At 35.5% G+C, this 72,089-nt stretch overlaps 1 protein-coding gene across 2 annotated transcripts; it reads right to left on the bottom strand.

Annotated features, from left to right (window-relative positions):
* Positions 1-8,740: 8,740 nt before the first annotated feature.
* Positions 8,741-59,288, bottom strand: LCA5 (lebercilin LCA5). 2 transcript variants are annotated; one of them, XM_044002644.1, is made up of 9 exons: positions 59,067-59,288; positions 48,469-48,730; positions 31,747-32,270; positions 25,286-25,423; positions 24,313-24,409; positions 22,885-23,024; positions 18,593-18,713; positions 13,260-14,112; positions 8,741-11,552 (listed from the first exon to the last, which is right to left on the bottom strand). In XM_044002644.1, exons 2-8 carry the CDS (start codon positions 48,668-48,670, stop codon positions 13,280-13,282), a joined length of 2,055 nt encoding a protein of 684 aa, XP_043858579.1. In that variant the 5' UTR covers positions 48,671-48,730; positions 59,067-59,288; the 3' UTR covers positions 8,741-11,552; positions 13,260-13,279. The 2 variants fall into 2 exon arrangements, with proteins under 2 accessions (XP_043858579.1, XP_043858578.1); XM_044002643.1 differs by having other exon boundaries at positions 8,741-14,112.
* Positions 59,289-72,089: the final 12,801 nt, after the last annotated feature.

A 72,089-nucleotide genomic window follows, 5' to 3' on the forward strand; every position in this document is an offset into this window, starting at 1 on the left:
TAAACAATTTTAACATTTCAAATCGAATTCTAAAGTGGCATAACCCACAAAAGGTCAGGGTAAGATATTCTTCCGGTTCCAGATAACTTAGGTCAGAAAGAAAGATGTGTGGCCCTGGGTGGGGGCTGGCCAGAAGTGTAGCACGGCAGGGACACCAGCTATGAGCCTTGGTAGATGATAGTGGTAGCAGCAGCAGCAGCACCCAGAGATGTTAAGAGGATTGAGAACCTGGTCAGGAAGAGATTACTGGGCTAGCACCGGATATAGGACTAGGATTCCATTCCTTATTACCCAGTTCCAGGTGGAAATTCGAGGGTGGAGAAAAGTGTGCAGGAGAGATGGAGACTTGAGGAAGGACAGGGTCAAAAGAAAAAAAAAAACAAGAGAAGGAAAAACAGAAGAAAATATAATGGAGGGAAATAGTTACCAATCATAACTGTATATGTGAATAGGATCAACATACCCACAAAATGGAAGCAGATAGCAAAATATACTGGAAACCAGAATCCAACAATATGTTGTTTACAAGAAACATACTTTGAAAGAAAAAAGTACACACAGAGGTAAACTAAGAGGTTGGAGCAGAATCTATTATGCTTTAGCTTAAGTAAAAAAGATTGGGGTAGCAATCATGATCTCATACAAAGCAAAAACAAAACTAGACCTAATTAAAAGAGATAATCAGGGAAACTATATCTTGCTGGGAGCAGCTAGGTGGTGCAGTGGATAAAGCACCGGCCCTGGATTCAGGAAGACCTGAGTTCAAATCTGGCCTCATACACTTGACACTGTGTGACACTGGACAAGTCACTTAACCCTCACTGTCCCACAAAAAAACCTTTATCTTGCTAAAACAATGAAATTAGACAATGAAATAATATCAGTACTAAAAATATATGCACCAAATAGCATTTATTATTGTTGTTGGGTTGTTTCAATCATATCAATCTCTTCATGACCACATTTGCGGTTTTCTTGGCAAAGATACTAGAGTTATTTGCCATTTCCTTCTTCAGCTCATTTTACAGATGAGGAAACTGAGGCAAATAGGGTTAAGTGACTTGCCCAAGGTCACACAGCCATATCTGGGGTAAAATTTGAACTCAGGTATTCCTGGCTCCAGACCCAGTGCACTGAGCCACTTAGCTGTCCAAATGGCATAGTATCCAAATTCTTAAAAGAAAAGTTAAATAAATTACTGGATGAGATAGACAGTAAAACTATAATAGTGGGGAATCTCAATTTACCTATTAGAACTAGATAAATCTAACCATAAAATGAATAAGAAGTTAAAGAGATGAATACAATTATAGAGAAGTTAAATATGATAGATCACTAGAGAAAACTGAATGGAAATAGAAAAGAGTATACCTTTCTCTCAGCTGTATAGGGTACCTTTGCAAAAACTGGCCATGTATCAGGGCATAAAAACCTCACAACCAAATGCAGAAAAGCAGAAATATTAAATGGACATTTTCAAAACATATGCAATAAAATTATATTCAATATAAGGCCATGTTAAAATAGATTAAAATTAACTGGAAACTAAATAATCTAATTCTAAAGAATGAGTGAGTCAAAGAAGAAATCATAACAATTATTTCATTAATGACAATAGTGAGAAAACATACTAAAATTTGTGGGATGCAGTCAAAGCAATACTATGGGGAAAATTTATGTCTCTAAACATTTATACATAAATAAAAGCATTTCAATAAATTGTGCATGAAAGTAGAAAACCAAAAAACTAGGAAAAAACAAAATAAAATTCTCCAAAACAGAAATCCTAAAAAAAAAAATCAGAGATGAATAATATTGAAAATTTTAAAACACTGAATAAATAAAGCTATGAGCTTGTCTTATGAAAAAAATAGATAAATATTTGGTTCACTTGATTTAAAAAAGAAAATGAAATTATCAGTATCAAAAATGAAGAGTTACTGCACCACCAATGAAGATGAAATCAAAGCAATTATTAGGAACTATTTTGCCCAATTACATGCCAATAAAACAGAAATAAATGAAACAGACGAATATTTACAAAAATATAAAGTGCCCAGATTAACAGAAGAGGAAATTGAATACTTAAAAACCATACCTTAGAAAAAGAAATTCAACAAGCCATTAATGAGCTCCCTAAGAAAAAATCCTCAGAAGCAGATGGAATTACAAGCAAATTCTACCAGATATTTAAGGAACAATTAATTCCAATACTATAAAAACTATTTGAAAAAAAAAAGGTAAAAAATAATGACATTTCTGCCTAAATTAACTTACCTATACAGTGTAATACCAAAGTCCAAAGAATTATTTTATAGAGCTAGAAATATAATACAATGTACCTGGAAGGACATAAGGCCAAGAATATCAAGGAAATAAATAGGAAAAAAAAATGAAAGTAGGAGTCCTTAGAGTTCCAGATTTCAAACTATACTACAAAATGGTAGTCATCAAAACAAAATGGTACTGGATAAGAAATAGAGTAGTATATCTGTGGAATAGATGAAGCACATATTATACAGAAACCAGGCCTATAGCAACATCTCACACCATATAAAAAGATAGATCAAAATTAATACATTATTTAGATACATAAGGTAATATCATAAGCAAATTAGGGGGCAAGGAAAAATTATCTGTCAGATCTGTGAATAATGGAAGAGTTTACAACAGAAAGGATCACAAGGAGTAAAAGAGATAATTTTTATTACATTGAATTAAAACATTTTTGCACAAAGAAAACCAATGCAGGCAAAATTAGAAGGAAGGCAGGAAGCTGGGGAAAATTTTTAATAGCAAATTTCTCTGACAAAGGTCTCATTTCTTAAATATATAGGGAATTGGACCAAAATTATAAAAATAAGAGCTACTCCCCATTTAACAAATGGTCAAAGGACATTAACAGGTAGTTTTTCAAAGAAGAAATCAAAGTTATCAACAATCATATGAAAAAATGCTCTATATCATTAATAATTAGAGAAATGCAAATTTTAACAACTCTGAGGTACCACATCACACCTATCAGATTGGCTAACATGACAGAAAAATAAATGACAAATTCTGAAGGGGACATCAAAAAATTGGGACATTAATGTACTGTTGGTGTTGTGAATCAGTTTGACCATTGTGGAGTCCAATATACCCAAAGGGCTATAAAACTGTGCATAGTCTTTGACCAAGCAATACCACTAGTAAGTCTATATTCTAAAGATATCAAAGAAAAAGAACAGGACCCATTTGTACAAAAATATTTATAGCAGATTTTTTTGTGATGGCAAAGAACAGGGAATTGAGAAAATGCCCATCAATTAAGGAATGGCTGAACAACTTTTGGTATATGACTGATGGAATACTACTGTGCTATAAGAAATGACAAAGGGGATAGTTTCTGAAAAACCTGGGAAGACTTATATGAACTGATACAAAGTGAAGTGAGCAGAATCAGGAGAACACTATACACCGTAACAGCAATATTGTAAAGATAATCAATTGAGAAAGACTTAGCTTATCTGATCAACACCGTGATCCATGACAATTCCAAAGGGCTCATAATGAAAAAACACTGTCCATCTCCAGAGAGAGTACCGATGAACTCAGTGCAGATTGAAGCATACTTTCACTTTATTTTTCTTGCTTTTTGTTTTTAGCAACATGTCTAATATGGAAATATGTTTTGAATAACTTCATATGTATGATGGGTATAATATTGCTTGCCTTCAGAAGAGGAGGGAGAGGGGTTTGAGGGAGGAAGAGAATTTCAAACTCAAATTTTTTTTAAAAGAATGTTAATAATATAGGGAATTAAATCAAATTTATAAAAATGCAAGTCATTCCCCAATTGAGAAATGGTCAAACGATATGAACAGGCAATTTTCAGATGAAATCAAAGCTGTCTGTTGCCATATGAAAAAATGCTCTAAATCATTATTGATCAGAGAAATGCAAATTAAAACAACTGTGAGGTACCACCTGACACCTATCAGATTGGCTAATATGACAAAAAAGGAAAATAATAAATGTTGGAGAAGCTGTGGGAAAACTGGAACACTAATGCATTGTTGGAGTTGTGAACTAATCCAGCCATTCTGGAGAGCAATTTGGAACTACGCCCAAAGGGCTATGGGACTGTGCATACCCTTTAACCCAGTAATACCACTACTAGGTCTGTATCCCAAAGAGATTATAAAAAAGGGGAAAGGACCCACATGTACAAAAATATTTATAGTAGTTCTCTTTGTGGTGGCAAAAAATTGGGAATTGAGGGAATATCCATCAATTGGGGAATGCCTGCACAACTTGTGGTATATGAATGGAATGGAATACTATTGTGCTGTAAGAAATGATGAGCAGGCAGATTTCAGAAAAACCTGGGAAGACTTAAGTGGACTGATGCTGAGTGAAGTGAGCAGAACCAGGAGAACATTGTACACAGTAACAGAAACATTGTGTAATGATCAGCTGTGAAAGACAACTCTTCTCAGCAATACAATAATCCAAGACATTTCCAAAGAACTCATGATGAAAAATGTTCTCTACATCCAGAAAAAAGTACTATGCATTCTGAATGCAGATTGAACCATACTGTTTCTACTTTTTTTTTGGTGGTTTTTTCTTTCATTCTGGTTCTTCTTTCACAACATGGATAATGCAGAGTATGTTTAATGTGACTGTACACATATAACCTATTTCAGATTGCTTTCTGTCTTAGGGATGAGGGAGGGAAAGGAGAGAAGAAGAAAAATTTGGAACTAAAAATCTTATGAAAACAAATGTTGCAAACTATCTTTACAGGTAACTGGAAAATAATAAAATATTTTTATGATTTAAAAAAAGAATGTTGATAAATATTTTAAAAAGTAAAAAGTAAAATTGAATAAGGGAAAAAGATTTTTAAAACCCTAAGTAATTTCTGGAAGGGGAACATATTAGCAACTGACAGAAGGAGGATAAACTTCCCATAGGAAGTGGCACCTTAGCTAAGCATTAAAGGAAACTAATAGTCAAGATGGTAGACCACATAGTGGAGGTGAGGCTAGAAGGCATTCTAAGCATGAGAGAGAACTGCTACCAAGGTACAGGATAAATGGAGACATGGATAAATGGAGACATTTCCATCTATTAAATATTTATTTTATATGGTATATTCTCTATTAGAATGTAAGTTCTGGAGAGCAGAGACTGTTTTTCTTTGTATTCCCAGTACTTAATACAGCACATGGTGCATTAGTAAAAAAATAAATGCTTATTCATTGATTGATATTTTATTAGGAACAGTAAATAGGCCAGTGTTGATGGCTTGTAGAACTCACGAAGAATAATGTATAATAAGCCTGGAAAGATAGGCAGGACCCAGATTTTGAGGGCCTTTAAGCTAAAAGGGAATTTGTATCTTACTCTAGAAGCAAGCTGGAACCACTCTTTGTGAGCAGGGAATCAGTTGGTCGGATCTGTATTTTATAGAAGCTGCATGGAGGAAGTACCAGAGATAGGAATGACTGGCTACAGGGAGACCAAATAGGAGGCTATTCCAAATGCACAAATATGAGGAGAAAAGGGTCTGAACAAGTAGTACATATGCAAGTGGAAAGATGGGGAAATATAGGAAAGATATTCTGGAAACTTGCTATCTAAATAGGAGAGCATGAAGAATCAAGGATAATTTAGAGGTTGACAAGCTGGGAGACTAAACAAATGGTGGTGTCCTTATTAGGAAGAAGTAAGGAAAGATAATGAGTTCTGTTTAAAATATATAAAGTCGTAAAAAAGGGAAAAGGACCCATGTACAAAAATATTTATAGCTGCTCTTTTTGTGGTGGCAAGGAATTGGAAATTGAGGGGATGCCCATCAATTGGGGAATGGCTAAACAAGTTGTGGTATATGAATGTAATGGAATTCTATTGTGCTATAAGAAACGATGAGCAGGCGGATTTCAGAGAAACCTGGAACGACTTGATGAGTGAAATGAGCAGAATCAGAACATTGTACACAATATCATCAACATTATGTGTTGATCAACTGTGATAGGCTTGGTTCTTTTCAGCAATACAACAGTACAAGATAGTTCCAAAGGACTCATGATGGAAAAGGCTCTCCAAATCCAGAAAAAAAAAAGAACTGTGGAATATGGATGCAGATTGAACCACACTATTTCTTTTGGTTTTGGTGCTGTTGTTTTTATTTTTTGAGGTTTTTCCTTTTTGCTCTGATTCTTCTCTTATAATATGACTAATGCAGAAATATGTTTAATGTTATTATACATATATAAACTATATCAGATTACTTGCTGGAGGTGGGGAGGGAGAGGAGGGAGAAAAATTTGAAACTAGAAATCTTATAAAAACAAATGTTGAAAATTATCTCTACATGTAACTGGAAAATAATAAAATGCTTTTATTATATATATAAAGTTGAAAGTGCCTATAGGACATCCAATTAAAGATACAAAGTAGGCATTTGGTGGTCCTAGACTGGAGTTCAAGAGAGAATCTGGGAGTTTATTTGGGAATTGTCTATATAGAGATAATAATTAAAGATAAAAAGGTGATGAAATCACTGAGACTATAGAGCAAGAAAAGAGGGCCCAGAACAGAACTTTGTAGTATAGCCATACATGGGGGTAGGGGGTGGGGGAAAGGAACATGGATGATATCAGTAAAGGAGACTGAGGAATGTCTAGAGAGGTAGAAGACTCAGGAGAAAAATAGTGTCACAAAAACTCTAGGAGAGAATATCTAGAAGAGGCTCATCAACAGGGTCAAATGGAAAGGCCATCCAATTTAGCAAGTAAGACATCATTGGTAGCCTTGAAGAAAGAAAATTCAGTTGAGTGATGAGATCAGAAGCCAAAATGCAAAAGGTTGAAAGTGACAGGAGGGAAATTAGAAGCAGAAAGAGTAGACAACTTTTTCTAGAAGGTTGACTGTGAAAGGGAAAAGATAGAGATAGGATAAATAACCACTTCCTGGCCATACACATGCCAAGCTGCCTGCCATGTGGCCATTATTTTCATCCCTCTACATCTCTCCCCTCATCAAAATCTTGGACTCCACTCCAGTGATATTGTGCTCTCATAAGTGAGCTGTCACCTTATCTTGTCTGGAACCAGGACCAGATTAGAGCAAAGGAGGAAAGTGTGGAGGATGATGCATATAGAGAGCTGGGAGAAGAGCACATTTATTAAAGATGGCCTAGTTTGTTTTTTCTTTCCCAGGAAGGGGTACAGTCCTTTGCTAATGATTTGTAGTGGACCCAGTCAAAACATTCATATGACTTCCTCTAGCAGCATTTGGCTGCTGGTTAGAGTAAAGAAGTCTGATGGTGGGGGTACTAGAGGGTTGGGACTTGGAAAGGGAATGGTGGCAATACAATGATAGGATGAAAGATTCAAATATAGAGGTCAGCATAAAGTTGAATTGGTTAACTGAAGGGTAGAAATTTTGAAGGAGTAATGGTGAGGCCAGAGCAAGATGGTCAAAGAAATATGAATTATGGATAGAGCCATTGCGAGTGATGATAAAATCAAGGGCATGGTCATCCCTGTGTTTGGCTGAGATGACATGAAGGTGCAGATCATGGAAGGTGATTAGTTGTAAAGCAAAAGTATGTGAGGGGACATCATCCTGTCCATTGAATACCCCAAGTATATGGGCAAGTTTTGGGGTGGAGTTAAGACTGAGCCAGGCATTGAACTCCTTGAGGAGGAAGAACCTGGGGACTAAAAGGGCACAACCACCAGAATCTCAACCAGATGTTGGCTGGATACAGTGAACCTTGAAGAAGAGGTTGCTGAAAAGTGATAGAGTTACAGACAGCATATGGAAGTGGCAGTGAGGAGCAAAAAGGATGCCTATTTCTACTTCTTTTTCAGGATGTCAGGGACTGTGAGGGAAGGTGTACGCAGGATTAGAGAGGGTGGCCAGGGACTGGGTGTCTTCAGAGGGAGGGCCAATTTTTTGTGAACACGGGGAACTGGAAGGTACTTGAAAGGAATCAGTCTAATTTGAAGGGGAGTTTGTTAACAATGTAACACATTTCAGAGAGCACAATGGAAGGGCAAGGGACAGGTTGGATAGACGGAGGGAGCAGTGAGTATTAATGGGAAGGGACTCTGGCCCAGATAGTACAGGACCCAGAATTCTAGGGATTCTGGGAAGTAGATTGTCATATCCTTCACAGTAGTAATGGTACTCTTTATTTGATTGTCATTCCCCAAGAATGAAGTAGAAAACTTTGGGGTGGGAAATAAGGTCCTTTCTGGGTATTTTCCTCTTCTGTTTTAGGCAGTGACCTGGCAGAGGTGGCTAAGCAGATGGTGAATACCTAGCCCTGCCCTTCAAACGACAGCAGAATAATTTTGGCTCAACCAGCAGTGATTTCACTAGCACAGGGAAGCCTCAGTGAAGAAACTTCATCTAAGAGTTCAGATCAGCAAGTATCATGTAATTTATAGTCATCAGGAATTGCCCAGAGCACTGAGAATTTAAATGACTTGCTTAAGGTCACACAATGTATAGGAGGTAGAACATGAACCCAGGTCATCCAGAGTCAGAAACTAGCTCTCCATTTACTACACCTTTCAGACTTTCACCTAGCACAGAGTAAGTACATAATAAATGCTTGTTGATTAATACATTCTACATAAACGAATTTTCCAGAGAATGGAAGCTACTTTTAATTGACAAAATTAAAAAAAAAATCATTTTAGATGGAAACCTTTTCCCAAGGTATTAGACATTTACACAGGGTTTTAAATTTTTTATTACAACCCTATGAGGTAGGTATCACTCAGCTCCATTATTTACAGATGGAGCACAAAGAAGAGATAAACTTTAGCCCTAAATCTAAAGAGGATCCCATGACTTTCTCTTCAGGGCCTAGCACAGCACTTAGATGGAGCTAAGTTTGTAATAAAGGCTTGTTGATTGAATTCCCCTGCATCACAGTCAGTCAGCATTTATCTGAGGATTCCAAGACCAGTGCTCTTTCCATTGGACACTTGGACTGCTTCAATAAAGGATGTCAAACATGGTGAAATTTAACCCTTTCTTGATAAACACTGTTATGAACAATCATTGTTGTATTGTGCAGTTATGGTTTGGTGTCTGTCAATCCTGTTGTCTTCCTGTCCCTCCAACCTCCTTAGAGTTTTCACTTCCCAATCTGCTGTTGGCCTAAAAAATCAGATAATTAAACTCCTTGAAAAAGTACCTGAGTAAAGTAAGGGGCTTTGTGACTACAAAATGGGGTCTCAGAAACTCCCTACTACTACTTTCTAAGGGGATAGTTGTGGTAGGATGGACCGATAGGTTCTTGCTCCACACAAGTTATTCTTCAGATTCTAAGAGTCCATCTTCCCATAAGTAACCTAAGGTTTTCTCACCTCTGTGGAACACAAAGTGCTACCAAGTCAGGCACTAGAACCTTGGAAAAAATGTAGATGATAAAGAGGAATAAGAAAAGGTGGGGTAATCAGAAATGTCAGGGGCATAGGTAAAAAAGCATGAAATGTTTGTTTTTATTTCATGAATCACTTTAGTCATCCATTCCTTGCTATTAAAAGCAATATGTGCTATTAAGATAGCTCTTTAGGGTGAAAGGATTAATTAAAAGTGCAATTATCTGATAAGACTAGCATATGGTCTAACTTGTCTCTGGGCAAATCCTTCTATTTGAATTACAAAATTCTCTCAAGCAAAAAGAAAGAAAGAAAAGTGGAAAATTATAAGAAAATTTAACCCTATGGGTTCTGGTTCCACAGTTATGTTTTTTGTGTAATTTCAAGATGCTATTTAAATAAGGGAACAGAATATTCTTTTAACTTTAGTAATAGGAGTTCAGAGCATGAAAGAAAACACTGATACTTGGAGAAGGTACTGACTTTCCCATTCTAAATAGGTCTGCTCCTAAGAGATGGTCTGTTCTTTAGATTTTCCTATCTGATTCTTAACTGCTTAGTATTTTCCCTTTTAAAATCAAAAATTAAATTTTAATGTTAATTTAAATAATTCTACTGTCTTTGCAAACTGTTATAGTAAGGAAACATTAGAAAACTATTCTTACACAATAATGATCTAAGTATAAAAACTTTACTCATCTTAAAAAACATCTTAAAAACAAAACAATATTATAATTAGAACATTTGAGCAGAAAAATTAGCAGCTATGCATAAAATTAACATTACATAATAAATATAATTAGAATCATTATATACCAGAACTGTATTACAATAATGTTTGTTTTACAAATGTTAAAAATGATTTGTAATATATTAAATGTTTATCTGTCAGACATCAATGTCTATTAATAAAGTGAGTATTATTTAATGTAGGTCAGTGCTACGTTGCCCATTTTTAATATCTGAGGATCACATTTTATAAGATGATAGGGGGAATATATATTACAGACTTAATTAGTTAAGTCTTGTCAAACTAAGTGAAGAAGTATCATACAGGTTCCAAGTCAAATATTACAATTCAAGGCCTCTTAGCATTCATGTTATTAGAAATCCAACTTGTATAGCCAAATTCATCAATAATATTGATGGAAGAATAAATCATTTGTCATAACGTGCCATTCTTGAGTCTTTACTCATTCCTTGCCTTACCATTTTTCCTCATTCCTCATCCTAGACTTGAGTTTCTTTTCAGTTCAGTCTAGAAAACATGAATACACTCATTGTATACACAAGACACTCCTGCTATATAGCTGATGGCCAATTACAGCAGTCAAGGGGAGAACACTAGAATCTGAAAAAGATATCTCTTGCCCAAATCAACTTCCCAAAGCAGAGCCACTGTCTTTTTTAAAGAGTAGGTATAGCTGCTGCTTATTAATTCAGAGGTACAAGTCATTATAATGATGCTGTCCCCTTAAGTGTCTATTTGAGTGTAGGTTCGGATCTCTAACAGCACATGTTAAAATTTCAAAACTACATTACTATGGAAACATAACTCTGAGCTGACAATATTTTTCACTGAATGAATCAAGAAATATATATGCCTGTAGGCATAGTAACATACACATGTAACTTTTTTTTTCTGAACTGCATTTAAATCCTCACCTATCATTTACATATTCTGGTGTTCAATATATTTTATTTGGCTATTCAGTTTAAGCCAATAATGCATCAAAAATTACATTGTACAGATAAAACTGACAAATATAAAGAAGACACTAGGTTAAACTGGAAACATCACTGTGCCTGCCAAAACTAAAGTGTGCATCTCTGTCACTGAGGAGACATTTCTGTTGGCACTCTTTCTTGGTGTAATGATAGTACTTTTGCAGGAGGTATTGTCCTCAGAGTTGGCCTGGAGTAGTTCTAATAAAAAGACTAGGTATAAAATCTCACACCTGGTTAAAGAGTATACTAGTGGGGAGAAATTAAGGGATTGTGCTACATACAAGTCTCTGGGGTTGTGGCAGCAATAAGTTGTTTACATAGTGAAATATCTTCTGACTTCACCTCTGTCTGCATCTGCCAGGGATTTACGATCAGTATGGTTGCTGAAGTCTTCATGAGCTGTGTTAAGATAAGCCATAGCAATCAGATCTGCATGAGGAAATGAATGGCGAGAGTCTTTAGGTCAATTTATTGTGGCTATTTCCTGCATTAAATCTAATAAAGTTGGGGCAGCTAGGTGGCTCAGTGGATAGAGCACCGGCCCTGGAGTTAGGAGTACCTGAGTTCAAATCCGGCCTCAGACACTTAACACTTACTAGCTGTGTGACCCTGGGCAAGTCACTTAACCCCAATTGCCTCACTTAAAAAAAAAAATCTAATAAAGTTAATACTCTTCTTGTATTAAGGGGGGAAATGGAAACAGTAAGAATCCAATAGTTTTAAATTGTTATAAACCTTCTTTGCAGTATAACTCTTTCATAAACTTATGAAATAGGTCCTAATCGATATCATCAATAGGTGATATCACCAATTTCTGGAATTCCAGTACTATTAGTACTTCTTAAATCAAAGACAATGGCACCTCACAAAAAGCTGACTACAGCTGTGTTATATAAAAATATTTCTCCATCACTAAGATTTTGAAACAGCTTTAAAAATATTTGATAATGTTATTCTAAAGTCACACTCAAAACCAAAGGAAAGTCTGACCTGTGTGGATTTAGGAATAATTAAGATTAGAATCTTATGCTATAAAATAATTTCCCTAAAGAATGAGTTCAAAACTCTTGACCGCAATGTGTTTAATATCACTGGTATTTACCAATCCATAATCTTGGAGGCATATACACGGTGAGGGTCCAAAGTACTCTTCCCTAAGTAAACTTAGATTTCCTAATCAGGATGAAGCTCTGCCATTACAAGGCTCATGTGGCTGGGGCCTACACACTTTCTCTCCCTGTATTTTTTCTCCCAATTCCAGTCCATACATTAGACCTGATCTGTAGTTTACAAGTGAGTGACCCTCATAGAGAAAACCAAAGATAGTGGACGTATTGATCCAGCCCTTTCCTAATTTAAAGTTGCTATTAGTGAACATGGTTAGAGGGCTTACAAAGATTCTTCTAGGAAAAAAAAGTTTTGTTCAACTCTCTTTTCATATAGCTCTATGGAGGAGCATCAGTGGATGTTCTTCAGAAAGTCATTCATTAACTTCTGATTATATATATGCACTGATGGAGGTAAACAGTAAGGTAGATTGCACAAAGTATTCATTTTGCTGCTCTGTTAGTATCAGATGGGGAAAAGACAGCTCAGGTCTGCCTGAGAGATCAGGCTGCTGGACAGTGGGGCATCCTGACATTGCCCCTACTTACTGAAGCAGCTTTGCCTGTCTCTACCCCAAGCGGGAATCCTGACAAAGTATTGTTCAGGAGCCATACCACCTAGTTTGGTCAGTAGAAGGACTCCTTTCACTATAGATTCCTCTCCTTCATAAATGAAAATTGACTATATTGACTTATATACCTAAGATGGTAGAAGGTTAACAAAGTGGAACTTGGATAGATGGACAAAGTCTCCAAAGGCATAAAACCTCAGCTGGTTTAAGAGACAATATCAGTAAGAAAAAAAATCGAGGAAGAAAACTTTAAGCCTATTTCATTCCAAACAATCTTCACTCTCTTGACAAATTAAAATATCACATAGATATGTTGTGTAAGTTACTTTTGCTTTGGTTAACTATTTCCAATGTTATGTGACTACTAAAGACTATTTCTAAAGAAGGCATTTCTGAATATCTAGAAAATGTCTAAATTCTTTATAATAAATACTATATTTAGGCGTTTTAATATTTACAATTGGAAAAATATGTATAGTCATCTCAGTACTACTTCTTCAATTTCATCTTCCAAAGAATCAACTGCCTTTACTGCTGGTCGATTGTTTGTATGTTTTAGCCGGTGCCTATTTGGGTTAAAACTTCTCTCTTCACTGAGGAAAAAGTCATCATCTTCATTTTCTCCTTTGCCTCTGCTGCCTTTATCCTTAGGGAGTACATTTAGAGGGTCAAAGTCTCCTCTGCTATTAGTCAGAGAACTTGAGGCACTGTTTTTATTGGAAACAGTGCTGTTGGCGTTGGCACCAAATAATTGCTCCATGAGATTAGCTTTTTTCTCCTTTTTTGTACTTAAATCTCCACTATCTTTACTGTTGTTTTTTGGCAAATCTGCAATGCCACTTTTTTGATTAAACAGATTTGGCCTCCCTGATGTTTTCCCAAAAGAAGGCACGTAACTACCAAATGTGAAATCAGGGGCAGAGGTTGGGCTCCAAATATTTCTTTTCTTCTGGTCGTCATTATTTATGGATATATAGCTGTCTTCATTGAGAAACCCATTAAATAATCTCTCAGTGGATTCTGAGAAGCTGAAACTTTGGGATTTTTTTTCTGGAGAGTTTAATTTTGAGCGTGAATTTCTTAAGTTCAGAGAGGTTTGTATTTCTCTGTCAATTTCATTCAGTTTAGCAAGTAACATCTCTTTCTTAAGTCTTTCTACTTCTTCTTCTTCTTCTTCTTCTTCTTCTTCTGACTTCCGAATATTTTCACTTTCAATCTGGAAAACTGCTGTTTCCACTGTAGGTTTTTCTTCTTTCTCTATCAAAACCACACTTTCTGTTTGACTTTCCTTAAGGTGCTCTTCTGCCCAATCTACATGGAATCAAATGACAGAACAAAAACACAGAATAAATTTCATAGAATTAAACTCTTATCGATAGGCTCAAGTGTCATCAATTTTAATCTGTAGCTATATAACTTCTTAAGTATCATCACATTCACCATTATTTTTCAATTCAGTATTATGGATTTGAAAAAATATTCTCCCAACAAATAGACTCAAAAAATGTCATTTTAACACCTAGAATTTTGTCTCCTCTAGCGTAGGTTACTTATTTTATTCCCCTTTAATAAAAGAAGCTAAATCAATTCTGTAGGCATATTCAACACAATAATAATTGACGAGTCAGTGGTTTTTCCAAACATAGAAATAAATTCAAGAGTACTATAAATTTGCATGTAGCACTCCATTAAGGTGTTCTCTAATTTCTTCTGACCTCAAGAGACCGTTATATAGATATGCTTGAAGACAGTAAGAAGTTAAGTCATTTGTGGTTTGTTCTATTGTAATATTATGCTTTTCCCCATGTTCTGGTTGAATAAGATAGGGACAGGAACTGGACCTGAGATTTCACTGGAATAAGGAACTCTTCTACTTGTGCAGACTGGCACCTCCTCTGCATCTTGTAGTCTTAGATAGTTGCCTAGAGCAGATCTGAACACGCAGGCTGTCTGAAATATTCCTACGCAGCCCAAATCAGCTTAAAATATAATTGGGAGGGGCAGCTAGGTGGCGCAGTGGATAGAGCACTGGCCCTGGATTCAGGAGGACGTGAGTTCAAATCCAGCCTCAGACACTTAACACTTACTAGCTGTGTGACCCTGGGCAAGTCACTTAACCCCAATTGCCTCACTGAAAAAAATATATATATAATTGGGAAATATTCAACAGACCAAATAAAAATAAAATGAAATATAGATAACATTACATTTTGTTTTGTTTTTTTGCAGGGCAATGAGGATTAAGTGACTTGCCCAGGGTCACACAGCTAGTTAAGTGGCAAGTGTCTGACCTTTTTAAACTAAATCAATATCCATCACATTGCAATCCTTATGTATAGATTAGTGTCTCCCACTTCTGTGAGTTTGATACTATTGGCCTAAAGCACTAAGAGACTTGCTCAGGGTCACACAGCCAGTATATGTTGGGATTTGAATATATAGTATTTGAATTTCTTTTTCCTGGTTTCAAGGCTGGGTTCCTTTCCACTAAGAAATACTGCCTATCCAAATCACTCTTTTTCCATTTATTAGCTTACCATGTAAAAGCATCTTTCTATGTACACTAGCCAAAAGATACATAACCAAGGGGCAGCAAAGTGGCACAGTGTATAAATCACTGGCCTTGGATTCAGGAGGACCTGAGTTCAAATCTGACCTCAGACACTTGATACTTACTAGCTGTGTGACCCTGGACAAGTCACTTAACCCTCATTGCCCCACAAAAACAAACAAAACAACAACGATGACAAAAGCAACAACAAAAAGAAATGCTGAAAACGATCTCTACATGTAACTAGAAAATAATAAAATACCTAAAAAAAAGATATATAACCAGAATTCTTATTTCAATAGTTTACTTTAAAAATAGGTATACAAGTGTTATCAATAATCAGGATGATTTTGTATAGTTCTTTATCTAAAAAAAAAAAAAGATTTTTTTTTTAGTAAAATTTTTTTCTACAACACAACAAAACTAACAGAACATCAAGGTCCCTTCTTCCTTCCATTCTATTTCCAAGTAATTTTTTTTCCCAAAATGGGAATATAAATTTAAAAATTATTCTTGAGCTTCATGTCCAGTATTTGAAATTTATTAAATTTTACTCATTAAAATACCAAAGTAAATGTTAAACACCATTACAGGTAACAATTTAAGAAGGGAATGGGAAAAGACAGAAATTATAGGACTACAAAGACCTACTGTTTCAGGAAAATTCAATGCATTACATCAGTGGTCTCTAACCTCTGGGCCTAGGACTTCTGGTGTTCATGGAACTACTGCAATGGGTTCATGAATCCATGTGTAAACCAAGAATTGTCACTTGGTTCTTTTTTTTTTAGCTCCAACAATTTACATACAGCATGACTTCAAATAATAAATATGCAAACTTACTTCTGTGGACTAAACAAATATATCTCTTATGTATAGCTATACATATATGTATATGTATATATGTGTGTATATATGCTGTCTTTATTGATAAGATACTAATTCATTTAAAAACATTACTGAACCCAGAGTAGCTTTTTGTTATCATGTGTTTTCTTAATCAACAGTTGATATTAAAAAGTAGTGAAGATCCACAAAATAGCTAAATGTTAAAAAGGAGTCCTCAAATTTAAAAAAAAGTGGAAATCAGTGCTTTAGAGATTTGTTACCACATCATTTAATAGTATAGAAAACAGGGACTAAGATGTGATGCTAGGGGTAGTAAATATAGCATTAACTCTTAGATGATAAGCTTTAGTCAATAGAAAGAGGACTCATAGAGAGATACGAATACCATGTCTGTTCATCTTTTTCTCTAGGTGACATGTCCATATATACTGATATAATTTTATCACTCTTCTGAAGATGGGATGGGGGGGCGCTTCCTTTCATGCAGTGTGAAATTATATGCATTTTAGATCTATGCTGGAACATAAAAATCCCTGCTCTTTCACTGTATCCTACTGTTGGCTAAAGATAGTATTCCTCTGCCCTTGGATAGGGCTACTTATTCTATACAGTTCTATTTAATCTGCCCCTGGCTCAGCTACTTTCCATGAATTAAAAATCAAATTCAAGATGGAATCTGAAATAAGAAAACATAACTGAGTTTGTTTCTTCTTAGCCTAAGTATTCAGGTCTAAAATCAGCTATTTATAAAATCTTTTTATTCATTACCCGACTTACAAGGCCTGGGAGAAAATGAAATAAATACTTTCCAGCTGTTATTTATCCTTTACTCAAAGAATACTAGGCAACCTGAATACTTTTCTTTATTTCTAACTGCCTTATGTCAATGCAGTTTCAGGCCAGACAATGAATCAGTCATTTCTTTATGATACTGAATTCAAAGGTCCTTTGATCCTTTACAATGAAGGAGAATTACATTCAAACCAATCCAAAAGGATGGCCATTTTTAAATTTTTTTGAACAATTTATTTAGTAACATGTGTCACTGTTCTATAATTCTCACTGTAAAGAAGCTCCTGAACAACATTGGTCTAAACTAAATTCTACGTATTCTATTCCCTCTTGTCTTGTCCTCCTAGAATAGGAAAACGCATTAATACATTATCCCATCATTTACTTGGAAGACTTTTTCAAAAAGCTTTTCCTTAGACTTCTGTCCAAGACAATTAAACTAAGTTTCTTTAACCTTCCTTTTCAAAGGAATGATTTTCTAAAATTCTCAGTATCACTGTTCCCTTCTCCTGCTTCTAATATTGTACTCCTGTTACAGGCCTCAAAATGAAAAATGGATATTCCATTAAAGTTCTAACCAGTGATATATGTGGCAGAATTACATGTATGATATGTCATTTAGGAAACCCAAATTCCTACCTTCAAATTCAGTTCCTGGTTCTCTTTCAGTTCTGTCTCTACCCTAATTAATCTGGGGTGGGATTGCTTGGGAATTTAAACTATGAAGAGATTTAGTTCAGGACTTCCCTGATACACTGTACTAGTTTACAGCTGTGGTTCTTTACAAGTTAAGGTTTCTACAAAAGGGCTGGCAAATGACTGGGAGCATAGGTATTTAATAGGTGTTTGCTGATGTCAATGCTGAGTGAGATGTAAGTAGCAAATATAAAATTCATTTAAGTCTGGGCATATTCCAAACAGCTGTTAACTTGGAGTTTTAATCTAAATTTTGAGTCACATCTGAGAACATTCTAATCCTTGGGCTGGGTCATTAATATTTTTGAAAAATTACCAATCAAAATGACCATAATCATGCATGGGTGTTTGTTGTTGTTGTTGTTGTGTTTGTTGTTGTTTTGTTTTTTTGGTGAGGCAATTGGGGTTAAGTGACTTGCCCAGGGTCACACAGCTAGTAAGTGTCAAGTGTCTGAGGCTGGATTTGAACTCAGGTCCTCCTGAATCCAGGGCCAGTGCTCTATCCACTGCGCCACCTAGCTGCCCCATGGGTGTTTGTTTTTTTTTAATTAAATTTTTTTAAACATGCATGGTTTATCTGATGTTTCCACAACCCTGACTTTTTGGTTGGGAGCTGTTCACTTAAGTTCATGGATTACTCTAACAAGTAACCAGGTAGTTCTTTATCTTGACAACATCCTGGTTTCCTTCCTTTTTTTCTTTTTTTTTCCTCCATATCACAAATAGTTACTAAAGTGCTGATTTTAATTTCTAACTTTCTTTACATAGCTCCTACTACTCATATTAGCTAGTATTCTCCTCATTACTCTGATTTTGTAAAACCTTATGTGAAGAAGGAAAGACACAGGAAATAAAAACTTCCATAAGGAATACTCTTTCTTTAAAGTGGATTAATTTTCTTACCATCTTGAAGAATCTCAGCTTTTTGTTTTATAACACATGGTTCTTCATCATTTTTAAGTTTCTCTTCTCTTTCTGTACTTGGAGTCTCAGCTTCTTCTTCATCCTTTGGGTCTTCCTGTTCCTATTACAATAAGTGGTTATTTTTTAAAAAGAAAGCCCACTAAAATATGATCATGAATATAATTTCTATTATAAGAAATATAAAAACCTACAAATTTTAAATACAGAATTAAGTAGACCAAACTTCATAAAAACGTCTTCTGCTGCTATTAGCAAATATTCTATTGATATAGAAAGAAGAATACCTGAAGGCTTTCAATAAGAAGCTTATCAGCAGACTTCAGGAACAGCAGTAGAGATAGATATATACTAGAGTCTTTCAAAATGAGCAGATAAGTAGCTTAACATGTGGAGGAATCAATTTAAACTAATATTTCACTTAACCAACACTCAGACAGCCAGAACCCTTAAGCAGCTAAAGGCAGTGGAAAACCTAGAGAAACCCTAAGCACTCTTTAGGTTTAAAGAAAACCTAAAGGCCTGTCATTCTGAAAACTTCAGACATTACTTACCCACCAAATCCCACTCCCCTAACCAAACAACTTTTAGAAGTCTCACTGACAAAGTAGGTTTAAGTTTACTTTGCTAGTTAGGAGATGCAAATGCAAATGACATTTACATTTTTATCAGTCTTTAAAAGTTATTAATTTAACACATTCTGCTCCATTGATGTTAACAACCACTTCTAGTTTCTGAAATTATTAATTTATTTTAAAAATATGTATTTATTTATATGGCCTTCGGAAGCTCTCTGCTTCCTCAGTTCATTCTGGAAAAAAGATTTTTTCCCCTATAGAATTTATAATATTTAGCTTAAAGCTAGATACAAAGTTGATCTTTGTATTCATTTTGAAGCATCCTTCAGTATGCTAACTTGTAGGTGATGATATTAATTAAAGATATGATATGCAATTGAATAAATACATAATTGAGAAATCAACCAAATTGAATGGAAAGTATAGGCTCCCACAGGCCGGGATCTGCATGAGGAATTTCCACTAAGTGAATGGTTATGCTATCAGTTAAATGAAAAGTTCAATTAAATAGGAGATGAAATGGTAAGCTTGGAGCAATAAGACTTCAGGTGGAATTTTGACTTTGCTACTTTTTACTCACATGACCTTAGACATGTCCCTTTCTTTCTGGACCTCCATTTCCTTATCTCTAAGGTTCTTTCTAGCTCAAAATCTTAGAAAAAATTAAACCCTATTCCCCAACCACAATCACTAACTGAAATGGTATGATGCTAAAACACAAAAAGTATCGACTTGAAAAATACATTATCCTCAGACATTAACAAATTTTATCTTTGTCAATGATTCTTTCCAAGATGTTTCATAAAATAAGAAAAAATATGCAACTAGGTGACATAGCACTTAAAGGTTGCATGGTCATGTGACACAGAGGGCAATTTTTAAAAAATGTCTTCCAAATTAAAAAATTATCTTTCCATTATCAGCCTACATCTTCATTGAGCTAATCCACCTAGAATGTGTTTATCTCAATGATAATAGTGCAAGTTTAGAAGAAAAGACATTTATGAAATCTGGCTGACCCTCTCAACAACTTCCTAGGGGAAAACAATCTAGAGTATATGGGAGTAGAGGGAAAAATGTATCCTTTCCACTACAACAAACATGAGATATGAGAAGCTGCAAGCTTCTAAAGTCCATAATTATATGAAATACATTTGAGCTTCACTATATTGCACTACTTAAGGTACAGATTGTCAAATGTTTTTATAAGTGAAAACATCTTTTAACTCTGTCATTTACTGCATCCATAACTAAATCCTGTTGGATGTAGCCCAACACAGACTGATTGTTAAATTTAAATATATCCAAGGATAAATAAATTTAATGCCATGGATGGAACCAAAAAAAAAAATCTGTTATGTCGCTAATATTGGTTATAGTAAATATGGTGGCAATGATGGTTATTTAAGTGTCTTATCTTAGGATACGAGCTGCCTAAAATTCCCCTAGAAAGAAAATCCCCTATTCCTGCTCAACTCTAAAACCATATCTAGCATAGCAGATTATTCTGGGGTGGTATGTTTTAGTGCCTAGTGATGCAAAAATAATATTAACAATTCACATTTATAAAGTGCTGCATAAAACACTTTTTTCAAAATAACTTTAGGGGATAATAAAAATAACTGACATTTATATATCACTTTAAATTTTGCAACCTTGTTTCATACCTCATCTTACTGGGAAGGCCTTAGATAAATGCTTTTTATCAATTTAAGGAAAAATCCATAAGTTTTTTGTTTTGTTTTGTTTTGTTTTAGTGAGGCAATTGGGGTTAAGTGACTTGCCCAGGGTCACACAGCTAGTAAGTGTTAAGTGTCTGAGGCCGGATTTGAACTCAGGTACTCCTGACTCCAGGGCCGGTGCTCTATCCACTCCACCACCTAGCTGCCCCCATAAGTATTTTTAATAGAAATGAGTGTTAAATTTTATTAAAAGCTTTTTCTGCAACTATTGACATAATCATATGATTTTTTAAGATGTTTATTATTGATGTAATCAATTATGTTAATAGCTTTCCTTACATTAAACACTCTTGCATTCTTGGTATAAATCCCACTTGATCATAAAGTATAATCTTTGTGTAATATATTCTTGTAATCTTTTAGCTAGTATTTTACTTAGGATTTTTGCATTGATATTCATTAATGATATTGGTCTATAATTTTCTTTTTCTGTTTTTTTTTTCTCTTCTTGGTTTCAGTATCAGTATCATATCTGTTTTATAAAAAGAGTCTGGTAGAACCTCTTCTTAATATTAGAATTAGTTGATCTTTAAATGCTTGATAGAATTCATGTAAATCTCTCTGATCCTGCCACTTTTCTCTTAGGAAGATGATTTATGACCTGTTCAATTTCTTATTGTAAAATAAGCCTTTTTAGATATCCTATTCCTTCTGCTAATCTAAGTAATTTATATTTTTGTAAATATTCTTCGATTTCACTTAAATTGTTAAATTTATTGGCATATAACTAGGCAAAATAACTCCTTATAATTGCCTTAATTTCATCTTTGTTGGTGATATATTCACCCCACATATCAACAGGTAATTTTCCAATGGGGCAATCAAAACAAATATAGTCATATAAAAAAGGTTCTAAATCATTACTGATTAGAAAAGTGCAGATTAAAACAACCCTGAGCTATCATTTTACACCTACCATACTGGTTAAAATGATAGGGAAAGTGACAAAAGTTGGAAAAATTTTTGGAAAAATTGGGACACTAATTCATTGTTGGTGGAATTGTGAAATGAGCTAACCATTTTGGAGAGCAATCTGGAACCATGCCCAAAGAGTTATTAAACTACCTATACCCTTTGACCCAGAAATATCACTACCTGGTCTGTTTCCAAAGATGATAAGGAAAATGGAAAAGAACCTATGTGTTCTCAAATATTTATAGTAGCTAGCTTTGTGGTGGCTAAAACCTAGAAATTGCAGGGAAGCCCATCAATTGGGGAATGATTGAACAAATTGTGGTATATGATTGTGATGGAATACTACTGTGCTATAAGAAATGATGAGACCAATGATTTTAGAAAAACATGGAAAGACTTGCCCAAAATGATGAAGAGCAAAATGAGCAGAACCAATAGAAAGAACACTATACTTAGTGACAGCAATATCATTTTAAGAACGTCTTTGTGCAAATAAATTCTTTTGTCTATTATCCATACCCAAATTAACTATAAGTAGTTAATTTATAAGTAGTTAATTATAAGTTAGTTAAAGGGCATATAAAGAAAGATCCTATCTGTATCCGGAGAAAGAACTGATAAACAGAAGTATATATAAAATAATTTTACATTCACATATATATCTAATGACAAAGCCAAGGCCAAGCTTTGAATATGTTTCCTGATTACAAATTTAGTGTTCTTTCCCCTAAACTGAGTTGTATGTCCAAAAAGTCTACTAAAAATAAAAAAATTCTATTAAAAGTAAAGATAAAATAAAAAAATAAAGATTGCAGTTTAAATTTACAAAACACCTACTATAATCACTAGAGGGAATAAGAAAAAAGCAGTCTATGGATTTAAAAAAAAAAAAACTGGTTCAGAGATATGGGAGTGGAGGGTTGGGGTCCAGAGAGACTGACACTGTTGGTTTTTTTATATATTTCAGAAAATTTAATAGTCTTTTTTTTTTTTTTAGGAAAGAATGAGGAAAGTTTGGTTCTAGAATTGTTAAACTCACCAGAGTAAGAAGTTCCTTTTCTGGTCTGGATGAGTCTTGAGAAACAAAAGCTAGTGATGAAAGGTCTTCTTCTTTGCAATACTCACTGGTTTGCACTCCTTTTGTACTAAAGATTCCTTTAACACTTTGGCTCACAGATGCTAAAAAAATGTTTAACCAAATAATATTTTAAAATTTTTTCAAGTTAGTACTTCCCCAATTAATGTAGCCATGAAACACTATGGGGCTTAGAATTGGGGCCAGACATGATTTCATCAGTATAGGGAATTACCAGTGAGGAAATTCCTTCCTCCAATGCAGACCAACTACTGTTCTGCAATGTACCACCTTTGAGATTAGCACCCAGGGCACTGACTGGTTAAGTGACTTGCCAACAGTAACAGAGCTAATGTATGTCAGAGTCAGGTTGTGGACCTTAATATTCCTGACTCTGAGGATGGCTTTTTTATCAAGTTTACTGCTGCTTGAAATGAGAATTGAAATTGAGAAACCAATGTCTAAAATTAAGAAATATTACTGAGATAAATAGGAAGGTTGAGCATGGGGAAATGTTATAGTAGAATAAAAGAACTAAATTCTATTTCCATACTCTCTGACCAGTTCATGTATTAAGTATTTTTGATACATATAAAATATCATATTGTGTAAAAGGAATAATATTGCTACCACAGTATTCTCTCCCCACCCCCACCCCATTTCATGCAACCCTTATTGACATCATATAGAACCCAGGGTTTTGTGAAATAGTTTGGTGATGTATGAAGCTATTACTCAGAATTCTGAGTAAAAGATAGGCAATTCCATTAGATATTCAGCTCCCAAAGGCCTTTTGGAAGGTATGCTGGGGAGGTGGGGTGGGAATTATGACTAGGTTAACTCAACTTAAATTGTAATTTATTGCTTTTCAATTTTCAGTATTCTGAAAGGGGAAAATATTTTTAAAAAATTTTAAAGGTATATAAGTTCATCTTGATGAATTTTTGTGAAAAAAATTCTATAGGGAATATCTTCAAAAATATAGTAAATGTTATAACATAGAATCTAAAACTTTACTAACAACAGCAGTAATAGTATAAGCTTATATTTGTATATAACTTTACAATGCTGGAGTCAGAGTTTCTTACTTTTAAGTTAATCTTTAAGGTTTTGACGTGGCTTTGTCAAATGTCACTTTGGAATTAAGGATTACTGCCTCTACCCTGTCCCCTAGTCCTCTCAATACATATTTTTTTCAATCTTAATAGTATTTTTTTTCTAGTTACATGTTAAGATAGTTCTCAACATTTAAGATTTTGAGTTCCCAATTTTTCTCCCTCCCTCCCTTCCCTCCTCCCCAGCTCCCTAAGAAAGAAAGCAATCTGATATGGGTTATATATGCACAATCACATTAAACATCTTTCAATACATAATTTAAAATATTGACTGTACCATTTTTTCTTGGAGAAGCATCTCTGTCTTTCTTAGGCATTCTCTTCAGTAATCGATTAGAATATATATTTTTTTCATCTAGTTCTCTTTCTTTTTCCTGAAAATAAAACCAGAACAATCAGCTGAGGTTTTGAAATCTTCATTATGAATCAGTTGTTCAAGAAAAATTTCCTATAGTATGGTATTTGCCTTACTCGAGCTCAAATTCCCAATTTAGTCAGAGAAAGGAGTACCTTTATAACCTTATGCTCTAGCAGTAAGTATTCAGAGAAATGGAAGAACAGAATACCTCTTTCTCCACCCTCCCCATTCCCATTACAGATATCTCAGGATTGCCAATCTCCCAAATTTTATCTTGCCTGCCCTGACATCTTAAGACACTGGGGTAAATAAGTAAACAAGCAGTCAGTCCCTTCCCAATTTAAATAAATAGTTCTGTAACAGAACAAAATGTTGATCTGAAAAGAGGTAAATATATATATATATATCATATATATAATAAAATCAATCAAATATAATATCTCTCTGCAGTCAAAATATTATTTGCAACAATTACCTAGCAAAAATGTTGTTTTCTATATAGGAATGGTATATTATTCATAAAAAATGAGACTACCATATCTATGAAGCTATTTCAGAAACAGACTAGGTATTTACATTTTTTTCCAATATACTTTAAATTTTCTTGTAATTGATTATGGTGGTGTATTTGCAACAAGGTACTTAATAATAATTAATAATAATGAATATATTAAAACCATTATATTATCAGAATTTTTATTCCCAAGAGCCAAAGATAATGAACATATACTAAAATATCAAATAACATACAAAGTACAAATTTTTCTAAATGAAAATATAGCAGTTTCTACTAAAAATGAAGCAGTTTATGGCAAATATATATTTATACACACACATACATATATACATACATATATATTACTGCAGCTTAACATTTTTTTTTAAAGCTCACCCTCAGTTTTTGGTATAATCGTTGTAGCTCCCTTTGGAGAATTTTATTTTCATCCTGAGCATCATGTGCCCTTTTCTTTTCAGCATGTAACTGTCGCTGGTAACTACTAGTATTCAGTTCAAGATTTTTTGACAGCTCCTGTAATATGTGTGAGCAGATGAGAAAAATAACTTTATTTGAAAAGGAATCTCTTAGTGACCTACCACTTTTTTTAAAATTAAAATTTTTTCTCTATGGCACTTTGGGGGGGGCGGGGCAATGAGGGTTAAGTGACTTGCCCAAGGTCACACAGCTAGTAATTGCCAAGTGTCTGAGGCTGGATTTGAACTCAGATCCTCCTGAATCCAAAGCCAGTGCTTTATCCACTGTGCCACCTAGCTGCCCCCGACCTACCACTTTTAACATCACCTTAAAATGACATGCTATATCTGTTGCTGGCCTAAAACACACAAATCATCTTGTGCCTATAGGTTGTAGCTGAAAAAGAGATCCAGGAAAGAACTATCTAGTTTAAATCAACTTTGTCTATTATATTTTCCTTATATATATTTTTGAGAATTTGTGTGCCTTGAAATTTATATTGTTGGAACAGTAGGAAGGACTAAAGCTGATTAAGTTCTGTGGGCAGGTACAAATTTGGGAGTCAGGGAAGAGAAATGTTTTGTTGAAGCTATTCTTGAAGGCTATTAATAAAAACAAGCAACAGCAATATTTAAATAATATTTTGCATTCAAAAGGTGCCCAGAGGGCAGCTAGGTGGTGCAGTGGTTAAAGTGCTGGCCCTGGATTCAGGAGTACCTGAGTTCAAATCCGGCCTCAGACATTTGACTAGCTGTGTGACCCTGGGCAAGTCACTTAACCCCCATTGCCCCGCAAAAAAAAAATTAATAAATAAAATAAAAAAATTAAAATTAAAAGGTGCCCAGAGTAACTAAAATTAAAGCATTCCTAGGATAAAAAGCAACAGGTTTTTTTTCCAACAGGATTCAATAATCATAGCTTATGAATGAAAAATTGATTCATATCCTCTAAATTGGTTTAAAGTATCAATAAAATAACATGCCTTTCTGTTTAAATAAAAAAAAAGCTCTTGCTATTAGGTATCAAGAATAAAAATTACATTCAAATTCTTTCTCATTCCCATTTCTTCAGAAGAGAGTAACTTCTTTATCAGAGGATCCACTGTTCTTTTAAAATGGACATAAAGCGATAGAAGGAAACTCAAGATTAGGTTCAGCGAGAAAGAGAAAGAAGAGGAAGAAAACTAGCAGAGAAAGGGACATCCAGAGAAGGAGCCAAAGATGTAGGGAATTATGTCTTGAAAGCATACAAGGTAGCAAAGTTGAAGTGAAAGATTTATGCGTGGAGTAAGTCAGGAAGATTTGTTTGCCTTTCCTTTTCTAGGTTACAAGAAAAAAACACCATAATTACATATGTTTGCATACAGTGCAAAACCAAAAAAATAGCATCTAAAATTCAGCAACATACAAAAATTTGCTATCTTTAAATTTTGAGATAATTTGAACATAAGCTGGGTTGCAAGGCAAAGCCTCTTTTCATGAAGGACAAAATCTAAAAGTCTAACCAACTGCAAAAGGCATCATTAAACTACTTAATTTGAAAACTTTTCAAGTACTTTGAAAGCACTTAATTACAAAATAAGCTATGTAATTTACACTTATGTAGCACTTTATACCATGTGAAGGTCACATACTAATTCATTAGATCCAAGTAACAATCTGGACTTTAATATTATCTCTAATTTCAAGATAAGGAAAACAGAGGCTCAGAGAGATACTTGGAAAGAAAACTAGAGTTAGAGTCTGAGGTTCTCAGAATTCTATTTAAGAAAAAAAAAACCCAACAAAACAAAAAAGAATTCTATTTAAACCTGAGTTTCCTAATCTATGAATTGAGAGGACTGGACCAGATCATCTCTAGGGTCTCTTCCATTCCTAAATCTATGACCTAATAATGGCATGACTTCTAAGGTTATGCAGTTAAGTAGGTAGTAGAAAAGAGAAGGCCAGGAGCAAAATATTCTGACTTTCAAATGACCAATATAGCTTTTCATATTTTACTTTATGCTATCTTTAGGGGGGAAAGTACATACATTAAAGTATGCAACTTAAAATGAACTTACTTTTGAATGACTTTGAACGGTCAGAACTTTGCTTTGAGGACCTGAGTTGGAGCACTGTTACAAAAGTGGAGACAGCATTGCACTAGGAATGAGGTGTCTAGGTAGGTTCTTTCTAGTCCAAATTGGGCCACTAACTCAATATCCTATTAGGCGAGTCAGTCTTTATAGGCCCCAAACTTCCTGATCTGTTAAATCATTAGGTTTTACTAGATGTTCTCTCTCAAGTTCATTTTTAAAACACCAACACTCTTTCTCTTTTAGCTCTAGAATTCCAGGATTTAATTTAAAAGAATTTTTATTTAAGCACTGGTACAAAATGATAAATATGTAATAAACATCTGACAACTTAACTTGTTTTTAATATAATTTTATAAAGTAACTCCATCATTAGATATAATCACTTTTAAAACACACCACCACCAAGAACAAATGCAGTTTGGTTAAGACTGAGCCCCAATACAGGGATTTCTAAATTATAGTACATAATAATAATAACTCAAATTTCTATACTTTAGGTAAACAAAATTCTAAATTACATTGAAAACTGAACTGTTTAAGTTGTGGCATAATAAATGTCATATTTTAATTTGCTTGAAGTTCATTAACTTTTCCTTTGTCCATATTTTTTCCCACTAAAATGTTTGTAAAAAACAAATTGTATAACATTATTACCATTTTATAGTTAAGTTTTTTCACACACATGCAATTCAAATATACCTTAACTGATAAAGATTGAGAGGAAAGTCAATTTCAATTAGTAAAAATTATTAGTTTTGGAATATCTTAAAAGGTTTCAGTTTAATTACTTTCAACCACCTACAATTATTAAAACTAGATTAGCAAAGTACTATTTAATTAAATGGCCCTTGGAAGAACACTTTGACAGTTAAAAAGTATTTATAATTGTAAATCATTAGTATCTAGGTAAATGAATCCTTGTTATGGGTTTGACAAGTTTGGTCTTTTAAGCAATGTAAATGTAATTTTTAAAAGCTACTATAAAACATGTATGGTTTATTTTGTTAATTTTCTTAGGACTAAAGGTTTAGAAACTGAAAGGGACCCTAGGACAGATCATCTAGTTCAACCCTTTGATTTTGTTTTTTGTTTTTTGTTTTTTTAGTGAGGCAATTGGGGTTAAGTGACTTGCCCAGGGTCACACAGCTAGTAAGTGTTAAGTGTCTGAGGCCGGATTTGAACTCAGGTACTCCTGACTCCAGGGCCAGTGCTCTATGCACTGTGCCACCTAGCTGCCCCCAACCCTTTGATTTTATGTATTCACTTTATGTACTAAGAAACTGAGGCCCAGAAAAGTTACATAACTTGACCAAGGTCACATAGCAAAGAGCTATAATATAAACCCAGGTCCTCTAATTGCAAATTTAGCATTCTTTCTACAGCTTTATGTTATTAGTAAACCTTCGCTTTCTGAGAGAGTGAAAAACTTCAATTGACTTTCAGTTGTTTAAACTGAGATTTTACTGTATCATAATAGTCCTTTAAAACAGCCTGATCAGAATCTATTGCTCATCATTTTCTATTGCTCTTACTAATCATTTGGTTGTTTATAGAATAAAGCAACAGAACATGCATAGATGAAGATACTGCCTTATAATAATCTTGAAAGTTCTCAAAGAGTTTTTTTTAAAATAGTTGCTTTTTAAGTTTGTCTTGTTGACCTGGTAATTATTATGACTTCCCAATGAAGTTCACACTGGCAGATTGTCACTAACTATAAATGTACTTCCTATCTTTCACAGACTTTGTCCCACAATAAATATTTGTTGGGACATTATACCAAAAAATTTGGTTAGAGACATTTTGATGGGATGTTCTAATTAGCTTTATTCTGTAGGAAGGTGTTTAGAGTGGGTAATAGAGAACTGGACTTCTGGAAAAGGTAACAGGATACTATTAAAAAATACGTTGTAGTTTACATTTGGGCCTCTAATCACTTTCGGCAGGGCTGCTAGAATCGCAATGGCTAAATTGGATGTGGCAGTGAAGGAAAAGAATTAGTGACATAACAGCACTTATTTCTAGGTTTATTGCTTTGGTGGACACAGAGTACATTAACATACAATTCTGAATAAACAGAGGAGGTAGTAAATTTTTTAAAAAGAGCAATGTCTAGTTCATTTTTAAAAATACTTTTTAGTGGGACAAACACATCTTAAACAAAAATATTCAATTTAATTCAAAATTTATTTAATACTTAATTTGTAATGGGGATGCATGTATGATCAACTCAATATATTTATGACTAGTTTATAGAACTTAAAAAATAATTTTACTATTTTAAATGAATGTAAAGGTTTATTATTGAATCTTTGTCTCCATGACAGTATAGATGATACATATGATTTATTTGCTGCTATTTCCTCATCTAAAAAATTAAGGTATTGGGTGAAATAACTTCTAAGGCCCTTTCTGGCTCTAATATGTTATTGTTTTAAGTAAGAACCCTTGATCAGGAATGCTACCCTCAATTATAATATCATTTTTATGGAAAAATGAGATTTGTTTTACGGTGACTGCTTTTATGCCCAGTTTCTAGGAATTCATTGTGAAAAAAAAATTGGAAGTGCTTTTTAAAAAGTTTTACATTTGATTTGGCCTCTGCTCAAAGCAATAATTAGCTCAAGGCATCTAAATAACTTACTGTTCAGTCAACTAGCATTTATTGAGCACCTACTATATACCAGGCACAGAGACTTGTCAGTCAGTCAACTAGAATTTATTGAACACCTGCTATAAACCAGGTAGAGCCTTAAGCTTTGAGGATATGAAGAAAGGCCAAAGTCCTTCCCGCACAAACAAAACAAAACAAACAAAAAAACACCCTGTGCTGTGTATTAAATAAGCCATTTATTAATGAAAACACTATGGGGTAAATAAATAACACTGAGTGAGGAGCAACACTGTTCAAGCTAACAAGATGCCCTTTGCTGGAAGAGTAAATAGGAGCTGAAAATTTTCCTCCTCAGTTAACATAGCTTTCTCATTACGGGGAAGTAATAGGCCTAATCATTTTGGTTTTTGGATAAGAGATTTGAGTGTGCAATTCCCTTTACCAATGCAGATCAGTATCTGCTCTATAGCTTATAGTCCTACAGGATTACTGGGGGCCCTGAGAAATTAAATGACTCATTAGGGTCAGAGTCAGTATATTTGAGGCTGGCTTTGAACTCAGATCTTTTGCCCCCAGAGGGGGGTTCTATCCACTATGTTAGGCTGTCTCTCAAGCTTAACTCACAATAAGTAAATTAATATGTTTTGTACTTTTAGAAGGGCATTAATTCTTTCAGTTTATTAGAATACCTTTTAGTCCTATAGGATTCCGCCAGTCGCGGATGACTATGGATCAGCACCTTGAAGAGCCACAGGCCACCTTTTAGTAAATTACTGTTTTTATGTGCTAAAAATCTTAGTAAAGTCTTTCTTATTATGAACTCCTAATTCATATTGTATGTTTGAAGAAACTAATTTAGAAATTCACAAGAGTAATAATAACTAATAATTAACATTTCTAGAATAGCACTTTAAGGTTTGCAAAGTGCTTTACAAATATTATTTCATTTTATCATCACAATAACCATGGGAGGGAGGTGCTATTATAATCTTTATTTTATTTTTAAATTTTTTTGTGGGGCAATGTGGGATTAAGTGACTTTCCCAGGGTCACAGAGCTAGTAAGTGTCAAGTGTCCGAGGCCGGATTTGAACTCAGATCTTCACGAATCCAGGACCAGTGCTTAATGCACTGTACCACCTAGCTGCCCCACACACCTATGATCTTTATTTTATAGATGAGTAAACTGAAGTGGGTTTAAGTGATTTGTCCAGGGTCACATAGCTTAATAAGTATCTGAGGCTGATTTTGAATTCAGGTCTTCCTGACTGGAGGTGCAGTGAGCCACCTAGCTTCTTCAAGGATCTTTTTCCTGTGGTATTTTTTTTTTTCCTTAACAGACCAGGAAATAAGTGCATGAGAGATAATGACTACCATAGTATTAAGTTGGTAAACCACAAAAAAGGTAGAGTACTTTCCAAGAATGGCTTGACAGAATCAAGATTTAATTTATTTCTCACAAAAGCGGATCTACTAATAACATTTTTGACAATTTAATTCTTCATCTTTCCCTTTTGTTTACCTGGGATTTTTTCTAGTTTCCTACACACAAAACTACTAAAATTGGTTTCATTTATCAAAGGTTTTCAGTAAAACAGTAACTGCTTTTAAATAGAGAACATTATTAAATTCCTAATAGAAAAGCAATAGAAGACAATATAATTAGAAGTGGTTCTTTAAAATTCACCTTGATTTTTTTCTCGGTATCATCTAATTTGTTTTCTGCTAAGACTAGTTTCTTAGCTAGATCTTCTCGTTCAGGTAGGTGCTTAGCTTCAGTGAGCTTTTTCAGTTTCTTTAAAGAACATTTTGTCTTATAAAGTTCACACTCTGTGTCTTTCACCTTTTTATCAGTTGCCCGTTCTTTCTCTTGAGATTTTCTTAAGCGCTCTTTTAGTGCCTTAATCTCATTGTTATGTCTGACTATAAGTTGTGAGATTTCATTTTCTGTATCTTCAAACTTATTCAGGGCTTTCTCCTGTCTGTACTGAAGTCTTTTCAAAGCCTTGTTTTCTTTTAGCAGCTCATCTAATTTGACCTGGAGTTCAGTCACTTCATTTTGCAGCTCATTGATTTTCAGCAGTCTGGCAGAAAGAACCCGTTTGGTGAGAAGATCAATATCTTTCTGAGAAGGCTCCCTACTGACGCTGCGATATCCCACTCGGAATCCTCTTCTGTTTAGTGGAAACTTAGAGCTTATTCTTCTAGGGGCTAAAAGGAAATAATAGTTATATACATTACATAATTGCACAGAGTACAGTATTAATTGTACATATTATACTATGTATTTCTTGAAATTGTCTCTGGGAAGAATAACCTAAGTTTTATATTTTAGCACAGAGTGTATAGATTTATTTCCTTTAAACAAAGTTTGCTTTCTTTTTTACGGGCTACAACTCAATAATCATGCACTAAAAATGTTATTCAAAGTACAAATTAACAATTCATTCTTAAACATAAACTCTAATATTTACTATTTTTAAATTTTCTAGAGAATTACTGTTTTACATGCTTAATATTACTGTTATCCCACCAAAGAGAAGTAGCTCTAGATTTAACTAATTTGTAATTTAATTATAAGACATGAATAAAAATCTGGCTTTTATATACCTTACTTCTGCTAGAAAAATTAAGCAAAAACAAAAAACCAAACCAGAAGCCATCAAGACTAATTTATGACATGGTATGATTTATGAAAATTAATTTTTGTGATTCTGTATGAATTAAAAACTATTTTCCCTAAATAGATACTTTTAAAAAGCACATGATTCAATGATTCAAAACTGAATGGTTTCTCTTAGGATTTCCTTGGTGTAAATCTAAGCCAAAGACATCCACCCATCCATCCATCCATCTGCATGCCAGCCAGTCAACCAAAAAACATGGATAAATATTTTAAATATACTTTAATTACAGTATATCCCAATGGATCTATGGATTTGGGATCCAGTGGATCCCCAAAGTTATAAGACCTACTAGAGCAAGATAGAACCAAGATGTCTGAAAAAATACCAATTAGAGCCTGGAATATACACCAATTAACAAGGAATCTCAGGTCTCAGTCTGTGGTGTACCTAGCCCTTTAAGAAAGGCATCTGTAAGACTGCTATGGTTTAGAATCATCTCCAAGGTGATTGAGTGTTTTCCAGAGGGAAACACACTCCAAGCCACAGAGCATTAGAAAAAACTGAAAAAGCAAACCTCTTCTACTTTTCTGGGTCACCGTGGGGTCACCACATAATAAGCCTGGAATCAGATACAATTTAAATAGGTAAGTAGGGCTAAAGTGAAATGCTAGGAGTTAAATGATGTAAGACTACATAATACTGCTTTTTAAAAAATATCTTAATAGAACCTGTTCTGAATAGTCTAAAACCATCTCTAAGTTCCAATTTTGTATGTGTATTAATGTGAATGGAACTAATAGAAATTACTAACAAAGCACACAAATAACTAATGAAGCAAAGTTTACCCTTTCATTTAAGAAAAACTGTACCTGGAAATAACAGAAAATAAAGCAGGGATGTATTCATTACCATTTCAGATTATGGAAAATTATAGCCCAGATGTTTACGGCAGTGTAACCATGAAAAGAGAGTGACAAGAATATTTACGTGAATTAAGATTTGAAATTTTAGTACAATCAATATTTATTGACATATACCTAAGAGATACTGTGGCAAAATGAAGAGGAAAGCTGAGAATCAGGAAGACCTGGTTTTGAGACCAGTTTCTGACACAAATTAACTGTTGTGATTCCAAGCAAATCACTGAATCTTCCAGTTCCCCCATACTCTTATAAGGCTCTTTTTAAACCACATAGAAGGAGGTACAATTCTTCTATGGTAGAGGGAAGTTTCCCATCAGGTGGTCCCTACTAATGAAACCACAAGTCTGATCACCAAATTAAACAAACAAGACAATATACCAAGCAATTTGGAAAAACTATAAAAATGAAGTTTATTTTCCTTAAGGAAAAATTCAGCTAGAGACACAATACATAAGAAAAACTGATGGACTAAAGTTCCTTTTTCTAGCTCTCTTGACATCTCTTACCCTTTACCCTAACAATAGGGATAAAAAGCCCTAGGTACAATTTTTAAACTTAGTTTCTCATAGCAATTTGCATCCCTAGCAGTAAATTTTTTTCACGCATAGCACCATTGTGTATATTTACTTATTTTTATATGCATTACTGTACAATTATGAACATTACAAAACATAGAAAATAGACATTTTAAAAAGGATAAGCACAGAACATTCAACCCTGGAATCAATAGGGAGCCACTAGACTTTATTGACTAGTGGGAGTGAGCAAACATGGCCAGACCTGTGCTTCTGAAAAATCACTTTGGCAGCTGTGTGGAGGATGGATTGGCAGGGAGACCTGAGGAAGGACGACCAATTAGGGGGCTGTTATAAAAGTCTACAACAGAGGTGATCAGGGCCTGAACTAGTGGGTAGTTTTGTAAGTAGAGAGAAGCTGCAAGAGCTGCTGATGTCATTTGTCAACTGATTATATATGTGAGGTGAATGCAAGTGAGGAGCTGAGGATGAGACTGAGGTTGCTGTGTGACAAGAAGGATTGCAATGCCCTTCACAGAAAAAAAAAGAAGCTCAGAAGAAAGCTGGGTTTGGGGGTAAATATCTTAAGATCGTTGAGCCATACTGCAATCCATCTATACCTGCTTATCCTGTGAGACTCTGTTCTATACAAAATGAAAGGGGGGGGAAGGGGAAAGCAGAGGTGTGCTTAACTCATCAGGTCACTGCTCCAGGGCTCTTATTCCAAATGGACACCTGGAGGGCGTAGCTGGGGCTGGGGGTAAGAAAGGGGTTATAAATGGATGAGGTGGGAGGTGGGGGGGGAGGAGTGAGTATGTACGATAAGAACTGGAAGGTATTGAATGGTTTAGCAGAATTTTTCAATGGTACCTGCTGCTATGGGGGCTAGGGGTAAGAATGGGGTTATAAATGAGTTAAACTTTCCCTGAAGGTCTGATGAGGGATGCAGAAGGGAAGGGAGGGATTGGAAACTTGGAACTGCAGAGAAAGGTGCTTGAGTGAGTAATGTGTGTAATGATTGTATTGGAGACAAATCCACTGACTGGAAGGGAGAGTAGGATTCACCTTACTGCCTGAGATTAGTTGATCCCATGCGCTCAGACTAAGGCCTCTGACTTGGATCCAGGAAGGCCTGAATTCAAACCATGCCTCAGATACTTACTAGCTTTGTGATCCTGGACAAGTAACTTAACTTCTCTTGGCCTCACTTTTCTCATCTGTAAAATGGGAGTATCAATAGTGCCTGCCTCACAAGGTTGTTGTAAGGATCAAATAAGATAAATCAAATGAGATAATATATACAAAACACCATTTGCTAACAATAAGTAGCTAGTTAGTAATAATGTAATGATAAAGGAAATGTTCAACTCTAGGAAATATGTGAATTTCCCATATGATCTTTTTTTGTTGTTTTGGGGTTTTTTTTGTTTTGTTTTTTGTGGGGCAATGGGGTTAAGTGACTTGCCCAGGGTCACACAGCTAGTAAGTGTCAAGTGTCTGAGGCCGGATTTGAACTCAGGTACTCCTGAATCCAGGGCTAGTGCTTTATCCACTGTGCCACCTAGCTGCCCCCTCTCATATGATCTTTTGTGAGTTTTTTTGGTTGGGAAACACCCCACACCCAAATTGTTATGCTTGGCATATACATACATGTTTAGAATTGTCTAGTACAGAAGAGGTTTTGGAATAATTTTACTAAATAGTAGGATAAGAGCTGTCATGAAATTTCCATTTTCAATTTATTTTGCTTGGGTAAAACGGAATACAAAAAAGGCTTTCCAACCTTTTCCTTCTTAGAGGGGGAGTATGTGTCTGTACATATATATACCTTTTAAACAAATGAAATGATTTAAAATTTATTAAAACCACGCTTTGCCTGAAATTTCTCTAACAATGTTTTTTTTCCTTAGAGAAATAGGTAGGTCCTTAATACAGAAGATATTGTGTTTTCTTATATATGATTTTACCAAATTTTGAGTAGTAAAATAGAAGATAAATGTTATGATGGAAAGAGAAGGCAGAATGGCTGGGGTGTATTTTACATGTATATGTGGATACATATAATGTAGCTGCATGTGGTCCAAATGGCTGGGTTGAGGAATGTATTGGAGTATTCCCTTAACTTCATATTCTATCCCAGGATATCAGATGGAAAAACAGACAGGGAAATACTTGTCTAAGAATTTTCATGTTAAAAATGACACTTTAAAAAATGGGTTGAGGGGCAGCCAGGTGGCCCAGTGGATAGAGCACCGGTCCTGGATTCAGGAGGACCTGAGTTCAAATACAGGCTCAGACACTTGACACTTACTAGCTGTGTGACCCTGGGCAAGTCACTTATCCCCAATTGCCTCACCAAAAAAAAAAAAAAAAAAAAAGAGTCCCAGCAATATACTTTGGGGCAGCTAGGTGGTGCAGTGGATAAAGTACAGGCCCTGGATTCAGAAGGACCTGAGTTCAAATCCGACCTCAGGCACTTGACACTAGCTGTGTGACCCTGGGCAAGTTACAACCCTCATTGCCCGGCAAAAAAAAAAGGTTGAGATAGTGTCTTTAACATGGATCAAAGGATTGCTATGACTATAGGGGAACTTAGAGACCAATTATCTAGTTCAACCCCCGATTTTTAAAATGAGGAAATGAAGCTATATAAATCTACACAATACAAATGGAATACCAAAACATGAACTATATAGCAAAACTACTATTCAATGTTGACATTTTTGGTCAAATAACCAATAGGAATGTTTAATGTTAATTATCTTTCTAGCAATCTTATTTTCAAAAATATTAAAATGTTTTTATTCCTGACATTACTCAAAGCCAGTGATGTTGAATGTTGAAAAAAAAAGTTATGGGCAGCTTGGTGGCACAGTGGAGAGAGTGCTGGATGTGAAGTCAGGAAGACATGAGTTCAAATCCAGCCTTAGACACTTAGTTGTGTGACATTGGGTAAGTCACTTTAAAATCCTGTTTGCCTCAGTTTCTTCATCTGTAAAATGAGCTAGAGAAGGAAATGGCAAAACACCCCAGTATCTTTGCCAAGAAAACCCCCAAAGGGGTCATGAAGAGTCAGACACAACTGAAAATGGCTAAACAATAAACATACAAAAGATGTTTTAGGTCACGATATTCTTTCCATAGTTCAGATAACTGCAGTGATTGCAATTAAACCAGCAGAAATTAACTTATTGTTATTTTAATACTTGACAGTTCCAAATGAGTCAGTTTAATTCTATCATTGGTTTTTAATTTAAGGGAAACAACTAATCAGAGATTTCAAACCAGAAGCAAGTACAAGTCAGAGAATAAAGAAAATTTCTGAAATTAAGGTAATGTGAATAGTATTCTCATTTTTTTTTTTGTTATTTAGTCATTTCAGTTGTATCTGACTCTTCGTGACCCCTTTTGGGGTTTTCTTGGCAGAGATACTGGAGTGGTTTCAATTAAAAAATGTGAGACTTTATAAGGGCCACATATTCTGCTTCTTTAACTGGGGCAGTACCCAAAGCTGCATAGGAAGAGAGCAAAAAAAAAAAAAGAAAAAAAAAAAAGAAATGGTTGCTTTCAAATAAGGCTTTCCACAAGTAAGTTCACGAAGTTCAACTTTGAAGTTTATAGAATCATATGATCCCTAAATTGGAATAGACAGGGCACCTAGGTGGCGCAATGGATAAAGCACCGGCCCTGGATTCAGGAGACCAGAGTTCAAATTCAGCCTCAGACACTTGGCACTAGCTATGTGACCCTGGGCAAGTCACTTAACCCTCATTGCCCCGTCAAAAAAAAAAAAAATTGGAATAGACCTTGGAAATCATCCTGTATAATCCCCTGTACAACGTAAATACCTAACTTCATTCAGAAATCTTTCAAAGCAACCCATTCTGTTTTAGGATTGCTCTACTGGTAAGGAAGTTTTTTATATTAAGTCAAAATCTGTGTCCCTAGTTTTTACCACTGGTCTAGTTTTGCCCTAGGGCTCAAAAGGAATAAGTATGATTCCTCTTCTACATGATAACCCTTCAGATATTTGAAAACAAATCATGTTCTCTAATTTAATTGGAGTACTTTGAACCAAGAATTTCTTCTCCAAAACGAAATGCCAAGATACTGAAGTTTAATGTTCTTACCTTTCAATATTTAAGTCATCAACTGGGGTATCTTTAATTCATTACTCAAAAAAATTAAAACATTTGTGTTTGACACAAGAAATAAAAAGTCCATGAATGAATGTATAGAAATTATTTTTATTTAGGAAAATATGCACACAACTTTGAGTCATAGAAATTTTCTAGTTACTATCATACAGATTCTTAAGTATCTGGTTTATAAGTAACCTAAAGATCACTAAATAACTTAATGTCCCCCTACTTCTAATCTATTACAAAACAAAAACAACACATCAATTTTTACTAGCTATATTGCTTCATCAGAGCTAACTTAAAATTCTTTCCTGTTGCTGTCTTAAATTCATTATTTAAATATAATCAAGGACATCAACTATGTTGTTTTCAATTCAACAAATATTTAAGTACCACTACATGCCTACTATATTTTTTATCTCTGTATTCCCTATAATTCACTTGCTATAGGCATACATAATTCACTAAATTGAATTATTTCTTGTCAGAGGTGATAGAATACAGGTGATAGAATATAGTCCAGAAATTACTCTTAATTATCTCGCTCCTTTTTATAAAAAGCTACTAGCCATAACATTTGTTTTCAAAGTTGTTTTTTAACAACAGCGGAATCCTACATTTAAACAAAAACTCGACACAACCATAAATTATTTTTGTCAGTAAATAAGCATTAATTAAATGCTTACTATTTGCCAGATCCTGTGCTAAGTGCTGGGAACACACACACAATAGGCAAAAAATACTGTCCCTATCCTCAAGGACCTTCAAGGCCTATTAGAAATGCAACCAAATAAAATAAGGCCGATTTAAAAAATATATATCTTCCAGATAATTCTTCTTCCAAACTGAATGATCACACAAATAGCTTGCTTAATTAGGATGTGATGATCCTATTAGTATTTTATATTTGGGAACACTGGAAGTTATAGCTTACTTGTAAGATGCCTTAATTTTAATTTTCCTCTTAACTTATGTAAGCCGGTATCTCTGCCTTAAAGATTTAAAAGTTTATTTTTAATTTTTTGTTGTTTGTAAATATATATGCAATTTTGCTGGAACCATGGATCAATTTTTTAAAATAATGGATACAAGATCACAAAATTTAGAGCTAGAAGGTTAAATATAGTCTGCAAATCAGAGATAGTTATAATCACTTTTGCATTTGTTCTATATTTAGTACCTGAAATAGGTTCATAAATGTTTGTTTCATTGTCAGTCTTGGCTATGAACACTTTTGCTTTCTCTTCAAATTTCCCATAATGAGTGCTGTCATTTAAAAAAAAAAACACAATACAATTCATAGATTAAAAAAATCCAAGCCTATATGTGGACACTGATTATTTTACATTCCCTATACCAAGAAAGACTAAGAATTGTCTGCATTCAATTAATAATACCTGTCTGTAATGAAATATTTTTGGTCATATAATAGAATTAAACCAATAGTTCTCTTTATTAGTTGAATGTACATACTATAAATAACCGAGACAACAAAACCGACAGATTTATTATGTGTGTCTATCACCACTACAACTTTTCTTCCTCATTAAATCTCAGGCTGCTCCATGACAGTTCAAGATTCTATTAAACAAAAGTTTGAGAATAAAGTAAAAAAAAAAAAATATATATATATATATAGCCTAACCTTTGAGACCTTCAAAATCTGATCCAATCTACCTTACCATCCTTTATCATGTACTATTCACATACATGAATGAACTCTATGTTCCAACCACACCTGTCTACTCAACCAACTCTCTAAAACCTTATGTGAATAAAACAGAAATACAGAACTGGAAGACACCAGAGGTCATCATAATTCAACACATACATGAATGGAAATTTTCCTTTACAATATCCTATACTGTGGTCATTCAACCACTCCTTAGAGACCTTCAGCAACAAGAACTCAATGAATAATACCCATTCCACTTTAGAACAGATTTTAATTATTGAAAAATCTTTTCAATAACCAAGCTGAAATCCACACCACAAATGTCTATCTATTGTTCCCATTCTTCCCTCCAGGTCAAAGGAGGACAAGTACAGTTCAAGAAAACAGTGATCATGTCCCTCCTAGGTTTTAATTTCTCCAAACCAACCTCCATTTTCTTCAACTTTATGTGCATGGTATAAAATGCCCTTATCATCACAAAGTCACTCTGCTCTAGAGATCGGGTCTGAGCACAAATCTCCCTATAGCTTTTCTAACAAGTGATCATACAGCCTTTTCTGGAAGATCTCTGGTGAAGAGGCATCTACTAACTAATGACCAAGGCAGTCCATTACATGACAATCCTTCACAAACTTCTATCATCTCTCCTGATTCCCCAAAACTTAAGTTCTCGATGCACATCCTACATTTCTTCTAATGATCCCTCTCTGGCAGGCTGGACCTCAAAATCTTCACCATCCTAGTTCCTCCTCAGGAAACTATGTCAACTTGATAATGTCATCTTTAAAAGTTGACCCCCAAAAGAAATAAAGTACACAAGATATGGTTAGTGGGGGGAATACAGCAGGACCATCACCTCCCTTGGAAGAGACAACATGTCTTCATTAAGATTTCTAAAAGAACAATAACTTACTTGGTTGCATTGTTGCACTGCAAACACTGCACTTGCTTCAGTTCACTAAAACCCCTTGGAATTTTTTAGAACTGTTATTTCTGTCTTATACTTGTGAAATTGATTTTATTGAACTCAAGTTCATTTCCCTTTATGAAATTTAATCTAATTTGTTTAAGTCATCATTCTAGCATGTCAGGATCTTTTTGCATCTTGATCCTCTAATTCATTGTATTAACTATATCCCTCCCAGCCTTGTGTATATTGCATTGATTACGTCCATCCTGATCTATCCTATGGAAAAAAAAATGAGGTTAGTCTGGCAGGAGTTGGCAAGTAAGTACTTATCTGTGTTGAGGCACTGTTTAATTTCTTTCTTTGGTACCCCTAGCATAACATCATAGATTTCCTCCTAGGTGCCAGGGAGTGCCAAAGAAAGAAATTAAATTAGTCTGCTCTCTGTCTGGTACCCTACATTGTATGCATTATATCGTATCTGTCACTTTCCATATACTGCCTCATACTGTTATCTTTTTCTGTGTATATCTTTCCACTCAACTAGCTTTGTTTTTCTTGCTGGCAGAGAACTGTCTTACATTTGTATTCCTTCCCCTCACTCCCACAATGCCTAGCACGTAGTAGTGCTCAAAAAATGTATCTGTTGTTTGATCACTATTCTGTAAAATCAAGTCTTTTTGAAAATTCCCATTTTGGGGAACAGCCAAGATGGCAGAGTGTTAAGGAGTGTGGCAAGCTCCCTGTCTACAAAAGTCCCCCAAACAGATCTAGAAAATGCACCAAACTGATCTTGATGGAGATAGCCAGAAAAAGACAGTGTGTCATTTGTGCATCCCAGTTTCACAAAGGGAGACAAGAAAGGTCTTTAGACACTAGGGAAGGGTCAGAAACAATGCAGAATGTTACTCTGGAAGAGGCTGCCAAAGGCTACACATCTGCAAAAGGAGATCCCAGATGATATATGGGCTCCACAAGACCCATACCAGGTGTCAACTGGTAGTTTTGTTGCCCATTAGCCAGTTCCTGGTCACAGATCCAGAGTGGAATAAGGGGACTTGCTCTGGGAGTAAAGTCTTCCGATAGGGAGGCCTCAGACTATATATGGGGAATGTAGGAAGTTCAAAAGCAAGCAGCAGAAGGGTGGATCAGACACAAAGCTCAGATACAGTTCTCACTTCCAGCATCTAGCTCAGCCTGAAGGGCAACAACGAGAGTAGGAGTTGCAGACCAAAGGGCCTACACGTCTTTTTTTTTTTTTTAGTGAGGCAATTGGGGTTAAGTGACTTGCCCAGGGTCACACAGCTAGTAAGTGTTAAGTGTATGAGGCCAGATTTGAACTCAGGTAATCCTGACTCCAGAGCCGGTGCTTTATCCACTGCACCACCTAGCTGCCCTACACTTCTGTAAGAATTTTCCAGCTGTTTCACAGGGGCTGGTCCAGCAACAGTCTACTCTTGCTCAGAATGAAACCCAAGTCATTAACTTGCAGAGTTAATACTAGAGGGCAGCTATTAGACTTCGCTTTGATTACACTGCTCTTAGAACGATTAAAGCTTGCTGACCCTATGATCCCAGAATAATACAACACTCAATACCCCAAAGAAAGCAACAATGGTACCAGCCTAGACTTTCCCTTCAGAAGTGCCACAGGCTCCAGATCTATTATCATGTCTAAAACCAGGAAGCAGGCTGGCAGAATGAGCAAACAAAAAAGAACCCTAACTATAATCTATTTTGCTGGCAGGAACAGTCATGACAAAAATGCAGAAGAGGAGACTATCTCCAAAACATCAACAAGTCATGCCTTGGAGAAAAACATAAGCTGGGCTCAAACTCAACTACAATTCCTGGAAGAAATGGAATGAGTTTAAAAGAGAATTTATATGTGTGTGTGTATAGATGAAATGAGAATACTTTAGAAAAAAATGGAAAAGAAATGGAAGAATTGGAAAGTGAACAACTATACATAAGGTACAAAACCTTGATCAAACAACAAACTCTGAGAATTAAAATGACCAAATAAAAGTCAATGACTTCATGTAGCAACAAATCAAAAGTCTGAAAAAAAAAATAAAAGAAACAGTAAGGTATCTCATAAATGACAAACAAAACTCCAAAAAACAAGTGACTTGAAAAACAGGTCAGGGAGAAAAGAAATTTAGGAATCAAACGGGGGCAGCAAGATGGCACAGTGGATAAAGCACTAGCCCTGGATTCAGGAGGACCTGAGTTTAAATCCAGCCTCAGACACTTGACGCTTACTAGCTGTGTGACCCTGGGCAAGTCACTTAATCCTCATTGCCCCGAAAAAACAAAACCCCAAAACCCTAGACATCAACATTTCAAGAATTCTTAAAAATAAATTGCTTACATTTCTTAGAACCAGAGAATGGAAATCCACTAATTACCTCCTGAAAGAAACCCCAAAATGAAAACTCCTGGGAACATCATAGAGCTTCCAGGTCAAAGGAAAAAAAAAATCTTATCAGCATAACTACCAACCCATATTCTATAGAACAAATGATGAAATATACTCCCCATCACCTGATAGAGAGGTAAAGGAACCAATACAAAATATGCCAAATTTTTTTTGGACATGGACAATATGGAAATTTGCTTTAACAATATTTGCTTTTGGTTTTGTTTTTCTTGAGTTCTCAATCAGGAATAGGGGAATGGGATGGGATGCTGTGAAGGCAGATTATGGATGAGTAAGATAAATTTTAAAAAGAAAAAATTGCTATTTGGATTGCTTTGGCTAGAGAAAGGGGAAGTGAGACCTAATTTTCTATGTTCCAAATTTTAAAATCACTATCATTGTTCTCATTATAATCCCTTGAAAGCTGAATTTCAAAATAGACAGATAACAGGAAAATAATACCAAGATTCCTATATGCTTTATTCCTTCCAAGATTATTTTCTTGATGCACACATGAACTTATTTAATTTTCTGTTTCAATATAATATATAACACTTTATTCACATCTTATAGTTGTACTGAAATTTTCCATTATATACTCTAATTTTTCTCATTAGCTTAGTTTATTTTATAGTATTCTTGCCTATTTCACAGACTCCGAACTCAGTGTTCCAGACTGGTGACATTTTCTTCCTAATCATTTCCTTCTGTTCCACTAGAACATGATCTCATTCAAAGGCTAAATTCTATTTCTGGATTCTGGTTCTAACTCTCCTATGGACAGACTCACTGAATTATTTGGTGCAAGTATTTTACCTTATGTATAAAATAAAAGACCTTATAACTGAGAGAATTAATGTGATCATTCATGGAAATTATATTCTATTATTCTTATATTTTTAAAGGAATAAAGAGAGTCATTAATAAAAAGGGGAAATGGTCAAGTTATTAATGAGATTATTCACATCTTCATGAGTCCCACAAACTCATATGGGAACCATTTATACACATATACATGTGTGTGTGTATGTGTGTGTGTGTGTGTGTGTATAAGTGTATATATGTGTGTATAGACACCCTACCTAAGTTGGCTCCACAAAAATATGAAATTAGGTAAAATAATACTGTAAGATATAAATGCTTAAATATAATCTTGGATCTCATTTGATCTTTGGCTCAAGTAAGATAATGGATGTAAAGCACTTTACAAATTTTAAGGTACTATATAAAATGTCAGTTAATTGAAAAGGCACCACATACAGATCCTAAGACTCAGAGTCAGGAAGACTTAAGTTCTCATACTAGCTCTCTGACTTGGAAAATCATTTAGTCTCTCTAACTTTGGATTTCTCATCTATAAAAATAGCACCCACCTCAGAATTGTTGTAAGGATCAAATGAAAATGTACATGAAAATGTATGTAAAGCACTTTACTAACATTAAAGAGCTATATAAATGTGAACATTTTGTCCTATTCATAATGATGATAATACCAATGTTTTGCTTCCCAGTGTGCACGTAGCCTCTGACTTAAAGATACAGTCTGCATGTTCATACTACATCTAATTGAACCCATAAGCACAATTCTGAGCAGCCCTACTCTTCTCCAAGTTTCTTCCAATTTAGCTCATCCATGGCCTGGCTCATTCTAGTGTACTCTTTTGAACCTCTATTCACTTCTTAACTTTCCTACATTAAACTTTTCAACCAATAATTCTTTCATCTTTTCTCCTTTCATCGAAACTTGGCTTTCCCTGGTGCTCCAAGATCCTATATTTTTGAACTGCTAGCCTCCAATCATAGTATCCTGTCCTTCCAACTGTCTCATTCTCTCATGCTAAACCTGATTTCAACCTCCATTATAGTCTCATCCTTAATTGCCATTCTCCCATTCTATCTCTTCCACTGCCTTTACTTATCTCCATATTTTTGGGTATATAATCCATTACCTTAAATATTTCACTAACCCATCACTCTAAATCCTCTCATATTTGTCATTCCAGAAATCCTGGGTAGATCTGATGATCTGATTTATCCAATGAACTCTGATGGGAAAAAAAAAATCATGAGATGAAGATCTACAATAAACTTATGGTATATAACTTGAGCTAAACCATCGTTGGTGGTCAATGAACTTTCTGTTCTACCTGATTCCTTCCAACAACTATTCCAAATTGTTTCTTCTTGTGATCCAACAGATGAATTAACCTTCTACTTTACTAAGATTGCGATCACCTAATGAGAATTTCCTCAATTTCCATTCTCTACTTCTCCAAAATTCTCAGAACCATCATCTATTCTCTCTTCCTTACCTCTTATCACACAGGAAGAGGTATTCCTATTATTCATTAAGACTAATTCTTCTGCATAAGCACCTATCTTTTCCAAGAACTTAGACCAGCAATAATCCCTTTTCCCTCATGTATCTTTAATAACTCCCTCCCCACTAGCTTCTTCCCATTTGCCTATACACATTCCTCAATGTTAAAAAGACAATACAAAACAAAACACCAAAGCACTCCCTCATTCCATATATGACATCTGGTTACCATCCTATTCCCCTTTGTTTCCCTTTACTGCTAAACTTCTTGAATTATCCAAGTTCCCACTTTCCTTCATGCCCTTACTATATGGCTTCCTTTCCCCACTACTCTCCTGAAACTGTACTCTCAAAAGTATACAATCAACTTTTAAGCACCAGATCTAAAGTACTTTCTTTAGTCCCCATTCTTTTTCACCTCTTTGCAGCATGCAGATACCTCTTTCTTCTAAAGGTAGTCTCTTATCCCTGACTTTCAGAGATACTTTCTTGAATCTCTTGTCTAAATACTTCTTGTCTTCTTCCAGGCTTTTAAAAACATTAAAATCAATCCCTAAAGCTCTGTCTTTGGGTTACACTTTCTCTTAATAGAGGAAGTATAGTGTAGTGGATAGAGGACTGTCAATGGAATGAAGATACCTGGTTTCAGATCCTTTCTGACACTACTATTAGCTATGTGTCCATGACTGAGTCATCCAACCTTTCTGAGCCTTAGTTTACCTATGTGTAAAATGAGGACATCCACCATAGTGCCTATTTTACAGGGTTGTTTAAAAGTTCAAATGAGAATATGTATGTACAGGGCGACAGAAGTATCAGTCAGCAAGCATTTACTATATGCTCAGCATGAGCCACTTTTATAATTATTAGTATTAATCTTATTCTCACTGCTTCGACGATCATTTCTATGCACATGACGTCTAAGTCTACTAGTCTCTTTCTTTCTCCTGAGCTCCCATCCTATGTTTCTCTACAGAATACCTCTATATTGGGTGTCCTAACACTTTAAATACAACATATCCTCCCAGGTTCGCTTCAGTTCTAAAATTCTATGCCCCAAACTGAATTTTATTGTAAACCTGTTCTCTTCTCTCCCCCAATGTTACAACTTCTGTTAGTGGTACTACCATTCCCAGCAATACCAGTCAGTATTTTTTGTTCAAAATGTTAGCATTCCTCTAATTCTTCCCTGTCCCTCTCTTCTTGCAGACAAAATTAATAAGGTCTGTTTGTTATATCTCCACACCTCACATCTTCTCTTCCCACTGCCACAACCTTAGCACAGGCTCTTACCACCATCTACTGGTCCTATAACAGCATTCTTCCTGGTTCTACTTCTTCCCAAAACAATCCATCCTTCATCCTGTATTAATCTTTACAAACCTGGCACTTCTCAAATCTTTAGTGGCTCCTTACTTCAGACTCCTTTACCTAGCATTCAAATACTCTATAATTCAGTATTCTACTTCCTTTGTTTGTCACATATTCTCTACAATTTAGCCAAACCAGACTATTCGCTATATATCCTATGCATTTCTGCCTGCTCATATCTTTGCTCACCGCTGTTCCTTATACCCATAATGTCCTGTTCTCCCCCTCTTTGACAAATGAGCAACTAATTATACATCCTTTAAAACTCAATTCAAAAGAGACCTCTAGAATGGTCTTGCCTGATCCTACAATCTGAAATTACTTCTCCTCACCTCTATATAAAGTACTTCTTCTGTATCTCTTGAATGTATTTATATTATCCTGTATATTGTCTGTGGTTTTTATCTATCTAATAGACTGTAGGGTGGCTAGATGGGTGCACTTGGAATCAGGAAGACTTTTCTTCCTGAATTTAAACCTGGCCTCAGACACTTACTAGTTGTGTGACCCTGGGCAAGTCACTTAACTCTCTTTGTCTGTTTCCTCATCTGTAAAATGAGCTGGAGAAGGAACTGGCAAACCACTCCAGAATCTTCGCCAAGAAAACAGGGTCATGAAGCATTGGAAACAACTGAAATGACCAAACAACAACAACTAGACTATAAGCATTGTGAGGGCAGGAACTAGTGCCTTACTTAAACTTTCTATATCCCACAACACCTAACACAATGCTCTGTCCACAGGAAGTACTTAACAAATATTTGTTGAACTCCAAGTCCATGCATGGCACTTTGTTTGCAGGAGGCCAGTATGTTTATCTGACTAAAGTTCCTATTTTCCCCTAGCAGCTGATCATAGGCCCTAAACAAAATAAGACAGCCCTACCTCCTACAAATGCATTATGTATAAGGATGGATAGAGACTAGTCATCTTATGTGGTTTTTCCTTGTATTTACAGGACAGCAAGCACATACTGAGTTTTATGTTTTGTTGCAATATACATTTAATGACTTAAAAGTAACAAAATATTATTCTAGAAATACCATAGCACTCTAACTTGAAAGCAACATTGTATTCAATTCAGAACAGATTACAAAAGACTTCTACAATCACACTGTTAGACATATATATGTACAAACTCAGAGATGAGGCAAGCTACATAAAGGCCCCTGGTAAGGTTTGAAAATTGTTCTTCATATGCATTACTGCCTACTGGAAACTGAATCTTAATGACAGGACATTAAACTTAGTTTATCACAAAATAAATACCTACCTGCCAGAGTGTAGTTTGTTAGCACTAAAAAGAAACACATATTTAAAAGTAATATTAAAATTTAACCCCCATTTAGCCATCCTTGATATTATATTGTACCTTAGGTACTTATCTTGCCTACTCTTAGCCCCAGGCCTGAGCCTCATCCACAGACATCTTTAAAAAGTAACCTTTATCTAACTTCCATCAAAAATTTTAAATGAACCCTTTTTTTTTTGTAGACCTTGCACCTACCTTGGTGATGTACTTGACTATCTGAACTGTGTATCTTAGTACCTTTCTTCCTTACTGATGGAGTTTGATAGGCCTTCTGGGGTGATGACAGGGTAGAATCAAACGAATTTTCAAAATCATCTGAACAAAAGGTATCACTATATCGTTCTTGTTCTGAGTATCCGTCTTGATTGAAATCTGTGCTTCTTGCTCTTTCTCCCATTGTTTTGACATATAGTTTGTATTCACATAATTTCACGGATCCTTTTCTCCAGAAGTGTCCCTGATAATAGGGAAGGACATTTTAATAGTCTTCCTATTCTGGTGAAAATACTGTATTGTTTTTGTAATTCCTATTTTTCTAATATTCAAATGGCCCAAATTTCATATCAGTAAGCAGTAATATCATTCAATAATACTTTCTTGTATAGTTATAAAAAAGTTTTCCCTAGAGTTAAGAAACTGATTATAGCTTTTCTATAGGTAAAAAATAAAAAGCTTTATGATTAACAGAATAGTCTTTAAATAGCCTACTTTTAGGTTTTATAAAGCTACTAGCAGTGAAGGGCTTTAAGGGAAAAACACAACCATATTCTGCTTCACATTTTTTTAAAAATAGGCAAAGTAGGGTATATTTCACAATATGAACTAAAGTTTCATACATAATCATTTATAATATTAGGGGAAAGAACAAAGTCCATCACCACTTTCTAATTGTCATTCTGTACTACTTTGATTTTGAACTTTGCAACAAACCTAAATTCTCAATAACAGACAGTTCTCACTTTATGTAAATTCATATTACATAACTTCAACTTTCTGTAAAGAATTCTGAAGAAATCTGAATGAGGATTCTGAATGAGGATATGATTGAACTGCTAGCTTGTAAAGACTGCAGGCAGAAGAAAGGCAAGCTTCAGAACACAAGGTCAAACCAAAAAGCTTCATAAATGAAACAATTGGCAGAAGCATTTCATAATTTGAGTGAATTTTTTTCTTATACTGAAAAGTTAATTCCAAATACTTCAAAATTTTTTTAAGTCAAAAGATGAATTGAGGATAATTTTTCTTGCTATTGTCAGATACAGAAAGAGAAGGAGAGCCACTGTCTAAACATCTCAGCTTCACACAAAAAAAAGCTGCACAGCCAGCCACCAGTGATAAAGGCTAGGTGCAGTGGGTGGGGAAGGGATAACTTTATTATACAGTAGTGTACATATTTTAACTAATATTAACCTTACCTTTCATTGCATAAATCTGTTTATTATCATGGTACAATATTTAATATGTCTGAGTTTTAGTACATTTTATGACTTATGAAAGCCTTTATTTGGTGTATGCCTTTGTTTAATCCAAGTCTAATGGATGGGTAGGTGGAAAAGCTACTTTATGTAGAGGTCTGCAGAACAGTCCATTTATGTAAAGAGGGAACTGTCTGGATATTAGGATATTAAACATGTTCAATGAACCTCAGCATAATGAGAGATACTGTAATGGACTGCCCCCTGAATAATATAATTACAAACAATCAAGATAGAACATAAATATATTGTGTAGAAAGAGCTTCAAAATAAAAATTCCCTCTATCTCTGGGCATATAAGACTAGTGTAGATAAGAAACATACTTTTAGATTTTTATTGATGAAGATGTTATATTTTACTGGTGAAAAATTATAATGTATAAAATTATTCAAATTAGATCTACATACCATTTAAATGCTATGAACAGCAATAAAACCTCATTCATAGCTCATTTCTACTTGAAATCATCTTTGAGCCCAAATAAATTCCACAAATAAAAAGCAAACTGACAAACTCTATCATGGACAGTTGTACATATAGAATGCTTTCTTTACTCTGGACATGTGTGCTTGATATAGTGAATGCCTGCTAAGGAAACTTCCTCTACCTATGCAGATCATCAACTATTCTGAAACTTAAAAGACTAAGAATGTTATCTTATTAAAAAAAAGTGTATGTGGATTTTATATATGGATAAATAGAAAGAAAAAAGCAATTGTGAAAAAGCAACAACTTGTTTTCTTTTTTTTTTCTTTTTTGGTGAGGCAACTGGGGTTAAGTGACTTGCCCAGGGTCACACAGCTAGTAAGTGTTAAGTGTCTGAGGCTGGATTTGAACTCAGATACTCCTAATCCAGGGCCAGTGCCTTATCCACTGCACCACCTAGCTGCCCCAACAACTTGTTTTCAAAAAATTTTAATAATAATAACCAACTATTTATACCATAGCATGTATAAAAAACAAACTAAGTAAATTATCAAATATATTGTTGAATGAAATGGATATCTGTTGTGACAGATTTTTAGGATTAGTTTCTAAAACTGATTATCCTTGATTAGGTGCTTAAGTTTATCTAAACATACAGGGAGCAGTTCCCTACTCCTTGATTTAGCAGGGTCCACGCTGGACCCTAAAGCGGAAAATAGCTATTATAAACCTTTTTACATGGTATGCTATAAGTATCATGTAAATATAAAATCTTTTTAAATAATTTTGTTTTTGAAAATTATGCTGAGCACTTTTACATAAAGAAGTAACTGGCCAAAAACTCATGCAGTAGTAAATTCAAGTATATTGCCTTTTGAAATCTGGGTACCTTGTTTCATTCTTTTAACATTCCCTGCAAAGAAAACTAGAATTAATTTTATGAAAGTTAACTTTCCTTACAAACAAAATATATTTTCTTATATTTTGTGACAATTATGAGCATCTAAAAAACAACTAGTATTTTCAAGTTTGTTCTAAAATTGTGATTTCATATTAAGTCGGCAGAAAATAGCTATTAAAAATAAAATTCCTATTCCTTTGGAAAGATATTATATTCTCAATATAAAAATCTTTATTTTAAAAATCTATGCCTTCATTATATTGTATTCTTCTCCCCATGAAACTAATGAGACCACTTTACAATTTCTCAAGAGTTGCTGTGACCAAAGAATTTATCTGGTGATATTTTCCAAATTAACTATGCTGGTACTAGGGTCAACTGGTACTCAACTTTCCATTGGGCCTATAATCAAAACCAATTTTGATTAGTAGAAAATGCCAGAGCTTATACCCTACTAGTACAACCTTCTAGGACTTTCATGTCCAAATGGAATACAACACTTCAGAGAAATTTGCACGTGACTAATATTTAGTTTTAAAATATAAGCCTCTGGGGGCAGCTAGATGGCACAGTGGATAGAGCACTGGCCCTGGATTCAGGAGGACCTGAGTTCAAATATGGCCTTAGACACTGGACACTTACTAGTTGTGTGACCCTGGGCAAGTCACTTAACCCCCATTGCCTGCAAAAAAAAAAAATAAATAAAATAAAATATAAGCCTCTGGTCTAGAAAATGCAAACAGATACTAAAAATTATTTTCTAAAAATCTGCTTTTTAATTTTAAAAGGCAATAAATAGTATTCAAATAAACTAACAAGGGCTTCTGGAGCCTCTCAAGTTCCGAAAGGGGAAAAATTATTAAGTCAACTTTTATTTTACCATTCTTCTACAGTCTATACAGGAACTTACTTAAAAGTTAGGCCTTTTTTTGGTTGTTTTGTTTGTTTGGGGGGGGGTTGGTGGGGCAATGGGGGTTAAGTGACTTGCCCAGGGTCACACAGCTAGTAAGTGTCAAGTGTCTGAGGCCACATTTGAACTCAGGTCCTCCTGAATCCAGGGTTAGTGCTTTATCCACAGCACCACCTAACTGCCCCTAGGCCTTTTGTGTGTGTGGGGGGGGGGGGTTGGGTTTTTTTTTTTTTGGTGAGGCAATTGGGGTTAAGTGACTTGTCCAGGGTCACACAGCTAGTCAGTGTCAAGGGTCTGAAGCCGGATTTGAACTCAGGTCCTCCTGAATCCAGGGCCGGTGCTCTATCCACTGCACCACCTAGCTGCACCCCAGGCCTTTTTTAAAAGAAGGGTTTGCTCTACCTTTTTTGTGGCATGGATGCCTTTTGGCAGTCTGAAGATTATGGACCCCTCAGAATGTTTTGGTGTTTTTAGATATATAAAAATAAATATAAGGGATTATAAAGCAAAATAATTACATCAAAATATAATTATGAAAACATTTTTAAAATTCACTGGGAGCCCCTAGTTTAAAACAATCCAGGTCATTACAATATTTCCATTATGTTTGGGTAGATCATCCCTCATTGGCACTTTTAGTTATTGGGTAAATCAACCCTTGTTGGCACTCTCAGTTATCTTTTTTCCCTTTTATATCATTCTTTTACTCTTCAATTTGATTCTCTTTTTCTCTCTTTAGTTTAGTCCTAACCCACGTTTTAGCACATAGATGAAGTGCTGAACATGACAAAAGACAGTGCTTAAAAATCCCTCCCAATAAGGGTTTTTGTTTTTACTACAATAATTTTTTTTTATTAATTTAAACTAGTCACAGTAAGTTTAGTCAGTGGCAAATGAAACAGCATTTACCTTTTATGAAAAAAAAATTTAGATTTTTTTTTTAAGTACTAAAGATTTAGGCTTCATTCAGAGATCTGCTATTGACTTGTGACAATGGAATAGTTTAATTGCCTATTCCTTGATCTGTAAAATGGTGAGGAAAAATAACACATTCCCCAGGATTCCTTTACAATAATATTGTTTTTATGTTTATTTTATTTTTCAACTAACAAGCACTATTTTTTCCTCCCCACTCCCCCCTTCAACAAATTGTGAAACCTGATAATAAAAACCACTGCCAGCAATATTGTACATGAACAAGTAAGCTGTGCTAAAACAAAAAGTTCACACTTGCCTGGGATGTTGGAATACAGCAAATGAAATTTTGGAATATAATCTGTAGTTTGATCGCTGTTCATAAAGTAGAACCCCTTTATAACACTAGTGTTAAGAGCATTACAGTCATAACTCTAGTGTTAAGAGGCAGGATTGGTAGCATTTCATATTTGGCTTTAATTACAGACTTATGTTTTAAGGCAGCTTTTTAGGAACATAATCTTATGACCAAGACAACTTTTTAATTAGCTAAAAAACTGTTCCTTAAAAATACAGAATCAACGATACTATTGGGATTGTTTAGTCTCTGATCTCACCCTGTCGCCTTATGGTTCAGATACCTCGGAAATAGTCAGACAACTGAACACTTCACACAAACATTCTGTGTAATAATGCGCTGTCAGAATTCTACTGTACTTTTGTTTTTGACCTCATAGAGGTAATTTTTCCAGGTTGGTATATCACTAATAACAGAGGATATGCAAATAAATCATCGTTTTAAAGTTGCTACCTAATATTCTACACTTGAATAGTTTATTAACTTAGAGAATCCAAATATAAACTAACAATTTACATAAATGTTAGTGTAATAACACAGATGAACAACACAAAGAAATCCTAATATGAAATTTGCCTAGAACTACACAATAGAATATTGGAAATAACTGATGGCCACTCATATTAAAACGATAAAATTGTTTCCTGAGTATGTTTTATGCACAAAGTTTGGTTTTTTGTTTGTTTTTTGGTGAGGCAATTGGGGTTAAGTGTCTTGCCCAGGGTCACACAGCTAGCAAGTGTCAAGTGTCACATTTGAACTCAGGTCCTAGTGACTCCAGGGCCAGTGCTCTATCCACTGCGCCACCTAGCTGCCTCACACAAAGGTCTTTTTAATGAAAAGGAGAAAAGAAAAAAAAATTCCCCAAACTTATTCTTATTCCAAGTATCATTTTTCTCCATAGTTTGCATGGACATAAAAGACATATATACATACACACACATCCATTATCCAATTCTAAGTTAAAAGATTAGTCTAAACAGATCATTATTTTTTTTTTCAGGGCAATGAGGGTTAAGTGACCCACCCAGGGTCACACAGCTAGTAAGTGTCAAGTGTCTGAGGCCGGATTTGAACTCAGGTACTCCTGAATCCAGGGCCGGTGCTTTATCCACTGCGCCACCTAGCCGCCCCTAAACAGATCATTATTAAAGCAATTAGTTAAAAAAAAACCCAGCTATTCTCTTTTTAAAAAAAATATAATCACTGACCCCAATCAGATTTAATCTGATTTTAGCCTTCTACCAATTCTTCAAGTCAGATATACAACAGATAGCCTGATAATAACATTGTACACTCCCTTCTAAAAACAATCTCCTCCCAAATACCTACACCTCATTTACCACATTTAATGTAGAAGGAAAAGCACCAGACTGGAGTAAGAAGAAATGGATTCAAATAATGGCCTTGACCCTTATGAGTTGTCATCTTAGGCAAGTCATTTAACCTCTTTAATTCTCAGTTTCCTGATTTGTAAGATGGGGATAATAAAGACTCATATTATATAGCTCATAGCGTATATAAAGTACTATATTAATGTGATAAATGTGAAGTTAGAATCATTATCTATCTCCTAAACTTATACAGGCCATCTCACTACTTGAGAAAGCTATTTTTCACCAAACAAATTAAAGGTAATTAAAATTACCTTGAATCCCATTTTATTATTGAAAAAAACCAACAACATGCAATTCCCCCATGTAACATTTTTTACATTTTTTAACATTTTTATTATGAAAAAAGACTGTATCTGAAATTGTTAGAAATGTTTGTTTTTTAAAAGCACATATTAAATTTAACATGGTAATAACAAAATTGCCCTGTTTGTTTCTGACCCCTTTTGAATTTTGTTTATGTTTCTTTTTGTATGTGACCCTAGGCAAGTCACTTAACCTTGTTTGCCTCAGTTTTCTCATCTCTAAAATAAGCTGGAGAAGGAAAATGGCAAACCATTCCAGTATCTTTGCCAAGAAAACCCTAAATCACAAAGTCAACATGACTGAAAATGACTGAATGGAACAACTGCATTTTTCACTTCTAATGGACACTTCTCCCCTGCCCCTTTGTAACTGAGTCAAACTAAACATATTAATATATTGGTAATGTCTAAAGATAATCTTATATGTGTGTCTCAAGTCTACTACCCCTCTGACAACACCTCATGCAATTTTAAAAACACACAACCCCTCCTTAAAAATCCGGGGGGATGTACTTTCCTGAGATGCTATGTTATATCACCAAACCCAGACGGGATGGAATTTTCTAAATCAGACTGTCAGTCCCCTGCTATATACTTATCAATATAGACTAGACCTTACAAAGTCAGAATCACAGAATCTGATAAATGGAAGTGATCTCAGGGATCATCTAGTCCAACCCTTTCTTTATTAGTCTGATGTAATGTATACAAAGTGAAATCCTATCTACATACAGGACAACTAGTCATCTAAGCACCTAAGCATCTCTAGCAATGGAGAGCCCAGTACTGGTTGAAACTGCCCATTTTACTTTTGTAGAGCTCTAATTGTTATTGTCTCTGGAGCTAATTCCCTGTAACTTTCACCTATAGCTTCTGGCTCTACCTCCATCCCCCAAAATAACAAGTCCTACCATTCTTCTATAAAATAACCTTTCAAACATCCTATGTCTTCACCATTCTGGCCTAAATCATCATAATACAGCATTTCAAGATCCCCATACTAGCTGCCACTTTGTCAATGTCTCTTCTGAAATGTGATACTAGATTGTTAGTCCTCTCAGGATGTGGTACCTAGAATTGGATATAGTATTCCAAATGCAGCTTGGCCCACATTTGGAAGGAAGAAGAGAACAGTATTATCTCCCTTGTTAGGGATACTTTATTAAACTACTCTTTTAGCTACCAGTACTTGCACTATTGAAATAGCTTCCTAATTAGCCTCCCCACCTCCAGTCTTTTCCTTCTCCAGCCCATCCTTTACAAAGATAGTTAAACCAATGTTTAACTAAATGTTAAACTGAAGTATAGGTCTAACCATGCTTCTTCCCTGCCCAATAAGATTCATGGCCCCATTCTACCTCTAGGATAAAAAATAAAATCTTTTCTTTAGCACTTAAAATCCTTTTAAATCCATCCCCAACCTTTCCTTCCATGCTACTCACACATCACCCTTCCCCCATACAATCTATGTTTCAACTAAACTGGACTACTTGCCATTCCCCATATACAATATGCTGCATCAGCTGTACCTTTGTACAGTTCCTGTAATGCTCTCGCTCTCCATTCAAAATTTTTCTATTGATTTTGTTTCTATTTATCTCTGTATATACATCTTCTTCCCCAACAGAATGTAATCGCTTTGAGGAAAGACAGTTTTCATTTCTGTCTTTATATACCTAAGGCCTAATGCTACCTCCTTGTTTATTCAATTGAACAAGGGCTCGTAGTCCATTAAAATCCTAGGTTCTTTCTGAGTTTTTGAACCACATTCCCCTATTCTGTACTTGTGCAGCTAATTTTTTTAATACAGGTGCATTTTGAATACAAGTATTTATCCCTTTAATAAATGAGACACCATGGAACAGTGAAAAGAGTACTGACTTTAGAGACAGAGCCTACATTCAAATACCATCTCTACCAATTAAAATGACCTTTAGCTTTATTATTTTTTCTGGGTTTCAGTTTCCTTATCTGTAAAATTAAGGGACTAGATTAGATTTAGTGTCAAACTAAAACAGAAACAGATTCCTGCCGGCAGCATATTGACTTAGAAAATCACAAATTAATTAATTCTATATTGTAGTTATTTATTTTGTTAAGCATTTACCAAGGATATTTCAAATAGAGTGTTTTGTTGGCTGCTTGTGGGTAGTTTGACACCTCTGAGCTAGATGATCTCTAAAGATCTATCTCCTGTTTTTAAATATATGATTTCCCCGTTTGCTAAAAATTTAATCTTTGTAACTTTAGACACATTTTAGCCAAATAAGATCTTTGGGGCTTTCAATAATTTCATCCAATCATAAGCTACCTTTCCTAGTTTCAGGATGATCTACAAATTTGATTAGGTATGCCCTGACATCTTCATCAAGTTAAACATCAAAATACTGATCAACAGAGCAACAAGAAGGAAAGCATATGGATCCATTCATTACTACTTTTTTGCTTTCAGTTAATCAACCAGAAAAGAATTTACCTAACCATACTATCATTTTCTTTTCACCTTGATTTTAAGGATATTATGAGCCTGCTGAACTATATCTAGTAACTGCTGAAAAAAGAAAATAAAATCAGTCTGATGTAATTCTTAAATGAACTAACGGCAGGCTCTTCCTTTTCTAAGAGCTCATCAATGCTTCATTTTAGACTTTCCAAAGAATAATAATAGTTCACATTATATAATTTATTAACGTTTACAAAGTACTTTCCTCACAACCCTTTGAGAGAACAAAGAAACCCTTTTTATGGAGGATGTAACTGAAGCTCAGAAAAGCGTAATTTCATTTGTCTTCAGTTCTGTATTATTTCCTCTGTTCTTGACAACTTCTCAAAAAATAATCTGGTCCTGCATCCTCAAGTACTAAATTCAACTATCATCTTCCTATTCTATCCCTAAATATTCTTCTTGTTGGTCACAAACAAAACAAAGAATGTAAAAATGTAGGCTCCTAGAGGGCAGAGGCTACAAAGGCCTTGTGTCTTAGCACAGTCGTTGGTACATAAAAGGTACTTAATATGTGCTTGATGACTGAAAAGAAAATTTAAATTTCAAAGAAGTTCCATACTTCATTTTTTAAAGTGACCACACACAAAAAATGACTCCCCCTACATGATATTCATCTGCATCCAAGAACCAAAAATGGGAGGGAAGAGGAGGGGGGGAAGAATCCATAAATTCACTTTATATGAATCTTGAATCCTCTTTCAGAGTGCACATCAATTTATTCCTCATGTGCACAACCTGAAATTTTCCCATCCCCTTAGTTCACACGATATCTTATTTTGCAGATGAGGAAACAAGCCACCCAAGAAAGATGAACAGATCTATGTAGAATTACACAGCCAATAATGTTCTAAAGTTGGATTTGAATCCAGGTCCTCCTGACTCCAAATTTTCCAGGCCCGCTGTGGCACCAATCTATATTGTGCCTCCCGACACAAAGGAGATGCTTAATATATGCTTTTTGATTGGTCTCAGTATTCTGAAAACAGAATATTTGGAATAAGAATAATTAAAGGGTCCCTTTAATAAATATAGGATCACAGATTAAGAGATGAAAGGAAGCACAAGGCTCATAAAGTTCACATCTGCATGTACCCCCCCCCCCAAACACACATTTTACAGATGTAGAAACCAAGGCTCAAAGAAGGTGGCTTGCTGCAGGTCACAGGGGTAGTCAAGGCAGGGGCAGGATTCAAATTCTTGTAGTATTCTTTCAGAGTTGTGCTCTTCTGGGTCGTTCTCCAGCCTCCACCCTTCCCCCTACTAATCATAAGTCCTCACCACCCCTATGGGTTTTCAGGCTTCAACTCACCCCCTTGAGGAGGGCCACACCCCTCAAGAGTAACCTCCCACACACAGGAAGCCTTATGCCCCCTACTCCACTAGGAGGGCTTCACATCGCCAGAGGAGGGCATCGACCCCTCTCAGATGAGTAAAACCCCCCATTAGGAGAGCCTCACACGCCCCCAGTTTGGCAAGGCCAGACCCCTCTATATGAAAGGCTCTCAACACTCCCCCCACCCCCACCCCCGCCTCTACACACACCCCGACACGCCCCCCCCACGCCCGTCCCCCGAGTCCCCTCAGTCCCCAGGCCTCCCTCACCAAATCTGGCCCGTCTTCTCCACCTTCCTCTCCGCTAAGGAGCCTCCCAGCCCTAGATCTCCGCGTCAGCCCACCAATGGGCAGACGCCCGAGGGCGGCGGGGGAGTCCCTCCCCGGGAGGGTGCGGGGCTGGCTATGGGCTGCGGTTGCCAGGTTGCGCTGTGTTTGAACCCGGGGGTGGGGGCAAGGGCGGGGGCAGAGGCTCCAGGGGCAGCGACTCGGGCTCCAGGGTAACGGAGACGACGGCCCAGATTGCACTGCGGCACAGCCCCAGCCAATGGCGCCGCTTTTCTGATTCCCATTGGGTGGTGCTAGCGGCCTGTCCTTACTATTGGCTACGACGCTAGCGGATGATGCGGAGGGGGCGGGACCATTGGGAGTGAGAAAATTACATTGGCCGACGTCCCCTCGCGGGGTTCTGTCAACGGAATTTCTACTAGGCTCATTCCTGTTCTCCCTTCAGTCAAGCTTGAGTGGTGTTTTTATGTGTACGGCTTTAGGAACTCACCCTCCCGACTTCCTTGGGGTTGAGCTGAGGGATTCGAAAAAGGAGGCGACACAGGGGAAAGGTGGGGAGGGAGAAGGAGGAGGAAAAGAAGCAGGCGAGAGGAAGGCCTTGGGGCGGAGAATTGGTGGGATCTAGGAGCAAAAAATTGGCGAACTCGTTGGTATAAGAAACAGGGAGACGGATGGCACCTTTCGCTTAGGCCCTTTCAGAAAAATGATTCCCATTTCCTAGGATCAGATTTTTCACTCGTTGGAATGAGTTCACCACTTTCAGAAACCTTAGGCTAGGGTGAAATTTTCAAATGAAAATAGTCTTTCTTCTGAGAACATCATCAGTGCTCTTATTTATTTTGCAGGGGAGAGGGGGGATGTTTTTGCGTGATGGGACCCTCTTGGCAGTCAGGTGAATCCTTTGTTCTCCCCAGGAATGTTTTTAACTCCATAAAATAAAAAGGAGATCGTTTATTTTGGGGGGAAAAATTAAGCTGTCGGAACCTCAGGTTAGAGATTTTTTATTTACCCCTCTCGTGGAAGGCTTTCTCTCTTATCTCCGCTTCCTTGCTTCCAAGTTCCAGCTAAAATCCTACCATGTACAGGAAGCCTTTCTCGACCTCTCTTAATTCTACAGCCTTCCCTCTATTGCTGATCCGTAATTTATCCTGTTCTTCTAATCTGTAGCTTGTATATAAATTTGAATCTTGTTGCCTTAATTCGACCAACATCTCATTGAGAGGAAGGGACTGTCTTATGTATTTATATCCTCAACACCTAGCACAATGCCTGGCATACAGAAGCTTAATACCTTTTTATTGACCGATTATAAATAGGTTTTCAGGAAATGAAGAAAAGTTCCAAAAGAGGGACGAGATGTATATTATTTATATGTTGCATTTAAGTAATCTGAGCAGGTAACATTTGTAGCCAGGATCCAGTTCAACAAGCATTTATTAAGTACCTTTTGCTAGCGGCCGGGACCACAAAAATAAACCAAAAACATTAGGAGTCTTTACCTCTGACTTTCCTTTTTTCATGCCCTACACCTGACAGTTCGGGGATATTTTTTGAGAGGGGAGAAGCTTAAATTCTTCTGTTCTTCACAGTTATTTTATGTTTACTGTTACATAGAGATAGGTTTTTGAAGAAATGCAGTTAAATATATAAGTAATAAGGTTTGAAATTCAGTTCTAGGATAGAAAAGGTGCTTAATAAATGCTTTTTTGATGGTTTTTTTTTTCCCCCAGAGAACTGCATTTAAGAGAACTGTGGTTATATACCTTCCTTTTAGCTTCGCAATACAGGAAAAGTCAAGATTTTTGACTTGGAAGTCTGAGATGTTTGAATGTACTTTGTTGCATGTAGAAAGCTATCTACTATAGCAGTGGAAATAAGATGAAACTGAAAAAATGAACACCAATCTATTGAGTCTTTATTTTCTCTAAATTCACTGTGTACTACAAAGAACATTAATGTTGCCTAAAAGAGAAACAATCTGCATAATTTGATTTTTTTAAAAAAATTGAATTGAATCATTTCATTGGATATTGTTAATCATTTGGAAATAAATGGATAAAAGACCTGAAATATTTTACATAAACATTGTAAGGGGCTAAAATTCTACCTAGTCTGTCTAAAATATCTAATGAGTGGTCACCAATAAATTAGAAGCTTTAGCAAGAGTTTGGACTTTTCTTTCTTTTTTTTTTTTTTTTTAGTGAGGCAATTGGGGTTAAGTGACTTGCCCAGGGTCACACAGCTAGTAAGTGTTAAGTGTCTGAGGCCAGATTTGAACTCAGGTACTCCTGACTCCAGGGCTGGTGCTCTATCCACTGCGCCACCTAGCTGCCCCAAGAGTTTAGACTTTTAAGCATTTATTAATGAGAATAAGAATTTGGTGAAGAGAGAGAGAGAAAGGCCTAGATTCATCTATCTATCTCAGGGAGCTACAGTTTTCCTGCTCTGCTCTCCATGAGAGTCCACCAGCAAACATCACTTCCTGATGCCAAAGAAAATCCACATGTCTTGCCTTCAGGCACCTTTTCCTCATGGCGGAGCTTTCCTACAGTAAGTCTCCAGCAGGTGGCATCATTCCAATTCTTACAGTATAAAAAGCAGCACACAGTATAGCTAAATTTTATTTATGGAGAGTAAAGGAGAGAGAAGATGGAAAAGAAAAATTTACTGCTATCAAAGACAACTAAGCTTATTACTGATAATGCTTTTCTTTATAACGTTTATATACTGAATTGCTAAAAAAAAAAAGTAGAACAGTTGAGGTATCACCTTGCTTATTCTGATAGAGTTGCTGATGGGATGGGTGAAATAATTTAAAAATATGTGTAATAGTAAAGATCAATAAGAATTACAAAACTACTAAATGAGCAGCTCATTCCATACCACCATATAATCAGCTTGTTAATAACCAAAAAGATTAAAAAAAATTGGGACCCTATATATAAATAATGGATTGATCATGAGAGAAATGCAAATTAAAACAGCTTTGAGATATCATCTTAAACCTATCAAATTGGAAAAAATGATAGAAGGGGAAAGTGTCAAATGTTGAAGGGGATGTGGAAAAACTGGGACACTAATTCACTGTTGGTGAAATTGTGACCTGATCCAACCATTTTGGAGAGCAATCTGGAATTTTCTCCAAAGAGTTATATCTGTATACCCTTTGACCTAGCAATACCACTAATAGGTCTATTTCCCAGGGTGATTAGGGAAAAAGGAAAAGAACATACATATTCTAAAATATTTATAGCAGCTTTCTTTGTGGTGGCAAAGAACTGAAAATTGAGAGGATGCCTGTCAATTGGGGAATGGCTAAACAAATTATGGTAAATGATTTTGATGGAATAATACTATGTTATAAGAAACACTGAGCTGGTTGATTTTAGAAAAACATGGAAAGACTTGCATGAAATAATGAGTGAAATGAGCAGAACCAAAAGAATGTTGTACACAGTATTGTTCCAAAAACACCTTTGAACAACTAAGTCATTTTGAGTTTTATAAATACTAAGATCATCTACAAATGACCTATGAAAGAAGATGCTATCCCCATCTAGAGAAAGAACTAATAGAAGTCTGTATAGTATGATTTTTACATATATACATGTTTGTGTCTAATGATAGCCTTTTCTAGGGCAAGGTGGGAAGGGAGGGAGAAAAAAAGTGCACAGCAGAGAACAAAAGAAAAGTCATAAGGAAGCATAGCAAACAAGGTAGCTTTGAAAACGATGTGAAGCATTTATTATATAATCTTTCCAAAAAAGTAAACAGTGTGAAAAGAAAATTCATGGTTTTATATAAAATCTTCTTTTTATGTTGTGTTATGTACATTAAAATGTTCTGTTTGTTTTGTTTTGTTTTGGGTTTTTTTAGTAAGTTCAAAATGAATAAAAATGGAATTAAAAAATAAGTGACTGAAATGGTTTAAAAAAAACGGCAGAAAAATTAGCAAAAAAAAAAATCTAAGCCTAAAAAAAAAATAAAATAATATGGTGAGAGGGAAGATCAAGATACAAATTTAAAAAAAAAAATACAAATCCATCAGAAGACAATGTTGTCAAAACAGCTACAGGCAAAGCCTCAAAGAAAAATGTAAATTGGACATGAGTCCAACAAGAATTCCTGGAAGAGCTAAAATTATTTTAAAAATCAAGAGTGGGGGCAGCTAGGTGGCTCAGTGGTTAAAGCACCAGCCCTGGATTCCAGAGAACCTGAGTTCAAATCTGGCCTTACTAGCCGTGTGACCCTGGGCAAGTCACTTAACCCTCATTGCCCTGCCCTCCCCACAAAAAAAATCAAATAAGAGTGATAGAAGAAAAATTAGTAAAAAATGAGAGTAAGGCAAGAAAATATAAGTCAATTAATGGCTCGGTAAAAGAGGTAAAAGATCAGTTCACAATTTCACCAACAGTGAATTAGTGTCCCAATTTTTCCATATCACCTTCAACTTTTGCCACTTTCCCCTTCTATGATTTTTGGGGAGGAATATTTGGGATATTAAGATAACTATAGTGATATATAAGTGGGGAGAGATATTTGGGATAACTAGAGATTTAAGAAACAGAAAAATATAAATAAAAAATATGAAAAAAAAGACTTGTGCCTAAATCCCATATGTGACACCTACTTGTTTTGTGATCATCAGCATGTCATGAAACTCATCTTTAATTTCTTCATTGGTTAAATGGTGATAATATCTGTAATAACTATTTCACTGTCAGGTGAGACTCAAATGAGATAATAAATCTAAAGTATATTACAACCTTATCAATACTACATAAATTAAATTACTACTCTTGTTATTCTAATCTCTGATTGAAAATAGAAAAAGGAGTCCATAAGAAAAAAAATCTCCTACCCTTAGAAGGAAAATGAAGCTTAAAATCAAGGCTATAATAAGAAAACAAAATGTCTACTTTTACCTTATTCTTTGTCAACAGATACAAGTGCCATATGTGTCAGGCTCTGTTGGTATTTGTAATTCCCATAACCCATCAGGTAGTATGGATTCATCTATTTCTGTTGAATTGTTCTTTTGAGTCAGTCAATCAGCTAATCAACAAGTATTTATTAATTCTTTAAAAAAACCCATCCCTTCTCTCCCCTTCACTTGGCTGCTTTTCTTTTTATTATTACTGGTAGTTCATCCATGCCTATACTTCCTTTAGGGAGCTTGTCTGTCCCTGCTTCTGACAATGTTACTTGCCCTTCACATTTCCTTTTTTTGTATCCCGGATTAAAAGAAGTAAGCTGCTTTGAATTGAACTTTAATCCATCCAAATGAAGTCTGTTGTACACACAGGTGATTATTTCCGATAACTCCAGCTCTCTGAAATATTGAATAATTAGAAGGAACATTTTTTATAGGTTTAAATATGTATGACATTCTGGGCCTTGGGCCATTTTCAAGTATCTCCTTTGATCTCATCTCTGAAAGACATTTGTTGGCTTGCTCCCTACCATGGGGCAGCATGATGTAGTAGAATGAGTTCAGGAGATAACAGGTCTCTGGAGAGACCTATATTAGAATCCCATTTTTGATGCTTACAAGTTATAGGACTATAGGCAACTAAATTCACCTCTCTAAACCTCATTGCTTCATCTGTACATAATAGTACTTAATCTACCAATTCCAAAGGGTTGTTGTGAGAAAAGTACTTTTTAAACTTCCAAGTGCCACATCAATGTGAATTAATATCTTCCTTTACCATTCCATAAGTTTCCTCATTTTAAGAGTTACCAGGCACTATCTTTATCTCTCTAATCTTTCAATCTGAATTAGATTAACCACCTCATAGACTCCTTAGCTTTAAATTATTTCCACCCTTCACCCTCCCCACTTCCTACCATGCTATTGTCCACTCTTTCTATCCACTACTGTTCTCTTCTCTTGCTATATCAATACCTTAAAACTAGTTCACTGGGGCAGAGGCTGTGACTCCCTCCCACAAGCTCCAGAAAGTCCACTCCCAAATAATGCCATTAAAAAAAAAAACCAAACCCAAAACTAGTTCACTGGCATTATTTCAAGGTCAGTGCTATAAAGAGACAGCTCACTTTCCCCATAAAACTCCTGTAAAGCCTGATCTCATTTTACACATGAGGTTCATTCCTGAAAAGACGTGGATAGGGTGGCCATTTGCAGAGCAGATGTTTTCCTGTCCATTTTATTATATTGTCCTTTCAGACATGTTTCCACAGAAAAGAAAAACTTGCTTAATGCAAAAAAAAAAAAAAAAGTTAACATTCTCATCAAGGAGAATTCTGCCCTATTATTGTACAATGAAGGCCCAGGCCTGATCCCACCTCTGTACTGTAGCTGTCCTTGACATCCCAATCTAGTCTGAATTCCTATAGCATACTTTTATAATGGATTTAGCAGATGGGCAGATTATACTAATTTGGTTGAAGCAATCTCTCCACATAAAGGAACCAGAGAGATTGCTTCTAGGAAAACTGATCTATATAAGGGAATACGGAACTGGGGTGCTACTGTCTGGTCTAGCAACAGGGTAAATACTTCTGGTGAAGTTTGATCCAATAACAGTAGAGAAGAAATACCTTAACTTCTCAGAGTATACCCTAGAGTCATGAGGGGAATATGTGGCCAGACTGGTACTGAGTGAGGCTGAACCTAATGAGATTACATTTGTTGATGATGAGTCTAAAGCTGTATACTTGCATTCGGAAAATAAATATCACATAGGTCAGTCATTCAACAAACATTTATTTTATTTTATTTTATTTTATTTTTTTAGTGAGGCAGTTGGGGTTAAGTGACTTGCCCAGGGTCACACAGCTAGTAATTGTTAAGTGTCTGAGGTCAGATTTGAACTCAGGTACTCCTGACTCCAGGGCCAGTGCTCTATCCACTGCGCCATCTGGCTGCCCCTCAATAAACATTTATTAAGCACTTACTATGTACTAGGCACTGTGCTAAGCACTGGGGATAGAAAAAGAGGCAAAAGACAGTGCTTGTCCTCAGGGAACTCACAATCTAATGGGCAAGACAACCAGCAAACAGAGATGTACAAACAAGCTATGTACAGGATAAAGAGAAAACAATTTAAAGAGGAAGCACTATAACAAAGAGGGGTTGAGAAAGCTTCTTGTAAAAGTTGGCATTTTAGCTGGGACTTAAAAGCCAGGAAAACCAGGAGGTGTAGGTGAACAGGGAAAACATTTGAATAGTTGCTGTCTATAAGATGGCTAAAATTCTAGTTAGGCTGTCTAAAAATATAATGAGTGGTCACCAATAAATTAGAAGCTTTAGCAAGAGTTTAGACTTTTAAGCATTTATTAAAGAGCATAAGAATTTGGTGAGGAGAGAGAAAGAAGCCAAGAAGCCTTCATCTATCTAAGAGAGCCAGCGTCTCCACTCCACTCCACGCGAGGTCCTGATAAAAGAGCACCTCTCTCCCCCTCGCCCTTTCTTCATCCCAGAAGCCTCCTGAGAAACAGCCCATCCACAGACACACAGCTCCAAGCTAATTGGCTGGTAACTTTGATAGTACCCAAGAGCAAACATCACTTCCTGACGCCAAGGAACTGACCTTCCAAGCCACATGGCTTGTCCTCAGATGCCTTCTCCTCATGGTGGAGCTTTCCTACAGTATCTCTCCAGCAGGGAGCCTCACTCCAATTCTCACACATTCTAGGCATGGGAAGACAGCCAGAGAAGATGCCTGGAGCTGAGAGATGGAGTGTCTTGTTCTTGAAACAACAAGAAAGGCTAGTGTCATCAGATCAAAGAGTATGTGGCTGACAGAAAGGTGTAACAAGACTGGAAAGGTAGGAGGGGTCTAGATTAATAAGGACTTATAATGCCAAACGGGAGATGTGGTTAGATACCACTCCATCTGAAAAAGATCAGAAGGTTTTAGCATGAGCCAATGATGTGATGCAGCATCATTAAGAGAAGAAGTTTCCAGCTTTAGGGAGATAATAGTATTGTCATACCCTCTTTCCTAATCATACCACATTTAGACTATTGTGTACAATTCTAGGTACTACATGTTGAGAAGGACACTGATAATAAGGTAGAAAGTGTACTAAAGTAAGGTGACTGGAATGGTGAAGAGCCATCATGCCCTATGACGATTAGCTGATGGAACTTGGAATGGTTAACCTAGAAAAGAAAAAAAAAAAAACTTGGGAGGGAGCAGTCACAATAGCTGTCTAAAAGCATTTGAGGGGCAGCTAGATGGCACAGTAGATAAAGCACTGGCCCTAGATTCAGGAGGACCTGAGTTCAAATCCAGCCTCAGACACTTGACACTAGCTGTGTGTCCCTGGGGAAGTCATTTAACCCTCATTGCCCCACCCCCAAAAAAAGTTTAAAAGTATTTGAAGGATTATCATCTGGAAAATGGTTTAGTAGATGTGTTCTGCCTAACCTCAGAGGGAAGAACTAGGAGCCATGTCTAGATCAGGGCTTCTTAAACTTTTCCCACTTTTGACCCCTTTTTGCCCAAGAAATTTTTATGTGACCCAAGGTATATAGCAAAATAAAATAGGTACAAAATAAGCATACAAACATTTACTGCCAAATTTTTCATGACCCTGACATTTAGTTATGGGATTCCAGCTGATTCTGTTTGCAGAGGACACTGGGCTAATTGCATCAAGCTTCATAATACTATGTAGTTTAAGTGAGAGATACAGCCTCTCAAAAGTAGCCTAACAATCTACCCAGGGAAAATAGAATAGATGGAGAATGTCTGTCTATTGCTCAGACAATACCAGTACATAGATGGTCCATTGAGTTTGCTACACTAATGAAATAACACAGTCCTAAAAAAAGTGCCCCCAGTGGCACTCTTTGATAGAGTGTCATGAAACACCATGCTCTCTGAAGAATTGAAATTACAGGTGACCCCTAAGGCAGTCAAAACTGCAGCATTACCAGTGATAATTGCAGGGAAGAAGTGACATAAAATGTATTATCCAGGAAATGAATGATCATGGTCCTGTAGTTTGCAAAAGATAGGTTATCTACATAAAGCCTAAGTATTTCACTGGTGACCATAAAGTATTTTTTTTTTTTGGTAAGGCAATTGGGGTTAAGTGACTTGCCCAGGGTCACACAGCTAGTAAGTGTTAAGTGTCTGAGGCCGGATTTGAACTCAGGTACTCCTGAATCCAGGGCCAGTGCTTTATCCACTGCGCCACCTAGCTGCCCCTGACCATAAAGTATTAAAAGATCTAGTGGCAAAAATAATTTTTAAAAAATTATTAAGAGCAAACTTGGCCCAAAAAATATATAAAAATATATTTTCCCCAATCCTTTACAGAACCAATGGGTGTGGGACCTTACATATACAGAAGGGTCCCAGATGTGAAAATGAAACCCCTGGATGTCTCGTGTATTTAAATTAGCACAGTTTGTAGTCATAATTATGTAAAATCTCGTCACTGGTTCCAGCCCAATGGAAATTATGCAGTAAGACTTCAAATAATGCAACCACTTCAAGGATATTCATTATTCATACTCATCAAAAAACCTAGCTATATGGCCAGCTTTTTCAATGTATTGATTAGTTTTTCTGAATTTTTTTTCTTTTAAAAAATTCTTTGCTATAAGGGATGGCTGGGGAGGAAGGGAGGAATGCAGAGGGAAATTTATGCAATATAAGAAAGGGTATTAAAAAGTTATTTTATATTTATAGCTGTTCTTTTTGTGGTGGCAAGGAATTGGAAATTGAGGGGTTGCCCATCAATTGGGGACTGGCTAAACAAGTTGTGGTATATGAATGTAATGGAATACTATTGTGCTGTAAGGAATGATGTGCAGGTGGATTTCAGAGAAACCTGGAAGGACTTACATGAACTGATGCTGAGTGAGATGAGCAGAACCAGGAGAACATTGTACACAGTATCAACAACATTGTGTGTTGATAAACTGTGATAGACTTGATTCTTCTCAGCAATACAATGCTCCAAGATAGTTCCAAAGGACTCATGATGGGAAAATGCTCTCCAAATCCAGAAAAAAAAGAACTATGGATTCTAGATGCAGATTGAACCATACTATTTCTATTGTTTTTGTTGTTGTTTTTCTTTTTTGAGGTTTTTCCTTTTTGCTCTGATTCTTCTTTCACAGCATGACTAACACAGAAATATGTTCAATGTGATTGTACATATATAACCTATATTGGATTACTTGCTGTCTTGGAGAGGGAGGAGGGAGGGAAGGGAGGGAGAAAAATTTGAAACTAGAAATCTTATAAAAACAAATGTGGAAAAGTATCTCTACATGTAACTTGAAAATAATAAAATACTTTTATGGGGAAAAAGCTGTTTTTAAAAATCTAGTGGCTGATATCTATTGTATTATGGAGGGTTTGTGGGACTACATAGACAAATTGTAAAGGATGAACAAGTGGCTGGATTGTCATCTGCATCACTGCACCCATAGCAACAAGATCCCAGATCTATCAAAGGATTAAAGTATTTTTAAACTGTTCCTTTTTGTACTCTTCTGTGAATTAGTTCCTCTAAATGTGTTTTCTATCAATAACCAGTCATCCAATGACCAATAGCTAACAAATTCTGAATAGGTACCCAGAGCTTAATTAGTATGCAATTCATGGTGTTGACTAAGCCACCTTGGATCTGTGATGATGGTGCTATTTAGCTGGTAGCAGAATCTGAAGTCTTTATTATCCCATATTAGTCATTAGACCCAGTGCTAGAAAAGGCATCAGGCAGGTAGGGTTCCTGGGGCATAAAGGGGTAGAAATTTATCTGAACTATATGCCATCCCTGTCATTTGCCATAGGGTCAGGACACACTCATATGGTCTTTTTGAAGATGTTAAAGTAAGGTTGTATAATTTGAGAATCAGAGATCTGGTGTCCGGAGGAAGATTATAATAGGAAATTCTCTGAAAAGCAGTTGGGGAAACAGGAGGAGAAAGCTCAAGTGTGGAGGAGAGGCTAAAAGGGCTTTGAGGTCCATTGTCCCAATACTCAAGTATATTTTTCATTTACCTTGGGCTTCCAAAAAAATAATCTAAATAACATATATGTTTCAAATATGAAGTTAATACAAATAAATAGAAAGTGATTAAGTAGAGGGTAGTAAGGGAGAAAAGGATAAGATGGTTGGGGGAATCAGTAGAGGCTTCATGAGCTATTGAAGAATGAGATAAGAAGAGTAAAAAAGATGATATACGTAATAATTACAACAATGTAAATGGAAAGAACAACCACATACACAAAATCGAAAGTGAATTTTGTAAAACTATATTTCTGCAGATTCATAGCTATGTGAAAGGAAAGCTAATTATTCATGCCAGTGGGAAATAGGATTAAAGATAGTATCCATTTTGGACAACCATGTCAAGGCAATTAACATTAATATTCTTGTTTTGAAGACTACTGAAATGTTGGCTTTATTCCAAAAATGAAGACTACTAGTAGTATGTATAATTCAAGAGTTGTCATCTAGGCAGATTTCTGCCTTTGAACTTTCACAATTCTAAATTGCTGTGATCCCAAATGGGCTGAGGCTATCTGTTTCTAATACATTTGGCTAGAGAATCTGCAAAGCATGGAGTTTTAATAAACAGATTATGGAAACTATCAGCAAACTTTACAGACTATTTGACATCAAAGTGATGGTGAATTAAAGTTGCAGGAAACATTATCAACCTGTAGAAATACAGAATGATTGCTGTGGGTCATGTTTTAATTTTTTATTAGAATGTATACTTTGATATATGCTTACCTGTAGCTTGATTTTGCTTATTTCTGACTCCGGCTAAATTTGCGTGGCTATTCACAGGAGAAAGAAACAACTATGATAGTTGAAGACATTTTGAGTCTTATGAATTATATTTCAAAAATATAAAGATTTAAATTCTGAAACAAGAAAAAAATCAGTATAGGATTTTAAGGAAGAGCTCTGAAATGAATAAAATTCTAGAGAGCCATTAATACAGAAATGTAAAAATTGGAGTCATTCAGTTATATTGGGAATGACCCCAAATTTTGGTAACTATTTTATTGTGCAACAGCCTTCCTGTATAATTATGTTTAGTATATTATTTACATTTACACTAGTTAAAGGAGGGAGTCTCTGTCATCAGCAGCATTGAATTAACTTGCTGGGATGCCACAGATCATTGACCAGCTAATAATGTTAGGAGCCCTGCGATGCATCCTTCTCCAAAACTAATTTAAATTTCACATGTTGTAATAATCCATCTATAGCTCCCATTTGGCCTGCTAAAATTTTTCTAGTTTGGTTCCAGAAGAAAAGTACCCTTGATAATAATGAGTTTGTATTCATGTAGGCTGGATGAGCAAGTTTTTAAGATACAGTATGATTTATTAATTTGAGCCCTACTAATTTGGAATTTGTGATAATTCAACACAGGCTGGGCTAATATTCACCTTTGTACCCTCTAGGAAGGAAGAATAGGCCTTCTGCATAGATTAATACCATTAACAGAATTGAAGGGAGGGAGAAAGATGCTTAATCTACTTAAAAGAAAAACAGTTTCGAGCGCCAAATTTAGCACAGTGCATAGATTTGTTACCAGTAGGTTTAATATTAATATGAGGGTCAAGAAAGTTTCACCTGTATAAGTAGACATTATAGAAAGAAGTCAACATGATCAAAAAAGAGAAAAAAATATGAGGAAAAGTCAGGGGTGAGGGCAGAATGACACATTGCTAATATATTTATTTTGTTTTATATAAGGGCTATAGGAGAATAGAAGATGGGAGAAAACACATAATGTAGTCAACTTTTTCCACCCTAGGAAAGAAGCCCAATTGGAGCATCCTTCAAAAGGAATATTTATTTTGTAGATACACATGGGATGAGAACCTAGGAGTCAGTCAGTTAACAAGCATTTATTCAACAATAAATCAATCAGCATGTATTATTTATTAAAAGCCTACTATTTTCAAGCAGTGGGCTAGGTACTGGGGATGCAAGTAAAAATGAAATAATCCCTCCATCCTGAAGTGTACACAGAAAAGGCATAAACAT

The sequence above is a fragment of the Dromiciops gliroides genome, chromosome 4 (genome assembly GCF_019393635.1).
Source record: "Dromiciops gliroides isolate mDroGli1 chromosome 4, mDroGli1.pri, whole genome shotgun sequence".
NCBI lineage: Eukaryota > Metazoa > Chordata > Mammalia > Microbiotheria > Microbiotheriidae > Dromiciops > Dromiciops gliroides.

Coding starts and splice junctions, on each gene's coding strand:
- LCA5 (XM_044002644.1), bottom strand. CDS start 48,670: ATGGGAGAAAGAGCAAGAAGCACAGATTTCAATCAAGACGGATACTCA. Junction 25,424..31,746: donor ATACCGAGAAAAAAATCAAG/GTGAATTTTAAA, acceptor CACATATTACAG/GAGCTGTCAAAAAATCTTGA. Junction 23,025..24,312: donor TGCTTCTCCAAGAAAAAATG/GTACAGTCAATA, acceptor ACATTTTTTTAG/CATCTGTGAGCCAAAGTGTT.